This window comes from Lathyrus oleraceus, chromosome 3 (genome assembly GCF_024323335.1).
Source record: "Lathyrus oleraceus cultivar Zhongwan6 chromosome 3, CAAS_Psat_ZW6_1.0, whole genome shotgun sequence".
Taxonomy (NCBI): Eukaryota; Viridiplantae; Streptophyta; class Magnoliopsida; order Fabales; family Fabaceae; genus Lathyrus; species Lathyrus oleraceus.
Window position 1 is genome coordinate 216,024,269 of NC_066581.1, and position 70,127 is coordinate 216,094,395.

The 70,127-nt window shown below is 36.0% G+C and overlaps 3 protein-coding genes across 3 annotated transcripts; 2 read left to right on the forward strand and 1 right to left on the reverse strand.

The window, feature by feature from the left end:
• Positions 1-33,964: 33,964 nt before the first annotated feature.
• LOC127130501 (uncharacterized mitochondrial protein AtMg00810-like) lies at positions 33,965-36,835 on the forward strand. Its single transcript, XM_051059497.1, has 2 exons — positions 33,965-34,463; positions 36,747-36,835. The coding sequence occupies exons 1-2, from the start codon at positions 33,965-33,967 to the stop codon at positions 36,833-36,835; spliced, it is 588 nt and encodes a 195-aa protein (XP_050915454.1).
• A 3,922-nt stretch (positions 36,836-40,757) lies between these two features.
• On the forward strand, positions 40,758-44,320 carry LOC127126413 (DNA-directed RNA polymerases IV and V subunit 5B). The gene is made up of 4 exons (XM_051055341.1): positions 40,758-41,258; positions 41,362-41,538; positions 43,542-43,655; positions 43,800-44,320. The coding sequence occupies exons 1-4, from the start codon at positions 40,932-40,934 to the stop codon at positions 43,923-43,925; spliced, it is 744 nt and encodes a 247-aa protein (XP_050911298.1). The 5' UTR covers positions 40,758-40,931; the 3' UTR covers positions 43,926-44,320.
• A 7,669-nt stretch (positions 44,321-51,989) lies between these two features.
• LOC127126414 (mitochondrial fission 1 protein A) lies at positions 51,990-60,517 on the reverse strand. Its single transcript, XM_051055342.1, has 5 exons — positions 60,324-60,517; positions 59,074-59,212; positions 57,932-58,053; positions 52,366-52,429; positions 51,990-52,295 (listed from the first exon to the last, which is right to left on the reverse strand). Exons 1-5 carry the CDS (start codon positions 60,414-60,416, stop codon positions 52,210-52,212), a joined length of 504 nt encoding a protein of 167 aa, XP_050911299.1. The 5' UTR covers positions 60,417-60,517; the 3' UTR covers positions 51,990-52,209.
• Between the last annotated feature and the right edge of the window lie 9,610 nt (positions 60,518-70,127).

The following is a 70,127-nucleotide window of genomic DNA, read 5'->3' on the forward strand; positions in this document are numbered from 1 at the left end:
AGCCGACCATGCCATGAATGAATGTACAAATACCAACAACATATGCAATTAAGATCATCTATACCATCTTAACATTCCACATATCACCATAATTCAACTCTATGAATTATCCACCAATGGTACACATACACATTCATAACAAATATACCATTCACATAATATGCAATTAAATAACAAATACACCATTCACATAATATGCAATTAAATAACAAATACACCATTCACATAATATGCAATTAAGATCATCTCTACCATCTTAATCATTCCACATATCACCATAATCCAACTCTATGAATTATCCACCAATGGTACGTATACACATTCATAACAAATACACCATTTACATAATATGCAATTAAGATCATCTCTACCATCTTAACATTCATAACAAATACACCATCACATAATATGAAATTAATATCATCTCTACCATCTTAAGATTCATAACAAATGCACCATTCACATAATATCTATTAGAGTCACCTTTCTAATGCTTTAAACCCCAACCCAAAATGATTCACGAGTTGAAAGTTATGAATAAAACCGTGCACGAAGGCGTTACTAAAAAGTTGTTGTTTTCTAAATTTTCCAACATAATTTTCATCTTCTTCAACCCCAAAAACGTCCATGAAATAATCTCCAAAATTATTTTATTCCTGAAACAAAGTTATAGCCTTCTGTTTCAGATGTCCAACGCTTAAACGACACTCGATTTGGACTTACGGATCAAAAGTTATGACCAAAACGATTCCGACCGAAAAACATAAAAAAAGGCTCGCGATTGCGACGGATAGAATGCAGAATTTTCTGCGGTTTTCATCGTTGGAGGACTTTCGGACCTCCGATTTCGATTCCGTAAAAAGCTACACGTTTAGAAAATTATAACCCATACAATACTCTAAGTATATAACATTAATTTACAGTTTTAACATGATCAAATCACCACAAATCGAGAGTATTCATCAAGACCTAACAATTCCAAAACCATGCAAAATTAGGGATTTTAACCTAAACATACATCTACCCATTGACCCGATCATACTAACCCATAACAATAAGGATTCCCCCCTTACCTCTTCAATTTTCTGAAAACCCTAGCTCTTCTCTTTACTTTTCCTCTCCTCTTTCTCTATTGCCTTCAATGATCAAATGAATCCTAATTCTCACTCTCCTCACCTCTTACTATTTATATTAGTATTACATTTGGGCTTAAGTCATTATACTTCTAATTTAATTAATAGGCTCAATAAGACCTAATATTTAAATATCTCTATTTATTCAAATAAATTAAACTAACACCATATATCCACCAAGTTAATTAATACAATTATTAATGATATCTCTTATCAACTAGATAATTATTAATACTCCATATAAGTAATAATAGTATAATAAATAAATACTAAAAATTGGGTTGTTACAACTCTCCTCCATTTAAAAGATTTTCTTCCTCGAAAATTCACCTCAAACGAACAACTCCGGATACGACTCCCTCATCTTATCCTCGAGTTCCCAAGTAATATTGCCATTGGTGACTCTGCCCCATATCACTTTCACCAAAGCAATTTCCTTACCACGAAGCTTCTTCACTTCTCGCTCTTCGATTCGCATAGGTGATGTATCAACCGTCAAATTATCCCGCACTTGAACATCATCTAATGGAACAACATGCGATGGATCCGCAATGTACCTCCTCAATTGAGACACATGGAACACATCATGAAGATTAGAAAGTGACGGTGGTAATGCAATCCGATACGCCACTTCACCTATCCTCTCGGAAATCTGATAAGGACCAATGAAACGCGGAGTCAACTTACGCGACTTCGAAGCTCTACCAACACCCGTTATTGGCGTAACTCGAAGAAACACATGCTCATCTTTCTCAAACTCAAGAGCTTTCCTCCTCTTATCATGGTAACTTTTTTAACGACTCTGAGAAGCCTTCATCTTCTCTTGAATCATCTTAATCTTATCCGTAGTCTCTTGAATCAACTCGGGTCCAACCACATCACTCTCTCCCGATTCGTACCAACATAAAGGAGTTCTACACCTTCTGCCATAGAGAGCCTCAAAAGGTGCCATTCCAATACTCGAATGGAAACTGTTGTTATACGTAAACTCGATCAAAGGCAAGAAACTATCCCAATTTCCTCCTTGTTCCAAAACACAGGACCTCAAAAGATCTTCAAGCGATTGAATAGTCCTCTCCATTTGACCATCAGTTTGCGGATGATATGTCGAACTCAAACGCAACTTCGTACCTAAAGCACTTTGCAAACCTTCCCAAAATCTCGAAGTGAACCTCATATCTCTATCCGAAACAATGCTCGACGGAATACCATGCAAACACACAATCCTCTTGATGTATAACTTAGCAAGTCTCTCCATCGAATAATCCATCCTCGAATTCGACCTCTCTTCGGGTTCAGGAAAAGCACAACATTCTCAAAACAGGTTAACTAGCCAACCCTGCATTCTTGCATGCAACCACCTAATGTCCAAGCTTGATACAATTGGAACATCCAAGAGAAGCAGACGCTTCTCCCCCACTTATTTCATTCCCAACCTGCAATGGAGAATAAAACAAGCATCGACAGTGTTCTCACACACATGTCGCATACTAGGGAACAAACATAATTAAACAACCTGGCCGGATGGACCGACCTGCTCTGATAACACTAATGTATCAGACAAACAGTATCGATCGTGTCAGATACACGAATCAAATACAACGGGATGGAAAACCCTAACGACTATTGACCAACTGGTCGACCATGCTCTGATACCACTTTGTAACACCCCTTTTTCTACCCCCAAAATACTTAACATATAATCATAGTAAATAAGCACGCATATAAACAAAAGGGCGTCACATCGACGTTTTCAAAAACTAAAAGCTTTCAAAAACCAACATCATTCATCATTAATATATAACACACCTGGTCATTTAAAATAACACATTTCACTTATCATGAATATTCAAGAATATGCGTTCGCAGCGGAAAATAATGAATACTCATGCATTTCATTAAATGATCCATGTCCCATACCATGATCATCTCTCAATAATCTCTTCAATTAAACATGTTCACAAGTAATACCATAAAGCGTATCCAAATAAGACACGAGTTTGATACTATCAATCTACCCAGTGTTACATGACCAGAGCATTGACTCACTACTTAGTCTCTAAACGAAGTACCGCAGCTCTCCAGCTAATCTCGAGTGAGCTACCGTCCACTTACTTCAGCGATACTACTCCTGAGTATCTGCGCGATACCCATGTAAAGGTAACATTCAAACAGAAAGGGTGAGAATTCAAATCATTATGAAGAAGTATTAATCAAGCACAACGATTAAATCAACAATTAAAGGAATTCATCACACTTCATATAACCATGTAAATAATATTAACCAACATCTATTTCACATGTTTCAAACACACATAAACACTCAAGGAGTACAATATTCAAATCCAATATTATATTCACAAATATACACACAACTACAACTATCACATAATCACATATTTTGCCAAATTATGCATCCAAACATCACCAAATTCAATTACCATATCGCATACACACATCACAATCACATCAAGTTATGTACTCAAACATCACCAAATTCAATTACCATATCTCATACACACATCACAATCACAACAATGCATACACTCAATTATCACATGACTATAATGTGACTCAATGCAAGACATGTGACTCTATGCATGTGGTACCGCAATGTGAACCCAAAGTTTCACCGCTTTCCGATTCAATATCTAGAATCCAAGCCACGCTTCCGATCCGGACAAGATCAAAGCCACTACCACGCCTATTTCCAATTAAGGATCAACGTGTGCTACATCTACCACGCCTATTTCCAATTAAGGATCAACGTGTGCCACATCTACCACGGTTATTTCCAATTAAGGATCAACGTGTGCTACATCTACCACGCCTATTTCCAATTAAGGATCAACGTGTGCTACGTCTATTTCCAATTAAGGATCACCGTCTATCTACCATGCCTATTTCCAGTTAAGGATCAATGTGTGCTACGTCTATTTCCAATTAAGGATCACCGTCTATCTACCACGCCTATTTCCAATTAAGGATCAACGTGTGCTACCATGTGAACCCACAGTTTCAACGCTTCCACCATGAAGTCGACCATGCCATGAATGAATGTACAAATACCAACAACATATGCAATTAAGATCATCTCTACCATCTTAACATTCCACATATCACCATAATTCAACTCTATGAATTATCCACCAATGGTATACATACACATTCATAACAAATACACCATTCACATAATATGCAATTAAATAACAAATACACCATTCACACAATATGCAATTAAATAACAAATACACCATTCACATAATATGCAATTAAGATCATCTCTACCATCTTAATCATTCCACATATCATCTTAATCTAACTCTATGAATTATCCACCAATGGTACGTATACACATTCATAACAAATACACCATTCACATAATATGCAATTAAGATCATCTCTACCATCTTAACATTCATAACAAATACACCATTCGCATAATATGCAATTAAGATCATCTCTACCATCTTAAGATTCATAACAAATACACCATTCACATAATATCTATTAGAGTCACCTTTCTAATGTTTTAAACCCCAACCCAAAATGATTCACGAGTTGAAAGTTATGAATAAAACCGTGCACGAAGGCGTTACTAAAAGTTGTTGTTTTCTAAATTTTCCAACATAATTTTCATCTTTTTCAACCCCAAAAACGTCCATGAAATAATCTCCAAAATTATTTTTTTCCTGAAACAAAGTTATAGCCTTCTGTTTCAGATGTCCAACGCTTCAAACGGCACTCGATTTGAACTTACGGATCAAAAGTTATGACCAAAACGATTCCGACCGAAAAACATAAAAAAAGGCTCGCGATTGCGACGGACAGAATGCAAAATTTTCTGCGGTTTTCATCGTTGGAGGACTTTCGAACCTCCGATTTCGATTCCGTAAAAAGCTACACATTCAGAAAATTATAACCGATACAATACTCTAAGTATATAACATTAATTTACAGTTTTAACACGATCAAATCATCACAAATCGAGAGTATTCATCAAGACCTAACAATTCCAAAACCATGCAAAATTAGGGATTTTAACCAAAACATACATCTACCCATTGACCCGATCATACTAACCCATAACAATAAGGATTCCCCCCTTACCTCTTCAATTTTCTGAAAACCCTAGCTCTTCTCTTTACTTTTCCTCTCCTCTTTCTCTATTGCCTTCAATGATCAAATGAATCCTAATTCTCACTCTCCTTACCTCTTACTATTTATATTAGTATTACATTTGGGCTTAAGTCATTATACTTCTAATTTAATTAATAGGCCCAGTAAGACCTAATATTTAAATATCTTTATTTAATTCAAATAAATTAAACTAACACCATATATCCACCAAGTTAATTAATTCAATTATTCATGGTATTTCCTATCAACTAAATAATTAATTAATACTCCACATAAGTAATAATAGTATAATAAATAAATACTAAAAATTGGGTTGTTACAGGAACGACTGTGCTATCGTTGATGCATTGGAAGCTTTGGCCCATGCGATCGACAACAGAATCAACAAGCTGGTGGAGGTGATCGTGGGTTGAACAGATTTCTGAGAAATAAACCTCCAACTTTCAAGGGAAAGTATGATCCAGAGGGTGCTCAAGCACGGTTGGAGGATTCTGCTAATTAATTGGAGGAACTACTGAAGGATGAAGCACAAGTTTTCGCGATGTTTGCATCCCTAAAGGCTGAAAGTAAAGCAAAGATAGATGAATTCCCGATGGTGTGTCATTTTTCAGAAGTGTTTCCCGGTGATATTAATGTTCTTCCACCAGAAAGAGAAGTGGAATTCAACATTGATTTGATACCAGGAACTAGACTGGTATCTATGGCACCGTATAGAATGTCTCCATCAGAGTTAGCTGAATTGAAGAAGCAATTGGAAGATTTACTTGATAAGAAGTTTATTAGGTCGAGTGTACGACCTTGGGGAGCTCCAGGTGTGATGTATCTAAGATTGACTTAAGTGGAGTGCTTATGCAGAATGGACAGGTGGTGGCTTATGCTTCTCTACAACTAAAGATTCATGATAGGAATTATGCTACACATGATTTGGAGTTGTTATTTTTGTTCTGAGTATTTAGAGGCATTACTTATATGGTTCCAGATTTGAAGTTTTCAGTGATCACAAGAGTTTGAATTGTCTCTTTAATCAGAAGGAGATTCACATGAGACAAATGAGATGGTTAGAATTTTTGGAAGGACTACGATCTTGGTTTGAATTACCATCCTAGTAAAGCCAATGTGGTAGTAGATGCTTTGAGAAGGAAATCTTTACACATATTGACGATGATGGTCAAAGAGCTAGAAATGATTGAACACTTTAGAGATTTAAGCTTAGTATGTGAAGTGACTTTGAATAGTGTGAAATTGGGAATTTTGAAGCTAACCATTGGTTTTCTTGAAGAGATCAAAGAGAAACAGAGATTGGATTTGGCTTTGGTTGATCGACAAACATTAGTTGGTCAAGGCAACGATAAGGATTTCCAAATTGATGAGAACGGAATTCTGGAGTTTCGAGGCAGAGTTTGTGTATCTGATGTGCCAGAGTTTAAGAGGATGATCTTAGAGGAGAGTCATCGAAGCAGCTTGAGTATTCATCCAGGAGCCATTAAGATGTATTAGGATTTAAAGAAAATGTTCTGGTGGTCAGGAATGAAGAGGGACATTGCACAATTTAGTTATTCTTGCTTAATTTATCAGAAATCTAAAGTCGGGCATCAGAGACCATCTGGACTGATGCAGCCGTTGAATATTCTAGAATGGGAGTGGGATAACATATTTATGGACATCGATTTACATTGAGGTGATTGTGAAGCATCATAATATTCCATCGAATATCGTCTCCGACAGAGATCCGAGATTTACATCCATATTTGTGGGGAAGCTTACAAGATTCTTTAGATACTAAGTTGATTTTTGAGTTCGGCGTATCACCCATAGACTGATGGACAGACAGAGAGGACTATCCAGTCTTTGTAGGAGTTGTTGAGGGCTCGTGTTCTGGAGCATGGTGGTACTTGGATAGTTACTTTCCTCTGATAGAGTTCACGTACAATAACAACTACCATTCTAGTATTGGGATGGCACCATTCGAGGTGTTGTATGGAAGGAGATGTAGGACTCCTCTATCTTGGTATGATTCTGGGGAGAGCATTGTACTTGGACCAGAAATTGTGCAACAGACGACTGAGAAAGTCAAAGTAAGTCAGAGTAGACCGAAGAGTCACCATAATAAAAAGAGAAAGGATCTTGAATTTCAGGATGGCGATCATATCTTTCTGAGAGTCACTCCAGTGACTGGTGTTGGAAGAGTCCCGAAGTCTAAGAAGCTCACTCCTCGCTTTAGTGGATCGTATCAAATTACTCAGAGGATTAGAGCAGTTGCTGAAGGTGAGAAAAACAAGAAAGGGGGGGTTTGAATTGTTTGAAAAATAAGCGCTTTTGCAAAATGAAATGACACAATGATTTTATACTGGTTCGCTTATAACACAAAGCTACTCCAGTCCACCCGGCCAAGGTGATTTCGCCTTCAACAAGGACTTAATCCACTAATCTTGAAAGATTACAAACAACCCCTAAGAGAAAAGAAAATCTCTTAGTCCTCTCAAGTCTACAGACTACAACAAGTCACTTGAGGAAATCAAATAAAAATAGATACAAGATGTGTAATCTAGAGTGCTTCTAAGAAAGCAAATATTACAAACTTAAGAACAAATTTTTCACTTGATAAGCAACAGCTTAGTGAAAATCTTTGAAGAACAAAGATGTTTTTCTTGAGCGTGATATGATTTCAGTATAGTTTTGGCTAGTGATTTCTTCGTGTATACTGAATGAGATTTCTTCTCTATTTATAGGAGTTGAAGTAGAGTTGAAGTAGCGTTGAATCTGTTGGATATTGAGATGTAGTTACGCCATTCCATTAATAGCTTCTGCAGTAGACTTTTTCACTTAGAAGTGACTACTTACCACAATTAGTATCTTCTCTCTTGGAAGTGGAGATTAACGTCTCTTTCTAATTGAGGAAATCCATTTGCAGAACTTTAACTTGGCTTAAACGTTACTTCATCATGATTAACAATTCTGATTAGAGTCTTTGTGTATCTGGAGAAACTTGCTTCTGATGTTATTTCTTGAATGTTCAGATGGCGCTGATAACTTCAGAATTTACAGAAGGCATTTGTTCAGAGTCAGAGCTTCTAGACTTTACTTCATATTCAGATGCTTCTGATACTTTGCAGTTTTGTCCAGTGTCAGAGCTTCTTGAAACGAGATTCCACTTTAGATGCTTCTGATACTTGAGATTTTGCATCTGATCTTGTTGTGCATCTGATGACATCATCAGATTTATTTCTTCTTTCTTTAGAACCCTGCACACTTAGAAACTTTTCGTTAGGGTGCCACTTTTGGTTTCATCCTTTGTTATCATCAAAATCATGGAATCTATTGTAGAACTATTTTTGTTCTTACAATCTCCCCCTTTTTGATGATGACAAAACAAATAAATTTATCAGATGAAACATGAAAAATATTAGATCAGATAAACAAAAGCTCCCCCTGAGTTAGTACTAGGGAGTTCAGAAGTTCTTACCAGAGCTTTCCAAGCAATAAGATTTCTGAAAACTTTCTGCAATTTCTTAATTTAATGTTAGAGCTATTATTTAATCAGAGCTAATTTTATCAGAACTATTTCTACAATTGTTGCAGAATGCTTAAGGTTTTAGACATAGTTTTCATCAGAGCTATTTAATAATTTCTCCCCCTTTTTGGCATAATCAAAAGGCATAACACATAAAAAAATAGAGAGAAAAATACTTCATTAAAAAAGCACAAAGGCAAACAGCAGTCAAAAACAACAGATTCAAAGAAAATCAGAGCCAAAAAAAAGAAAAAAAAAAAGAAAAGACAGAAGCAAAAACACTAGGCAAACAAAAGAAATCCTAAGTGCCTAAGGGTTTGGAGGAGGAGGAAGTCTCTGTAGTAGCATAGCAAACATATTCTGGAGGTTTTCATTCAGAGCGTCTTGCTTGTCCATCCTTGCCCGGAGCTCACTCTGATCTTGCTTGATCTCTTTCTGATCTTGCTTGATCTCCTTCAGAGTGTTAAGAATCAGAGGGATCGCAGAGGAAGACTCCCCCTGAATCAGAGCCTGCTGAGTTTCAGCTTCAGCAGCAGCTTGGGCTTCTGCATCTGCCTTAGCCTTGGCTTCAGCTTCCTGAATTCTCAGAAGTTCTGCTTCCTTTGCCAGGCGTTCTTCTTCCAACCTCTTAGCTTCTTCTTCAGCTTCCTTAGCCAACCTTTCTTCTTCTAATCTCTTGGCCTCAGCTTCTCTAGCCAGTCTCTCTTCCTCTAACCTTCTGGCCTCAGCTTCTCTAGCCAGTCTTTCTTGAAGTCTTTCCTCAGAGTCTCTGATGTAGCCATTTCTGACTTGTTCAGAGATACTCTTCAGCCTATAAGACTCAGAGGTCATCCAACTAATAACTCTGTTCCAGTGTGTCCTAACAGATTTAGGATCATCACTGACTTCAGAATTTTTAGCCAGAGACTTGATCTTCTGGACTGAGGATTCTGCAACCTGTATAATGGCCTCCTCAAGGGTAGGTGTGATAATTTTAGGTTCAGGTTCAGGTTCAGGAGTATTAGTTGGAGAGTTTGGGGAGCTGAGATTCAGAGAGGGAGTTTCAGTTTCTGGTTCTGGCTGGGGTTCAGATTCTGCTTCTGGTTGAAGTTCAGAATCTGGGGAAGAAGCATAGAGTGGGTTTACATCTAAGGGGTCAGAGTCTGGTTCAGGTACAGCGGGAATAAGTGGTGGAGTGATATAAGGTTCAGATGGTTGAATCACAGGTGGTTGGGTTTCAGAGGATGTGGTGGTTGTTTGTGGTGGAAGTGAGGTTTGAATTTCAGAGGAGATGGTGGTTGTTTGTTGTGGAATAGAAGTTCGGAGGGGTGAGGTTACTTCAGTTTGTGTTTGAGTTTGTGGGGCGAAATTTTTAGCATAAATTTCAGTTATTGTTGGGGAGTTTGGGTCAGAGTGTTCTTGATCAGAGGACTCATGATCAGAGAACTCTTGGTCAGAAGAAGGGGAAAGGTAAGGGGGTGATTCATAATCAGAGGATGATGAAGAACTGTGGTGATATAGTTGATTAGGGTCAGAGGTTGTAGTAAAAGTACGGGCAATTTTTAGAACAGGTGGAGGTTGAGAGGTTCTGATGGTAGAAGGTGGTATATCAGCGGTGGTATATATTGGTTGAGAGGAGAGAGGGTTAGAGGAAGCCATTACAGATTCAGAAGAGACAGGAGGAATGGACTTACCAGAGGAGACATTCAGAGGTGCTGAAGCTTTGGTGCCAGAGGTTTCTCCAATTCTGGCTTTCTTTGCCTTCCTTGCTTCCTCAGCTATCTTCTTCTCAGAAAGGCCTCTTTTGTATCTGACCAGATCTTCTACAGAGTCCAGACAGTCTTCAAGGCGGAAATCAGAGATATCAATGCCTTCATCCAGACGATCCTGAAGGTAGATAGCAATGGCGTCTCTGGGTTCGTTCTTGAAGAACCTTTCAAGGCCATGAGGCATCTTCCTCTGATCCTTCAGAGCTTCCCAGGTCACATTCATAGTGGGCTTGACTCTGATGTCCTTGATGATTCCCATACTCCTCAGATTTCTGGCATTCAGAGGCTTTCCAACGTCAATTGCCAGATCATCCATGCATCTGGTCTTCTCCAGAGCATCTACCAGCCCATGCTCAATGAAGATGTCAGAGAGCAATCTTCCCAGAGGAATGTAGGATCTGGGCTTCATATTGTTCCTTGTTTCTCTGACTGAATCCCTCAGATATCTGAAGAGAAGAACAGGGAGGTTGATTGGAATACCCTTCTGAATACAGTAGAGGATGCACTTCTGATCAGCATTTATATAATCTGAAGAGTTGGAGGCTGGACGATGATGGATTGTTCCCAGAATAATCTTCAACCAAACTCGGAGGTTCTGATGAAGCTCCTTGTTCTTAGATGGGTTTCCTTCAACGTTTGCTTTGAAGATAGTAGGGTTAATGACTTCTGTGATGCGCTTGGACCTTGGAGGAATGTTGTAAATCCTTTTACCTCCAGCTCTTTCCATATTCAGCAAAGAAGCAATAGACGCTTCTGTGATAATGATCTTCACACCCAGAACAAAAGAAACGATGAACTCATCATCAGCATCTGCACATCTCCAGAATTCTTTCACCAGAAGAGGATAGATTGGACCATACAATCTGTTGAAGTAGGTTTCCCAACCTTGCTTGCGAAGATCTTCAGTTAAATCAACGCCATTTCTTTTCAAATTTTCAAAATCCACCAGCGATTCACATAGTACATCCAAACCTTCAAAGGGAGTTGAAAGATGAATGTGTTGTTCACGTTCCAAAATGTGAGGTTCTTTGTAAACTGGGGTTGTGGTAACATCTACAACCATGGGTGTTTGAGTGTTTGAGGTTTGGGGGTTAGAAGCAGCTTCCATTTGTTGGGAGAAGTTAAAAACAGCTTGTTCTTGAGGATTCATGACGAAGATTGAAGAAGAAAAATGAAGAACTGAGAAGGTTGCAGAGAAAACTTCGAGAGAGGGTTTAGGGTTTAAGAGTGAGTGAGAGTGATAAGTGTGTGAAATGTGAGAAAAGTGTTTATATACTAAGGGTAAAAACACATGCAAAACGACACACATACCAGCGTTAGCACAAAAACCAAAATAGCACGTTTGGGGGAAAAATGATTACAGCTCATTAATGAATGTCTAATCCCAACAGTAAGCACACTGCTCAAGGAGATTTCAAGCGTTCTGACCTTTGATTTCTTTTGACAGCTGTCTAGAAGTTCTAGGGTTAGACGCATGTTCCCCACGTGTTGATGTTTCTGATCTTCAGGAATACCAAAGGATTTCTGAAGATTTCTAACTCAGATATCTTCTTAACTTGGTAGAAGTATCAGAGTCAGAGGCAGAAGTATATTTGTTTTTATCAGAGTCTCATTTTACATGTTCAGAGCCAAATTTTACTCAGGACAATTTTTAATGTTCAGATTTTCTAAGATGAAATGAAATCTATCTTCAGCTAGAGGCTTAGTAAAGATATCTGCCCATTGATGTTCTGTATCAATGAACTTCAGCGTTACTATCCCTTTCTGAACATAGTCTCTAATAAAATGATGTTTTATTTCTATGTGTTTGGCTCTGGAATGTAGAATGGGATTCTTACTTAAACAAATAGCAGCAGTATTATCACAAAGGATAGGAATGTTACTCTCAAAGATTTGTAGATCTTCTAGCTGATGTTTCATCCAGAGCATCTGAGTTGTGCATAGTGACGCTGAGATATATTCTGCTTCTGCAGTAGATAGAGCAATTGTTGACTGTCTTTTGCTAGCCCAGGAGATTAGGTTGTTTCCCAGAAGCTGGCAATTTCCAGATGTGCTTTTACGTTCTATTCTATCTCCTGCATAATCTGCATCACAATAACCAGAAAGCCTATACTCTGATGTTTTCTCATACATCAGGCCCAGGTTAGGGGTTCCTTTCAGATACTTAAGAATTCTCTTAACAGCTGTTAAATGAGATTCTCTAGGATCTGATTGGAATCTGGCACAAAGACAGACGCTAAAGAGAATATCAGGACGAGTAGCAGTCAGATAGAGAAGAGAGCCTATCATACCTCTATAGAGCTTCTGACAAACCTTGTTGCTTACCTCTTCCTTCTCCAGAATGCAAGTTGGATGCATGGGAGTCTTTGCAGAATTGCATTCAGACATATCAAACTTCTTTAGAACGTCTTTAATGTACTTGCTTTGATGAATGTACGTGACTTCTGGAGTTTGATTGATTTGAATTCCCAGAAAGAACTTTAGTTCTTGCATTAGACTCATTTCAAATTCTGCCTGCATTAACTTAGAAAATTCTTGGCAAACAGAGATATTAGCAGAACCAAAAATAATGTCATCAACATAAATTTGGCATATCATGAGATCATTTTTATGATTTTTACAGAAGAGTGTAGAATCAACTTTCCCTCTGATAAAATTTTGTTCCAGAAGAAAATTACTTAAGCGTTCATACCAAGCTCTGGGAGCTTGTTTAAGTCCATATAAGGATTTCTTAAGTTTGAAAACATGTTCTGGAAAATTTGAGTTTTCAAAACCAGGAGGTTGATTTACATACACTTCTTCTGAAATATAACCATTTAGAAATGCACTCTTGACATCCATTTGGTATAATTTTATAGAGTGATTAATAGCAAATGATACAAGAAGACGAATAGACTCTAACCTTGCGACTGGAGCAAAAGTTTCATTATAATCAATACCTTCTTGTTGACTATAACCTTGAGCTACCAGTCGTGCTTTGTTTCTGACAACTTCTCCTTTCTCGTTCAGTTTGTTTCTGAAAACCCATCTGGTTCCAATGACATGAGTGCCTCTGGGTTTAGGAACAAGATCCCAGACATCATTCTTGGAGAATTGATCTAACTCTTCTTGCATAGCTGCCACCCAATCATTATCTTGAAGAGCTTCATCACAGGACGTAGGCTCAATCAGAGACACTAGTCCCAGAGGAATATCTTCAGAAGTTCTGAAGGTAGATCTGGTTCTAACAGGTTCATCTTTGTTTCCCAAAATCAAATCTTCAGATACGTTGCTACGACTCTTGACTTTCCTTGGAATTTCTGGAGATTTAATTTCTTCAGAGTCTGGAGTGACAGTTGCTTCTGGAGTTTTCTCAGATTCTACCAGAGTGATCTCTAAATCTGCAAACTTTTCAACTAGCTTTGACTTTTCAGGGTCAAGCTTATCATCAAATCTAACATGAATTGATTCCTCCACAATTTTGGTTCCTGTGTTGTATACTCTGTAGCCTTTAGAGCGTTCTGAGTATCCTAACATAATACCTTTCTGTGCTTTGGAATCAAACTTGTTCAGATGTTCTTTAGTATTTAATATAAAGCAAATGCATCCAAAAGGATGAAAATAAGAAATGTTGGGTTTTCTTCCCTTACACAGTTCATAGGGAGTCTTATCCAGAATAGGTCTAATGGAGATTCTATTCTGAATGTAACACGCTGTATTTACAGCTTCTGCCCAGAAGTGCTTTGCTACATTTGTTTCATTGATCATGGTTCTGGCCATTTCTTGGAGTGTCCTATTCTTCCTCTCTACAACTCCATTTTGTTGTGGAGTTCTAGGGCAGGAGAAATCATGGGATATTCCATTAGAATCAAATAATTCTTCAAAATCTTTATTTTCAAATTCTCCACCATGATCACTTCTGACTCTAATAATTTTAGAGTCAAATTCTTTTTGCACTTTAGAACAGAAACTGGTGAATACAGAGTGAGACTCACTCTTGTGCTTTAGGAATTTTACCCATGTCCAGCGGCTGTAATCATCAACGATTACAAGTCCATACTTCTTTCCATTGACTGATGCTGTTTTCACAGGACCAAATAAGTCAATGTGAAGAAGCTCCAGAGGCTTGGAGGTAGAAACAACATTTTTCTTTTTAAAAGATGTTTTTGAAAACTTTCCTTTCTGACAAGCTTCACACAGAGCATCTGAAGAAAACTTCAGTTTAGGTAAGCCTCTGACTAACTCAAGTTTAGTTAGCTGAGAAAGTTTCCTCATGCTAATGTGGCCTAAGCGTCTATGCCATACCCATTGCTCTTCGTGAACTGACATTAAACATTTAACATTTTGATCTTTTAAATCAGAAAGATTTATTTTATAAATGTTGTTTTTCCTCTTGCCTGTGAAAAGGACAGAGCCATCGTTCTGATTAATGGCTTTACACGTTTTTTGATTAAAGATTACATCATAACCGTTATCACTTAATTGACTTATGGATAACAAGTTATGCATTAATCCTTCTACATAAAGAACATCAGATATAGAGGGAAGAGTACCATTACCAATAGTTCCGGAGCCTCTGATCCTTCCTTTCTGATCTCCTCCGAAGCCTACAAAGCCAGCGTCTTTAAGTTCCAGGCTTTGGAACATAGACTTTCTTCCCGTCATATGTCGCGAGCATCCAGAGTCCAGGTACCATGACTGGTGTCTGAACTTTGCTGCATAGGATATCTGCAACATAGATAATCTTATCTTTCGGTACCCAGAATCTCTTGGGTCCTTTCAGATTAGTTTTCCCAGAGTTTCTTACAACTTTGGGTCTTCTAGCATTTTTAAATTTGTGTTCTTGTGTGTGTGTGTAGTGGTATGAGAAAGGCGATTTAATTTGGTTACTGGTAGAAGTTTTATCAGAATCAGAATCATACCCAATTCCCCTTTTATTATTCTGACCTACTCCATAAATCATGGATGCCATAATACTCCTATTTATCCCATTCTTCAGAAATTGTTGAAAGGCTTCTTCATACTTATAAATAATTTCATTTGAAGTTTGTGGTGCTTGAGACAACACTTCTTCTAATTTTAAGCTTTTTGTTTTAGCTCCATCTCTTTCTAACGTTAAAGATTTGATTGTATCTTCATGTGCTAGAATTGTTGTCTCAAGTTCACTACATTCTTCAGATTTTGCTTTAAGAAGACCTTTAATGCTTTTAACTTTTTGTTTTAATTTCTGAAGAGAGGTAAGAGTTTCTGATAAACATGATTCTAAGTCAGATCTAGAAAGTTCAGAAAATACCTCTTCAGATTCTTCATCTGAGCTGCTGGATGTGGTAGCCATAAATGCTACGTTGGCTTGTTCATCAGAGTCAGATTCTGATGATCCTGAATCACTATCGTCCCAGGTGGCCATTAATCCTTTCTTTGTTCTGAAGGCATTTTTCTTGAAGCTTTCTTTCTTAGAGTTATCTTTCTTCAGCTTGGGGCATTCATTTCTATAATGACCTGTTTCTTTACATTCAAAACAGGTAATATCTTTATTAGGTTTACCTTTTGAAGTTGACTCTGATCTATCCCCTCTGGGTCTTGATCTTCTGAAGTTGTTGTTGTTCCTTCTTTTCCAGAGTTGCTTAACTCTTCTGGTTAGTAAGGACAGTTCTTCTTCATCATCAGAGTCTTCAGGTTCAGAGTCGTCAGTATCTGCAGTTTCTGCCTGGAGAGCTTTGGTTCTGTCTGACTTCCGTCTTTCAGGTCTGGACTTCAGCGCCACTGACTTGTTCCTTTTCTGAGGCTCATCCTCCTCTAGTTCTATCTCATGGCTTCTGAGAGAACTAACAAGTTCTTCAAGGCTGATACTGTTCAGATCCTTTGATAACTTCAGAGCAGTAACCATAGGTCTCCATTTCTTTGGCAGACTTCTGACAATCTTCTTAACATGATCTGCAGTTGTGTATCCCTTGTCTAGCACTTTAAGACCTGCAATAAGAGTTTGGAATCTGGAAAACATAGCTTCTATAGCTTCGTCATCTTCCATCTTGAAGGCTTCATATTTCTGGATCAACGCCAGAGCCTTCGTCTCCTTGACTTGGGAGTTTCCTTCATGGGTCATCCTCAGAGAGTCAAGTATATCTTTAGCCGTCTCTCTGTTGGTGATCTTTTCGTATTCGTTGTATGATATAGCATTTAGAAGTATTGTTCTGGCCTTGTGATGATTTTTGAACTCACGTTTCTGATCTTCTGACATTTTGCTTCTGGGAACTTCAGCTCCATTTAAGGTTGGAGGTTTGTATCCATCTGTGACAATGTCCCAGAGGTCAGCATCATAACCCAGAAAGAAACTTTCGATTCTATCTTTCCAGTAATCAAACTTTTCTCCATCAAAAACAGGAGGCTTGGCATTGTAAGAATCTTTCTCATTTGAGTGGGCCATTTGTTTTTCTCGCACTGGATCTCTCTACACGGTTAAGTGTTTGATTTGAAAATCAATAACAGAGCCGGAGCTCTGATACCAATTGAAGGTGAGAAAAACAAGAAAGGGGGGGTTTGAATTGTTTGAAAAATAAGCGCTTTTGCAAAATGAAATGACACAATGATTTTATACTGGTTCGCTTATAACACAAAGCTACTCCAGTCCACCCGGCCAAGGTGATTTCGCCTTCAACAAGGACTTAATCCACTAATCTTGAAAGATTACAAACAACCCCTAAGAGAAAAGAAAATCTCTTAGTCCTCTCAAGTCTACAGACTACAACAAGTCACTTGAGGAAATCAAATAAAAATAGATACAAGATGTGTAATCTAGAGTGCTTCTAAGAAAGCAAATATTACAAACTTAAGAACAAATTTTTCACTTGATAAGCAACAGCTTAGTGAAAATCTTTGAAGAACAAAGATGTTTTTCTTGAGCGTGATATGATTTCAGTATAGTTTTGGCTAGTGATTTCTTCGTGTATACTGAATGAGATTTCTTCTCTATTTATAGGAGTTGAAGTAGAGTTGAAGTAGCGTTGAATCTGTTGGATATTGAGATGTAGTTACGCCATTCCATTAATAGCTTCTGCAGTAGACTTTTTCACTTAGAAGTGACTACTTACCACAATTAGTATCTTCTCTCTTGGAAGTGGAGATTAACGTCTCTTTCTAATTGAGGAAATCCATTTGCAGAACTTTAACTTGGCTTAAACGTTACTTCATCATGATTAACAATTCTGATTAGAGTCTTTGTGTATCTGGAGAAACTTGCTTCTGATGTTATTTCTTGAATGTTCAGATGGCGCTGATAACTTCAGAATTTACAGAAGGCATTTGTTCAGAGTCAGAGCTTCTAGACTTTACTTCATGTTCAGATGCTTCTGATACTTTGCAGTTTTGTCCAGTGTCAGAGCTTCTTGAAACGAGATTCCACTTTAGATGCTTCTGATACTTGAGATTTTGCATCTGATCTTGTTGTGCATCTGATGACATCATCAGATTTATTTCTTCTTTCTTTAGAACCCTGCACACTTAGAAACTTTTCGTTAGGGTGCCACTTTTGGTTTCATCCTTTGTTATCATCAAAATCATGGAATCTATTGTAGAACTATTTTTGTTCTTACAGTTGCTTATCGTGTGGCCTTACCCCCATCTCTTTCGAACCTGTGTGATGTTTTCCATGTGTCGCAACTTCGGAAGTATGTTCATGATCCTTCGCACGTAATCCAAATGGACGATGTGCATGTTCGGGATAACATGACTGTTGAAGTAACTCCTGTTTGGATCGGGGATCGAGAGGTTAAACAGCTAAGAGGCAAAGAGATAACTCTAGTGAAGGTCATTTGGGGAGGACCTGCTCGAGGTGGCATGACTTGGGAGCTGGAGAGCATGATGAAGGAATCCTACCCAGAGTTGTTTTCACCATGTAATTTTCGAGGGCGAAAATCTTTTTAAGTAGGGGAGAATTGTAACGCCCCTAATTTATTTAATTGTTTTTTATTTAATTATAAAATTTTATGAATTATTTGATAATTTATTTATGTGATATTGGTGTATTTTGGGGTGTTTTATGAAGTTTTAGAGTATTTGAAGTTATTTTAATAATTTAATAATTATTAAAATATTTGGTTAAGAGCGGTATATTTTATTTAATTAAAATAACGATAATAATTATTTGAGGTTTATAATAATTATTATTTAATTGTTTAAATATAGGGTGACACCTTACCTTAAAAATATTTTTCCTTTTAAAATAAAATAAATATTTTATTTAAATATTAAAGGTGTGACGCTTAATTGAATAATTATTTAATTTAAGATATATTTTATTTTATTTATCAATTAAATAAATATTTAGTTTGGGATTAAATATTTGGAAATTAATATTTAATTGGGTTAAATAAAATATATATCGTAAGAAGAGTGTGACACTAAGGGGAAAAATGAAGGCTTGAAGCATATCACTAAACGGCGCATCTGAGTTGTGGAGACCATTTTGGGAGCGATCCTGAGGCAGCGATTTGGAGAGGGAGGAACATCGAGACCTTGAAAGCTCAATTGATAAGGTAAGGGGGGAGATTGCTTACTATAGGGTGGGTTTTAGGCAGCAGAATGATGAGGGTTCCCTTACCCTCTCATCGGCGCTTATTTTTCATCTCTGTGAAATGTATCAAATCAAAATACAAGTATTGCTCTGACCATATGGGGTTTGGCCCAACCCCTTTGGTAGGTATGATTCTTTATGAATAATATATTTTTATATTGAAATTTTGGTTTTGGGATTCAATCTGTGCCCAAATGGGATAATCTCATTTGGTCATTTTTGGTGATCAATATCACTTTTGGTGATCGATATAATTTTTGGTGATCGATATGATTTTTGGTGATCGATATCACTTTTGGTGATCGATATGATTTTTGATATGATGTTAGAATCGATAAAATGGTTTTTGGTGATTTGTTAATAAAATTGAATTTTGATGTTAAATCACAATATAATATATAATAAAATTGAAGGTTTGTGATTGTTTTATTAAAAAGTATCGATCCCTGAATGTTTGGTCAAATTGGTTTTTCCCAAAATCCTTTGTCAATTTTATATGATAATATCTCAGAAGTGTTCATAGGGATAATCTCATTTTCTCACTCTTTGTCCTTTATTTTATTGTTATGATTAACTGTAACTTTTTTGGGGAAAATCTAAAAACTCTAAAATTAATCTTTGGGTGAAAATCATAATTTTTGGGAGTTTGTCATTGAGAATTGTATGCGGTAAGAATTCGACATTGGGAGGCGGAAACTTGGAAAACCTGAGGTAGGAGGGTTGGTTGCACGTATCAGAGGAGAAGTCGCGCTTCAGAACGGTTCAACAAAATTTTGAGCAAGTTTGACGTCTGATGTCAGTATATCGCATATTATATATTTTTAGAAATGGAATCGTCCCAAAAATCAAACTCACTGTAAACAGTGATTATTCGGTTTTTAAGCTCGTTTAAGTTCTGAAAACATCGTTTTACTATTTTTTGAAATTTCAACAATTTATGTTTTATTTGTTTTATGTATTTAAAGACATTTGGCAATGCTATAAGGATTAAACCTTTTGATTATAATAAATTTTAAATTTTGTTTAATCTTTCTGATGAATAATAATATTTTTTTTAAATAAAGTTAAAACTAACAAAATATTTGTTCTTCATTGAACATTGTGATAAAATAGTCTTAAAGTAATTAAATATACCTTTTATAAAATATTATAAAAATATTAGTATGTTTAACTCACTTTTATGAATATAATTAACTAAATAATTTTGGGTGTAAGAAAAGTGAGTATATTGTTTAATAAACAGAATTTTAGTTGATTTGAATTTGGGTGATCCTTATTGGATAATTTGTGGTTCGTGAATGAAACCTATTTTGGTGATATCCTTTGGGATAATTTTGGTGGTTATAAGAGTTATTATACATCATTTTGGTGAATTATGATGTTTGTCCATGAAATGCATATTCGTGATTCATATTACCATGCATTCATGTATTTTGGAGTTTAGGTGGGACTACGGTCCATTTTGGTGGCCTCAGATCCATTGGTGGGGATCGTTGGTCTTGGTGGAAAAGATTAGGGGTGAGTCTCAGATCCATTGGTGGGGATCGTTGGTCTAGGTGGGAAGGACCAGGGACTAGTGGAATAAAATCAGTAACATACCTCTGATTCCACAATATATTTTTGGTACCATATACATATAGGTGATGGAGTTGGTGGATTATAACATTGCATTTTGTGGTAACGTGTGTTTGTGATTGTAACTGATATATATATATATATATATATATATATATATATATATATATATATATATATATATATATATATATATATATATATATATATATATATATATATATATCATTTATGTATGATCATTGTGTTTCTTTAATGTCATTCTGTTGCTGAAATCACATTGTTACTATATGTAAGTATATTCTTACCCCTTTCTTGGTTGTTGGTTTTGTGGTGTGCTTTACACAAGTGATTAGCAGGACTGCAGTTCGTTGTTGCAGTGAGATGGCTATTGCCTTTCAGTAGACTTTTATCTTCCTTATATTCTAGTTTTTGAATAAGAATGCTCATATATGTAACACTAGGGATAAGGGCGTTCATTTGCATACTTTGATTTGTTTGTAATCAACTATTATGAGATTTTGATTATGATGTATTGATTCAATTTTATTCAGATATGTTTTATGGTGTTTCTAAGTAAATTTCCGCTGTGCAACATTTGTTGTTTTACGAATTAAGGTGTTACAAAGGTCACTGTTGTTGAAGAAGCACAAGACATCTGCAACACGAAAGTGGAGGAGCTTATTGGGTCACTTCAAACTTTTGAATTGGCTATCAATGATAGATCAGAAAAGAAGAACTAAAGCATAACTTTTTATCTCCAACGCTAATGAAGAAGAAGCTCAATGTGATATGGAGACTGATGAAGGGATTTCTAATGCTATTGTGCTTATTGGGAGGCAATTCAATAAGGTGTTGAAAAGAATGGATAGGAAGCCAAGATCTAATGTCATGAACATGTCTTTCGACATCAATAAGAACAATGACTTTCAGAGAAAAGCAAGAACAGAGGAGAAGCCCAATCAAGGAAAAGGGATTCAATGCCATGGATGTGAACTTTTTGTCATATTAGATCAGAATGTCCTACGTATCTCAAGAAATAAAAGAAATGCTTGTTGTTTCTTGGTCTGATGATGATTCTAAAGGTGAAACTGATGATAAAACTGCTAAGCATGTTACAACTTTCAGTGGTAGATATGAATCTGATGAAGATTTATGTGGTGAGGATGTCTCTTATGAAGAATTGGTTGTCTCGTACTGTAACGCTCCAGATTTTTGGTCCAATACATTATTTAAAAGTTTGTATTTACTTTAAACATAAATAAATTATCAAATTTAAATATTCAATTTTATCATAAATTAAATTACAAGTTAAATTAAAACCCAATTTCATTCCCCTAAACACGTGCAACATCATATCACATCATGTCACTTCTTAAACCACAATCATACAAAACGAAATTAAACAATGAATAAAAAGTCTCAAAACATGAATAAACTATTTTTTGCCAAAACTTTATTAAATAGAACATCATCAAATCTTTTCAAAATTAGGGGATAAATATATTAAAATTAAAATAAAAAATATATTCAAACAACAAAATAAAAATTTATTATTCCTTAATAAAAAATAAATCTTAATATACATATATATTATTTTTTATTTATAATTAACCTTTTGCCTTTACCAAACATATATTCTAAAAATATAAATCAATATTATTAGAGTCAATACTTTCACACCATCCAAATTACAAATTTACTATAAATTGAACATACGAAGTTAAAGCCAATATATCACACAATTCATCCGAAAAATATAAATGAAAACGCCAAGAAACAAATGTCAATATGCATGCTCTTAAACTATATGATCCAGATATTTCAGTCTGCCACTAAGACACCACACATAATTCATCACATACCAATGGGGCAAATAAAACGCGACAAAGGCACCACACAGAAATGCACATGTCATGTCATGATGATAAAATACAATTACGCCACTAAGACAAATCCCACCACAGAAGCAATCACACAATACAAATGATAACACGTCATCATGCACATGACTAAAACCATAAATTTTAGTATATCACTCTACAACTTTAGAAAACACCTTTTAGGCACACACCACTTAGACAAATAGACAATCACTCAGACAAACAAGCAACCACATAGTCCATTATTCCAAACAATAACATCTCCTATAATAACACAATATATCATGTCATTTTTATCATTCTTATATGTTTATAATATATAAATTCTTACATGTTTATAACAATAATTACAACAATTAAAATATTATAGAATGTATTACTATAATATTAATATCACAATAATAATATATTTGATATAAAATTTTATTAACCATATAAATAACAAAGTTTTACATTAATATTTATATATAAATATTTAAACGTCCATATATATCACAAAATCATCGAGAAATGTTTATTTTTTCTATTTTGTCACTAAATAAATCAAGTGATTGAATACAAAATAAATTATATATCATTATCTGCTTTAAAATTTTATTCTATATAAAAATTCATTACCTAATATTTTTTTTGTCAGATGAACCGATTAGCATAAGTTATATGTTTTTTTTTATAAAAGTTCAATATTTTTTTATTTTTATTTTAAAGCATTCAAATAGAAAATCACATTCTATCAACTCAATATTCAAAACCTAATTTCGAATTATGTGGAGAAGAGTCCTTACCTTGGAGATTTTTCTTCCTAACAAGCAAGAAATCCGCGAAGATTTTTTTTAAATAATCAATTTTAAAAAAAAAAATCAAAAATAACCATAATTTCAAAAAAAATTACAAAAATGGGCACTTTTGTGCCCTAAAGACACATGGGCGCCACCCTAGATGGCGCCTACCCTTTAGTTGGAGGACAAGTCGCCACTAGGAGTGGCGCCTACTCCTTTTTAAAAAAAAAAATTTTGCTTTTTTTTTTAAATTTTTTTAATATGTTTTTAATTATTTTTTAAATCTTTTTAAATCTTTTTTAACTTATTTTAAATTTATTAATTTATATTTATTATAAATTATATTAATTTATATTAATACATATATATAAATAATATTATTTACAAGATATATATATATATATATTAATTTAATTTATAACTAAATAATATTATTTATAAATTATTAAAATATATTAATTTATATACATGTAAATAAATAATATTATGTATATATTTGTAAAATACACAAGATATATATATATATATATATATATATATATATATATATATATATATATATATATATATATATATAAATATATATTAATTTATATATATATATTAATTTATATTAATAAACATAATATATTTATATTAAAATAATACACAAGACAAATATTATAAAGTTTAATTAAAATGCATTATTAATTTGGGATTTTTACATATTATGCGGTCCCTGGTACGATCCGCACGGGGGAGGTCTAACTACTCGTCTAGACGGCTCATGTGGTGGTGGTGCTTCCCTATTCCCACCCCTAGTCCTAACGCGTCCCCTTGCCCTTTGCCGTTGTGGTTGGGTCGAAGTCCCTTCAATGCTGTAGGAAAGGTGGGTTCCCTCTGCGCCCTCAAAGCTTTGTCTCGGTGGGACAAGCTGACTCCTGTTGGGTGCGCCCTCGAAATGTGGCCTTTGGTAGTTGAGGGTTGAATCGGGTTGGCTAAAGAACAATGTATGTTGTGGTGTGTAGTAGTCTTGTTGGTAATCCTCTTGTATACCTGTGTCGGGGCTAAGTGGAGGACTGGAAGAGCCCGGGACATCGTCGTGATGGAAGTCTTGGGATTGGTGTTGGTGGGGGGATTGAGTTTGTGGTAGGTGTTGGGACTGTTGATGGTGGTGGGAATGTTGAGGTTGGTGTTGGTAATCTTCATGATATTGGGGTTGAGTTTGTGGTATGTAGTGTTGATTTGGTTGGGGGGTGGACATGTGTTGTGGTGGTTGTTGTTGGTAATACGGTGGTGGTGGTTGTTGTTGGTAATACGGTGGTGGTGGTTGTTGGTAATATGATGGTGGTTGTTGTTGTTGGTAATATTGTGGTGGTTGTTGTTGTTGGGAATATTGTGGTGGTTGTTGTTGTTGGAAATATGGTTGTTGCATTCGGGGATCGTCCAAATAGAACGGGTCAGACATAATCATTTTTGGATTTGTATTTGCTCTATACCAATCCACATATTCCCTTGTCAGCTTCATTTCGTTGGGCGCCACCGGAAATTATAGAACATAGTGGGCACGCTCTTTCCACATTTTACGGAACTCCTTTGCAAATGCCTTCCAATTTTGGGCATACCACTGGTGGCTGACTTTTTTAAGATGCCAAGGTTCCAAAGACATTGGGGGGCCTGGGATTTCTTGATGCATTCCGAATTGCAGTTTGAAACGGTCACTTTGGTGCATCTCCACAGTGGTGAACCGCATGATAGCCGTTTTTGCTGTCCAAACAGCTGCATCTTCGGGGTTGGGTTGATGTTCCAATCCCAAATATGGTCTCCAAATAAACTGCAAAGAAAAAAATAAATATGTTATTTATTGAGAATGCTTGATATTAATAAATTAGTTAGAAGATGAATGATTTAGTGGTAATACATCTTGTGCTCGGAGACGATCCAAAAGTTGACGATAAAATATTATTTTATTTTTCGGGGTAAGACTGTAATCTAGTCCAGTTGCAATGATATGATCTGCCATTCCATAATACCTCTTGTTGAAGCTTACGAATGAGGCAATGTTCGCCCTAGTGCCTCTGTGTTCTTGGCCCATGGTAAGAAGAGACATGATTGCAATGTAGAACGTATGTTTGTTGATGAAAAGTTTCGCCGGTGTTCTCTGAAAAAAAGTGTTAGTGGATGATGAAAATTTTCAAGAATGACCTGCTATTTATAACTGTATTCAAATAGTATGAATATGTAAAAAAATTGGACACGTCTAACGCATGCAAAGTTGGATATGGCATGCGTGAGAATCTTGCAGGCTAGGTGGATATGACTTTGATGGATAGGCATGCGTGAGAATCTTGCAGGCTATGTGGATAGGTTAGCATGCATTGGTACATGTTAGGTTGCACTTGTCTTGTCTAGGGGAAGACTTGGTGGATGTGTTGCATGCAAAAATGTGACACGTCTAACGCATGCATCACAATTGAATCTGTGTATCTAGGCATGCATGAGAATCCTGCAGGCTAGGTGGATATGACTTTGATGGATAGGCATGCGTGAGAACCTTGCAGGCTAGGTGGATAGGTTAGCATGCATTGGTACAGGCTAGGTTGCACTTGTCTTGTCTAGGGGAAGGCTTGGTGGATGTGTTGCATGCAAAAATGTGACACATCTAACGCATGCATCACAATTGAATCTGTGTATCTAGGCATGCGTGAGAATCTTGCAGGCTAGGTGGATATGACTTTGATGGATAGGCATGCGTGAGAATCTTGCAGGCTAGGTGGATAGGTTAGCATGCATTGGTACAGGTTAGGTTGCACTTGTCTTGTCTAGGGGAAGGCTTGATGGATGTGTTGCATGCGTGAGTATAAGTATTCACACATATCTTCACATATTTCACACATATCTTCACATATTTCACACAATATCTTCACATATTTCACACATATCTTCACATATCATGGCATCTTCATCACAATACAAAATCAAAGCTCACGTGAATGGTGAGACTTATGAATGTGATATGTCTGGCTTCCTATTTAGAAACACCGATTGCACTCGTTTTTGTCTAAATAGAGGAGCTGACTTCTCTTATCTGAAAAAAAAGATTGAGTTCAAACTTAGATAACCTGTGTCCCAAATTTTTTATCAACAACCTTTTTTTTTCTGAAAATAACTCAGTCAGGTTTTATAAGTCATTGATTCAAAATGACATGGAGGCACAATACATGTTTCGTAACCATGAGTATTCTGGTTACGATTATATAGTGTTGTACATTATCTTGGAACAATTTCAACCAACTCAGAATATTCAGTCACAGGTTATTGATCCTGTGGTTGATGACGAACAAGATGTTGAACACCCCGTTGAAGACGATGTGGTTGATGATGTAGAAGACGTGGTTGATGACTTGGTGAACCGTGATTCCGAAGACGAAGACCAAGTACAAATACCTATAGCGCAACGCTACTCACCGCATGCGCACTTCACAACCCTTAACTTGGGCGAGGATGAGCCCTCGTCAGATATGTTCTACAACCCATATATGAGGTCTGATGAGGATTTAAAGAAGGGTGACCAATTTCGGACCAAGGAAGAGTGTCTATTAGCAATAAAAAACTGGCACTTGAAAAACTGTGTTGATTACGATGTTAACAAATCAAACCTGGAAAGATATGTTATTTTATGCAAAAACCCGGAGTGTGGGTATAGGTTGATGGCATCGTACAAGAAGAAACATAATGCGTGGGTGATAGGGTCCATTTCTCAAGCTCACACTTGCGTCAACACAAACATGGCACAGGATCATCGCAAACTTAGCCATGATATGATATGCCATTCCATAATACCTCTTGTTGAAGCTGACCCGTCACTCAAGGTCAAAACTATTATCTCCCATTGTGTTGCTGTTTTCAAATATACACCGTCGTACAGAAAGGCTTGGTTAGCGAAAACCAAGGCAATTGAACTGGTATACGGTAATTGGGAGGAATCATACAAACAACTTCCGCGCTACCTGACTGCACTACATTTGTATTCACCCGGGACGGTTTCTATAATGGAGACCTTGCCTGCACAATCCCCTGACGGAACTCGTCTAGAAGGTAATGGAATATTCCATAGACTTTTCTGGGCATTCCGTCCCTGCATCATCGGTTTCACATTCTGCAAGCCGCTTATTCAAGTCGATGGAACTTGGCTGTATGGGAAATACAAAGGATCGTTACTGATGGCGGTCGCACAAGATGGAATTTGTAATATTTTCCCAATATCCTTTGCATTGGTAGAAGGAGAAACGGCTGTTGCTTGGAGTTTCTTTCTTAAGAATCTCCGAACGCACGTGACTCCACAAGCTGGCATCTGTGTGATTTCTGACAGGCACGCTTCTATAGACAGTGCATATAATAATCCAGCAAATGGTTGGCATGACCCCCTGTCTACGCATGTCTACTGCATCAGGCATATTGCTCAAAATTTTGTGCGGGAGTTCAAAGATAAATTCTTGAAGCAAAATTTGATAAACGCGGGGTATGCATTAAACCAACCTGGATTCCAATACTACCGTCGGGAAATAGTGTTGGCAAATCCTGATGCAGGGAGGTGGATCGATAATATTGACAGAGCAAAGTGGACTAGGTCATACGACGATGGGGTGAGGTGGGGCCACATGACAACAAATCTTGTGGAATCAATGAACGACATCTTTAAGGGCATACGTAACCTCCCGGTAACCGCTTTGGTGAGTGCGACCTATTTTCAGATGGCAACGTTGTTCGTAACAAGAGGCAAGCGCTGGTATGCAGTGTTACAGACGAGTCAAGTGTATAGTGATGCCTGCATGAAGTTTATGAGGCAGGAATCTGCCAAAGCCAGCAGCCATCGGGTTACGGAATTCGACCGCCATGGCCACACTTTTAGTGTCAAGGAAATAATTGACCACAACCAGGGGCTGCCCAGACAAGAGTATAGGGTCCTAATACCAGACTGTTGGTGCGACTGTGGTCAATTTCAGGCCTATCGTATGCCTTGTTCCCATGTCATTGCAGTGTGTTCACACACCCACTTCGATGCATTGTCGCTAGTGTCTCCCATCTACAAAGTTGCAACATTGCTAAATGTATACGACAATCCCTTTCCGGTGGTAGCATTGGAGGCATATTGGCCAGAGTATGACGGGGAAATTGTTTGGCACAATGATTCGATGCGGTGGAATAAAAGTGGTCGCCCAAACAGCAGGCGCATTAGAACTGAAATGGACGTCGCAGAGAAAATGCAAAGGAAGTGTAGCATATGTCGACAACTGGGGCATAATAAGAACAAATGTCCATATCGTGGATCTAGTTCCACAACATAGTTTTCATATTCATAACTCTGTGTACTAATGCTATTTATCAATAAAGTTTACTTTTTATTCCAAATAGAAGATGACATTTGAACAACAAACACAAACATCTAACATTAGAACAACAAATACTAAAACAAAAACAAATACTGGAACAAGAACAAGTACTAAAACAAGAACAAGTACTAGAACAATAACAAATACAAGAACAACAACACAAACAACCATTAAAATCTAGGAAATTACAATAGTTAACACTATGTCATCTGATCCATGCATCATTTGGATGCAATCAATGTCGCTTTCAACTTCAACCCACCAACATACCGTTTCTCCAGTTTCAAATGAGAACCTTGTTCTAAGCCTCGGAATCCTTCTGATGACTTCACCAGGTTGGTAATCTCCCTCTAACCAAGACATCAAGGACCTTTTTAGTTGGTCCAACGAACGGATGTTCCAAAATTTCATCTCCATTGGGGGTTTGACAGGCGAGAAAATAACATGCCCATCCCTTTTTAAGATTACTGGTTCAGGATCCGGCCGCCTTGATGATGTTCGCTGCCATGATGATGGTCTGGGGGATGCCATGAACTCAACTTGATAGAGAAAGTGATAGGAAAAAGTGGTGAAGAAAATGCAAGGAAATAACACTTTATTTATAGGAAAAAATCTAGGTTGTACACCAATGTACTTAACCCTAATTAGTGTCGCACTTGATTAATTAGTCTTAGGGAGAATTAGGATTTGAATTAGGTCATAACTACCAAACTCTAATTATAACCGATCAATAAACCCTAATTATAATTGATTAATTAACCCTAACATGATTAACCCTAATTCTCCCAAAAATTTATAAATAATATTATTTAGTTATAAATTAAATTAATATATATAAATTAATATATATATATATATATATATATATATATATATATATATATATATATATATATATATATATATCTTGTAAATAATATTATTTATATATATATGTATTAATATAAATTAATATAATTTATAATAAATATAAATTAATAAATTTAAAATTAGTTAAAAAAGATTTTAAAAAATTAAAAAAATAATTAAAAACATATTAAAAAAATTAAAAAAAAAGCAAAAAATAAATAAAAAAATAAATAAATAGGAGTAGGCGTCACTCCTAGTGACGACTTGCCCTCCTATTAAAGGGTAGGCGCCATCTAGGGTGGCGCCCATGTGTAATTTAGGGCAAAAAATGCCTATTTTTATAAATTTTTTGAAATTATGATTATTTTTAAAATTTTTTAAAAAAAATCTTCGAAATCCACATCACAATTTTGTGAAGAAATACTAGCAAGAAAAAAAACTCTGTTGTGTTTGTTTATTTATTTCTTTCTTTGTATACAAAAAGTATGAACATATACTTTAGTATAAAAAAAGGAAAGAAGTGATTGGAAAGGAATAAAAAATGAAAGAACCAAAACGTATCACCAATCAATAAAATAAAAAATAATATTTGAGACCAAAATCTAACGTAAAAAGAATAAAATCAGAAATAATAATTGAAACCAAAATGTAACATAAACCGAGATAATGAAAATAGGTTTCCAAAAAAGAAATAATTAGAAATACGTATTCATTCACCATTAATTTCATAACACACTTATTCATTTACTAATAGTCAAAGGAGAGAGAATTGACCTCATAAATTCTATGAAAATTTGAATTTTAATAAAAGAAAATAAAATTATCTTAACTATCTTAACTAATACTAGTATTTTATTTATTATAATATTTTTAAAGTAATTTATAATAAAATTTAATAGATGAACTTTATCGTAGTATTTTTAACTAACATAATTTCTCACAACAATAATGTTAAATAAAACCAATCTACTCTTGTTCTACCTATACGATCAATTATTACTAGTAAAACTCTACACTTTAAAAATGAATTATAACAAAATAAAATAAAATAAAATAAACATACTAAGATCACATAAAAAAAATAATCAAATTATTCATATTATAAAGCTAAAAATAATATAGATTTAACACATTAGGAAATAATAAGTTTTACAATTTAAACCTCAATATATAGGTTACCACTAAATAAATATTTATTCAAATATTATTATACTAATGAAATAATTCACATTCTCTGAATTAAATGGCAAAAAGAATAAAATTATTTAATTATCAATTACAAAGATAAAAGAATAATTAAACAAATAATTAAGTTTGTCATTTATGATTTTAGCGCTAAATTACCTAATCAACAAATTAATTTATTTATTTATTATTAATTAATTAAAATTAAAATATCTAATTCCATAAAAAGTAAATAAATATTCAAATAAATAATAAAAGTAACCGAAAAAGGAATTTAGTTTATATTAAAAATTTTAGATCTTACATTCTTACTCCCTTAAAATAGTTTTGTCCTCGAAAGTAATAAAAATAAAGATAGTTTATTTATGTTTTGAGACTTTTTATTCATTGTTTAATTTTGTTTTGTATGGTTGAAGAAGTTTGCCCTTATAAATCAACATTTTAGGTACAATGCATTTTGAAGATATGAATTGGTTGTGATATGATGTTGCAGGTGTACGGGGCAATGAAATCGGGTTTTAATTTAATATATAATAAAATTGAATATTTAAATTTGATAATTTATTTGTGTTTAAAGTAAATACAAACTTTTAAATATTGTCTTGGATCAAAAATCTTGGGCGTTACACCTATAGAGAACTGTGTTCCAGAAGTGAAGAGGTCTGCAAGATAGGAGAAAAACAAAAGAGAATCATAGCTCATTTGCAGGCTGAAAAAGAGAAACTTTGATCTACTATCTTTGACCTTCAAAATGAAGTAACCATAATGAATTCTAAACTTGAAAGCATGATCAAATCAGTAAGAATATTGAACAATGGGTCTGATATGTTAGATGAAATTCTTCAAGTTGAAAAAGGGGCTGAAAATTTAAACGGTATAGGTTTTGCTTACCAATCTCTGAAAGGAAAAACCCCTGTGACAAAATTTATTCCTCCAGAAAGGGAGTATGAGCCCATGATGTCCGAGCAAATGTTACAACAACCTGCCAGACATCAGGAAACTTAAACTAAAGTCAAGTTTTTGCCTTGGAAATATCATTAATGTGGTAAATATGAACATATAAAGCCTTTTTGTTACAGACTGTATGGTTATCCAAAACATCCAACATATCCTAGGGCTAATTATGTGATGATTAAAACTAGAAAGGACTGGAAACCTAAGGTTGTTGTCTCTAGTCTTATAGCTCTTACTTCTCTTAGAGCTTCATCTAGAGAAGACTGGTATTTTGACAGTGGTTGCTCAAGACACATGACAGGGGTCAAGAAGTATTTGATGGACATTAAATATTATTCCTCTAGTTTTGTCACGTTTGGTGATGGAGCTAAAGGTGAAATCATGTGGATATGAAAGATAGGTTGCACTGATCTTCCTAGACTAGATGATGTTCTGCTTGTGAAAGGACTAACTACAAATCTCATCAGTATTAGTTAGTTATGTGACCAAGGTTTAAAAGTCAATTTCACCAAGTCGGAATATTTGGTTACAAATGAGAAGAATGATGTTATGATGAGAGGAGTTAGGTCTAAATACAATTGTTATTTATGGATACCACAAGAAACTACTTGTTCCTCCACATGATTAATGTCCAAGAAAGATGAAGTCAAGTTGTGGCACCAAAAGCTTGAACATCTGAATCTCAAAGGTATAAAGAAGATTTTGTTTGAAGAAGCTATTAGAGGTATACCAAAGCTCAAACTTGAGGAGGGTAAAGTATGTGGTGAGTGTCAAATTGGGAAGCAAACCAAGATGTCACACCCGAAGTTCCAACATCAGACTACTTCCAAAGTTTTAGAACTTCTTCATATCGACTTGATGGGGCCTATGCAAGTTAAAAGTCTTGGTGGAAAGAGGTATGTCTATATGGTTGTTGATGATTTTTCATGGTTTACTTGGTGAATTTTATCAGAGAGAAATCAGACACTTTTGAGGTATTCAAAGACATTTGTCAACGCCTTCAAAGAGAGAAGGAAAATGTGATTGTCAGAATCAGAAGTGACAATGGCAAGGAGTTTGAAAATAAATAAAAAATCTGAATTTTGTTCTTCTGAAGGTATTGGTCATGAGTTCTCATCTCCCATAACTCCTCAGCAAAATGGAGTTATTGAGCGCAAGTAAAAAACATTACAAGAATCATCTAGAGTCATGCTTCATGCAAAAGACTCTTCCTTATCATTTTTAGGCTGAAGCAATGAACACTGCTTGCTATATCCATAATCGTGTTACTCTGAGAGCTGGTACTTCATCTACTCTCTATGAATTATGGAAAGGAAGGAAACCTACTGTTAAATATTTTCATGTGTTTGGGAGTAAATTCTATATTCTGGTTGATAGCGATCAAAGGAGAAAGATGGATCCCAAAAGTGATGAAGAGATATTTCTTGGTTACTCTACAGACAGCAGAGCTTACAGGATATTTAACTCCAGAACCAAGGTCATGATTGAATCCATTAATGTTGTGGTTTATGATTCAATTATTGTAAAAGGGACTGATGTCGATAAAGATGTTGGAATATCATCTCAGCAGACTGATGCTTCAGAAGATGTGGAAGACATTAAGTCCAACATTGAGCCAGCAAGGTCTGAATAAGATAACCCTCAAGCCAACAAAGGTCCCTCTATCAGAATTCAGAAAGACCATCCAAAGGAGCTCATTATTGGAAATATTAATGAAGGAGTCACCATTATATCCAGAGATATGATATCCAATGTCTGCATTGTCTCAAATTTTGAACCTAAAAATGTGAAAGAGGCCTTAACTGATGAATTCTGGATCAATTCTATGCAATAAGAACTAGGGAAGTTCAAAAGGAATGAAGTGTAGGACCTAGTTCCAAGGCTTGAAGGGATGAATATTATTGGCACAAAATGGATTTACAAGAATAAAACTGATGAAAATGGAATTGTAACCAGAAACAAGGCTAGGATTGTTTCTTAAGGTTACACTTAAATTGAAGGAGTTGATTTTGATGAGACTTTTGCACATGCTGCTCGTCTTGAATCCATAATATTGCTTTTAGGAGTGGCATGTATACTAAAATTCAAGCTATTTTAGATGGATGTGAAAAACGCCTTCGTGAACGGGTACTTGAATGAAGAAGTGTATGTTGAACAACTCAAGGGGTTCATAGATCCTAGTTTTCTAGATCATGTTTACAAACTAAGGAAAGCTCTCTATGGATTGAAGCAAGCACCTAGAGCTTGGTATGAAAGGTTAACTGAGTTTCTTGTCAATAATGGATACATGAAATGGGGAACATACAAGACCTTGTTTATTAAAGAAGAACATGGTAAACTCATGATAGCCCAAATATATGTTGATGACATTATGTCTGGAGGGATGCCGAACCAGATGGTTCAACATTTTTTCAAGCAGATGCAATCTGAATTTGAGATGAGTCATGTTGGTGAATTAACCTATTTTCTTGGTCTTCAAGTTAAACAAATGGATGATACTATCTTCATTTCTCAAAGAAAGTATGTTGATAATATAGTGAAGAAGTTTGGCATAGAAAGTGTTAGTCACAAAAGGACACCTGAAGCAACTCACTTGAAATTAACTAAGGATGAAAAAGGTGTTGATATGGATCAAAGTTTGTACAAGAGTATGATTGATACTCTTTTGTATCTTACAGCTAGCAGGCCAGACATCACCTTTGTTGTAGGAGTATGTGCTAGATATCATGTTGAGCCTAAAATTAGTCACATTAATAAAGTAAAGAGGATCTTGAAATACATCAATGGTACTAGTGGGTATGGCATGTTGTATTCTCAAAATGCAAATTCCTTGCTTATAGGATACTATGATGCAGATTGGGCAGGCAGTGCTGATGATAGGAAAAGCACTTCTGGATAATGTTTCTTCTTGGGAAATAATCTAATATCTTGGTTCAGTAAGAAGCAAAATTGTGTGTCATTACCTATGGCTGAGGCTGAATATATTACAGTAGGAGGCAGTTGCTCTCAATTAATTTGGATGAAATAAATGTTAGAAGAAAACAATGTCCAGCAAAATGTCATGACATTATATTGTGACAACCTAAGTGCTATCAACATATCTAATAATCCTATTCAGTATAACAAAACTAAGCATATTGATATTCGTCATCATTTTATCAGGGATCTTGTTGAAGACAAAATTGTTACTCTTGAGCATGTAGCTACTGAGAAGCAACTGACAGATATTTTCCCTAAAGCTTTGGATGCAAATCAATTTGAAAAGTTAAGGGGTGAATTGGGCATTTGCATGCTTGAAGAATTATAGCAATTACTGATATGGAGACATGAAAATCAAATTTTCTCTTCCCTCCATTTAATGGTGCACAAAACTCAAGGAAAATCATTACAAACCTTCCTTATTTTCCCAACACACTATCCTACCTACTCCATCAATATCATTCATTCTACCCTCATGATTCTCTCTCTCTCTCTCTCTCTCTCTCTCTCTCTCTCTCTCTCTCTCTCTCTCTCTCTCTCTCTCTCTCTCTCTCTTTCTATGAATTTTATTCTCGGACACCCTCATCTCTCTATCTTCTCTTTGAAGTTCATACCTCAACATCAAAACTCCAAAATGTATTAACCTTATGTCTCAACTCCTGGCAAGCACACCAAAGAGTAATTGAACCCTAAGAACATCGGTACTGATATAAATCTCTCTAAAGTTATTACTGATGTTGTTCCTATCTCTATGGTTCCTGACTATGCAACCCCTATAAGGAAGCCTAGAACATCTGCGTCGATAAAGGGCAAGCCCTCTAAAGTAAGTACCTCTTCTTATCCATATATAACTGCAAGTAATGAAAAAATTCTTAAACCCTTTACTGCTGTCAAGAAACCTCATTTGATAACTAGCCTGTACCTGAATCCTATTAATGTTGAACCTAATGTTGATGCTTCTACAAAATGTCATGTTATCCAAAATGTTATGGAAAATGTTGAAACCTATGAAAACACTAGTAAACCTAGATTTTTTTACTACTTTGAGTAAATATATCATGATTGTTGCTAATATAGATGACATATATAAGAATATTTGTGTGTTGATCTCTCAAGTTTGGGGTATTGAACCTAAGACTGCTGTTGTTCCAGATGTCTCCATATCCTTGGCCCAACCTGATAACACTACTGAAACCCCTCTGGATAAATATGATGTCAATGTGTCTACTCAGTCTCCAAAAAAATAAAAAGTCAAAGAGGATTCTGATGCCATGGCTGAGCTGACAAAGAAGCAAACTCTAAAGAGAAGAAGGATCAATCTACAGACATAGTAAAATATATATGATATAGACTCTGATGATGATCCCATTAGTAAAAGACTGGCTCCAGGAATAACTAAAAGGTTAAAGAACAGAAAATGTAAAGCTGTTGAATCCTCTAGCACGCCCTCAAAATATCTCAGGAGAAGAACTAGTGTTGGCCCTACAAAAGGTTGAAGCAAGGTAGTTACTCCTATTTCCAAGAAGAAATCTCTTAAGATGAAGGAAGTCCATTCTGAGTCTAGTGAATCTGATTATGATATCAAATACAATGTTCAAGACATCAACTCTACCATAAGAAAGCAAGCTTCTGGGAAGAAGATTCCAGCAAATACTCCTGAAGTTCCAATCGAAAACATCTCCTTTCACTTTGTGGAGAATGTAGAAAAATAGAAATTTGTTTACCCAAGAAGACTGGCGCTGGAAAGAGAACTTGGCAAATATGATTTTGAATGCAAAAAAGTGATGAGTCTGATGCAAGAAGCTGGATTAATGAAAATTGTAACTGGCTTTGGCAGTGTCTGCAAAAGAGATCCCCCTCTGTCATTACATTATAGGCTTTTCACTGGAAACATGTTCCAGATATTGTCATGACATCTGGCTAGAAACCTTCCAGGTCTACTACTAGAGCAGGAATCCTAGCTGACCTAAAAGATACATGAGAAACCTTGGATGACATTATAAAAGGTTGTACTGAGAGGAAGAGCAGGCTTGAGATCCTGATAAAGGCCTTGTCTGAAGAATAAGAAAATCTGAAAGGTGATGATGCAGGTAAAGAAGTTACCAGTGAAGAAGATGCCAATGAAGATGATAATGGTGCAAGTGTTGATGAAGAGACAACCAACCGTGATAAAAACTGAAGTATTTTGGTTCTTCTATGTTCTGTTTGTGTTTCTAGTTGTTTTTTGTGGTCTATGCCCTGAATATTTATGCACTTTAAAATGCTATTGGTCTGTAACTTAACTTTTGATTACTTTGCTACATCTAAAGCTTGTTTGTGTTTGTCAACTTTTTGGCTAAAAAGGGGAGTAATTATGTGGTAGATTGATAGCCCTGCCATGAATCTTTCCCCTTGAGGGGGAGTACTTATGGAAGGGGGTAGATCTTGCCCCTGATCTGCTACTCAGGGGGAGCATTTTCTTTTTGAGCCTATGGTGATAAGATGATTTCATGTGGGTTGTCTGTTTTAATAAAGTCAGATCAAATGTATTAACATCCTGACTAAGAGAATTTATTTTTCTCTTAAGCAAGTTCTTCGTGTGAGAGTTTATTTCTCTCAGATGTGAGGCTATGTTCTTTTCTGTTGTGCTTGTCTCTGTTGTTTATGGTTTGTAAAAGATCATGTTTTTTTATGCTCGTGTGTTGGTTTTATTGATGTGATCTTTACCCTCTTTCTAGTTGGTCTATGCAAAGGTTGTTTTAGCCAAAATTTTCCAAAGGGGGAGATTGTTAGGTCTGGTGTATAGTGATTGACTGCATTTTTGAAAAACAAGTATTCAAGCAAGATGTTGGATAAGATGTCCTGACATGTTGGTTCAATATTGGAGTGTGCCCTGATTCAATTTCTTGAAAGATTTGTTTCTATTTGTGGGATATATGAAGATCCTCTGAATATTTATTTCACGAGATCTATGGGTCAAGAAACGCGTTTTCTAAAAGCAAATGACTGTTTTGCTTTGCCTTGTTTTCGAAGTAAAGATGTTAAAACATTTTAGGAAACATTTTATTTGATTGGAATCAAATCTGCAGAAGATTGTGTAGAGTCCTTGGATCTACTGTCAATCAAGCCTGAAGCCCGTGTCTTTTTATTTCTATTTATATATCGTTTCTAAATCTAAGAAGGCATCGAAGCAACGCTGAATATTGTCCGTGTTAGGGTTTAGTTGTCTTTGAATTTCGTGAGTCATTCGAGTATCTCTTTGATACTTGAATTGGACTTGTTTTATTGAGTTGTAATTGTCAATCCCTCATGAGCTTTTAAGCAATAGTGGATTTGGTTTTCTGATATAAGTTATTGTCACTGTTGTGTGATCTAAGGGAAGTGAGAGCAGTCTCATATCTAGGAAAGTCTTAGATAGAAACTTCCATGGGTAAAGATTAGGTGAGAAGTTTGTAAAAACCGAGGTTGTTTAGAACTTCGAATTAATTATATGATAGTGGATCTCCTTCCTGGTTTGGTAGCCCTCATATGTAGGTGAAGTTGCACCGAACTAGGTTAACAACTAGTTGTGTTATTTACTTAAGTGATGCTTACTTAAATCCTGTTATTGTTTGTGGTGTGACAATGTGATGACCCTGGTGTCGTGACATCGTGTACGACATCCAGAATCTGCATACCGGAATTTCATTACCCATTTATTTTATGTTTTGATATTTTATTGTTTAAATAAGATAATAATGTAAGTAATATAATAATAATAATAGTATAATTGAAATAAATTATTTTCTCAACATAATTTTCATTTTCATTTTGTTTAGTTATATTTATTTCAATTATTATAATTAAGTAAATAAATAGATGATTATTAATAATGATAAATAATCAAGCCATTATTTCCAATATAAAACTTCGCCTAACACCAAGTAATTCATTTTAAACCTGATTCATTTCATATCAATACGATGCAAATCTTTTCCTGATATAGCAATTCAAAATCTTTTTTTCTAAACTGACGTGAAAGAAATAGGATATTTGGAGTCTCGCATTCCTTGAATCCTCGAATGATCGGTCCCGAGGCACACGTCTTGGGCTAGCCGTTTATTTTTTCTTTCGTTTCTAAAACACTTAATGCAAACTTGGATAAAAAGAGGGATTGTTGGAGTCTAGCATTCCAGTAGAACCTTTGAACAATCAGTCCCGAGATGCTCGTTCTTATTAAATGTTCATTGTCCATCAAACAATTTTCACAAAGACATTGAATGAAAAATGTTTGTTAGAGTCTAGCATTCTAATAAACCCCGAGTAATTGGTCCCGAGGCTTACATCTCACTCTCACCAGGTACCCGTCATTCACCTAAAAACACCTAACACATCAAACCTATTTTCTTGCCCCGTGCGACCGAAAATGTTTTTCGAAAAGGCATTGTTTAGTCTATCTTAACGCATATATAAACTAGCGCTTAAGTATCCCTCGCGAGTATGCAAGTCAACGTTTAACTGTTAAAATACGATCTAAACACTTGTCCATTAAAACAAATCAACCGATTAAAAGTTTCTTTTTTGAAATGAGTATGCTTTATCGTTTTCAACATGAAAAAAGCAAATGCTTCAATCTCCAAGAGCGAGAAACAAGCAAAGATTTAATCACTCGAAATGTCTAAAGTGACACTTTTAATCAACCAATACATCATTTTCTGCACAGAACTACGTAGCTTTGAACTCCTCATTGTACCTGAGGATACGTAGGAGCGAGACCCGCAATTTCGTCAAGCACCCTAATAAAAACATTTTTGTGACCCTTTTTCTTTTTTCATTTTTATCATTAGAAGGAAACAAGTAACATAAGCTAACATTCAATCACAAGTTCAACAAAAAGGTTCGCGTTGAGTACGACGGACGTGAGGGGTGCTAATACCTTCCCCTTGCGTAATCGACTCCCGAACCGGAATATGGTTGAGACAACCATCTTCTTTTTTCTTTTAAGGGTTTTATCGATATTTTCCCTTTCTTTCTTTGGAAAAAATAAAGTTCAATGGCGACTCTGTTCGAATCATTTTTTTGTGAGCGTCCAAATGCCTCTACGAAAAATCGTATTTTTCGATATGCGATAGGAAGCTGGTGGACATGTAACACTTGAGGCTGACGAGGGCCGGGAGTGGTCGCCAGTGTAGAAGACATGACAATGAGCGGCTCCTGGCAACTTCTAGGCATAAACTGAATTCACTTCAAAATGAGAGGGAGTTTGAGGCTGTGCAGGTATGAGATTTCGTGGTTGAAGGAGTGCATATAAGCTGATTGATACTACCTATACCAACAAGATGCATCTTCTTTTCGGTAGCCTAACAAATAAGAACTCCATAGATTATAGATTTAGGGGAAAAGACTATTTTGATATAAAAATTTGATTCAAATGCGAGAATATGAGTAGAGCGAGGTACATGAACTTGTTTCGGGATGAATTTCATGTTTAATTATTCATCTATTAGAGGATCGAGGCAAAGAATGGTGATTTACGAAAGAGTAGGATTTAAGTATAGAAAACGGGGATTAATTAGGATGTCGAGCTTGAATACAAGAAAGTAAATATCGTCTATATTATCTCACCTACTTATGTCAAACCGCATCACATAACACAAAAAAATATCCAAATGTTATATAAAGTACTACACATTTAATATATACATATATATATATATATATATATATATATATATATATATATATATATATATATATATATATAATTTTTTGTGTATTTGGGTCATTTAATTAATATTAAAATAATTAAAAAATAATTTTAACTTTTAAAATAAATTTAAATAAAAAGAACATGGAAAAAATACTAAAAATATGATAAAATCCTCGTTCATCCCAAAATCACTGTTATTTGAAATAAATAAGTGCCACAAAATTAATTACTCATTTTAATTTTTAATGTATTTTAAAAAAAAAATTATTTAATTAATATTGTTTTTATCATTATCAATATTTGATAAGGGTTATTTTATAATTATTATTGTTTTAATATATATAAGATAGTTAACCAAATCATTAATTGTTGAACGAAAAATTATTAAAAATATATAATTATTTATATAATTGAAAGAGGACGGTAATTATGTATATAATTATTACTATTATTGATGGTAAAGTTGTTTGATTTCACAATTTACTATGTAAACATTTAGTAATAACTATAATAAAAAATTATAAAGAAACACAACATAAGTACTAGTACTAGTAAGTGTAGAGTTAAGAGGCAGAAGCGAAGTAGAGAGAGAACGAAAAAGAGAGTTATGATGGCAGAAGAAAACGGAGTACACAACCTGTTTCTTGAAACTGCAACAGCTATGGAGATTCAGAACGGAGATGCACCACCACAAGTACACCAACAAGAACCACCCAAGTGCTTAATTACCAAGACCGACGATGGAAGCATAGAGAGTCACCGTTACTACCTTTCTCGCAGAACAACACTCGAGATGCTGAAAGACAGAGGCTACTCCATTCCCTCTCCCGAAATCCAGCTCTCTCTTGAAGAATTTCGTCAAGTTCATGGCCAATCTCCTGATGTTGATCGACTCCGTTTTACTGCTAGTCATAGCACTGACCCCTCTAAAAGGGTCTATATTCTCTCTCTTGATTGATTGAATGTACAACACTTATTATTGTTTTGTTGTTCTGTTGGATTTATTATGATGATTTTTTGTTTGTTGGATTTTGTAGATTTTAGTGATTTTCAGTGGGCCAGGGATTGTGAAAGTGAATGTGATTAGGAACATTGCTGGACAGATTGTGAATAGAGACACTCTCAGTGGTCTCATTTTGATCGTGCAAAGTCAGATTACTAGCCAGGCTTTGAAGGCGGTTAATCTTCTATCTTTCAAAGTTGAAATTTTTCAGGTAAGGTTGTTTCATGTTTTTTCTGTGTTTGTGAAATTTATCTCTATGATTGTGCATACTTGTTTCTAAATGGTATCTGATGGCACTGATTTTTCTATTTTGATGAATATATTTGATGTTTAATCTAACCCTAAAGTTGCATGCAAGTGCAACTTTAGGGTAAAAAAGTACAATTTTGTGTTTGTTTAACGGTTAGAAAATGGCAATCTGTCTTTGCAAAGGAAATTTAATTCTATAAAGAATAAAGAAATTGAATTAATTAGGAATTGTGGGCATCTTAGAAAAAATATGGAAATGATTACTTAAACTTTTTGAAGATGAAATTTTGGGAAGAATTTTGTAATCAAGGTTGTTGTCAGAGTGTACAAAGCTCAGAATTTAGGTAATGTTAAAAGACCTATAAATGACAAAGATACGTACTAAATCAATATTCTACTTACAACTAACCACAACATTAGCGATAGTATCTGACTTCAAAGGAGCTAACACAAAACCTCAACTCTGCAACTGCAAGAGGAAACCGCACCCAATTACGGAAACAACATTGAGGGGAAGTCACCCTAAGGAAGGAGGGTGGCTGCACATAGGGAACTCCGTTGAGAATTGTAACACCCCAGACTACTTTCAGGATTACAGACTGACCCCATAAATGAATTCGCTACCTAGGCATATTAACTTGTAACCAGGGCTTGCTACCTAGGCACGTAAACTTAAGAGTTTACTCACAAGTTTGACAACCATGCTTGGACTTTTGGAATAAAAGATGAGAGAGATTTTTCTAATTTTCTTCATAAGTTCATTAGTAGGAGAAACCATCATTACATTGCATCAAAAGTATATAAATTTCCCCATTTGAAAATCCTGTCGTGTTAGAGAACAGTCAGGTAAACCGTTAAAATAAATAGGTTTAAATATGTGGCAGCTGAAAATAAACCAAATTTAATATCTGAATATTCTGCTTGATTCTGATTTTTGTCTGCTTTCGGTAAATTGAATGTTAATCTTTCACATTTTGCATATCAGTCAACTGTACCAAGTTTTCATCTGTATTTAAACAGTTATATAATTCTAGTTGGTGCAAACATTAATTTGTCATCATCTCTATATCCAAACTAACATGACATTTTCAACTCAACGACTTAGAAAATCTCAAGAGTGGGCTAATTATTTATCTCCTTATACATCCATATGAAGATAAAATTCATACAATCTACTGGACCAAAGTGTTTAAAATAGTGTGCCGGGTTGTATACCTGTACAGTTTTATGAATTTTTACGACCGTTTTCCGGTTTGAGTCTATACAAAATTATTTTTTGTTGCGATTAGTGGAATCTTTTTGCAAACTTGTCGGAGCAGTTGAGTTAGTGCTTTTTGGACTCTATGTGTACTCACCGTATCTGCATCTGTGTACACATTAGTTTTATGAATTTCTAAGGATCTTATGATCCATGTTACGATTTAGGATCTTGAATCGCCTCCCCGATCCTATCTAAGATCTCAATCTTATCTACCTTGTACCGGTCCTTAAATTCTGTGCGTCCTGTTCTAATAAATATAGTTAAGTAAGAAAGAGGCCACCGTTCTAAAAAAGGGTTGTGTGTGTCACTCTAGAGTGTACTAAAATTGCTATTGATCAATCTTTTTGTATGTTTGACATTCTGTCATGTTGAAACTGGAAAAGAACTTATCGAGGAAAAAAACTGACATACAAATGTCGATAAGATACCATCAAGTTTGAGATGCTTTAAAAGTAGTGAGTAACAACGGCATCTCATTCTGAATGTCTTGACTTTGTATCCTGTCTTCGAAGTGTTTTTATGACGGTCCATTAAGTACTTATGAGTTAATAATCCCTACAACAGTCTTATTTACTTCATACTTGATAAATCCTACCGGAAGAGTTAGGAGTTAGGTGTCTCTGTCCTTTTTGCTTTCTTATTTTTGCCGACAAAAATATCAGTTTCATGCGCAAAATCTCATTGAAGCCTTTAATACTGTTCAGATCACAGACTTGCTTGTTAATATTACAAAGCACGTGTTGAAGCCAAAGCATCAGGTTCTGACCGATAAGCAGAAAAAAAATCTCCTGAAGAAGTACAATATACAAGAAAAGCAGGTCAGTCGATAACTTCTAGATATTTCGTATGTAGTCTCTTTTATCACATATATGTTGTAACTTGTATTTCATGAATCTTGAATTTCTGCATTGCTGATCATATTCCAATGCTAGTATTCTTATATTAAGTCTTGTTATTCACAGCTTCCCCGGATGCTACAGACAGATGCAATTGCTCGATATTATGGACTTCAGAGGGGGCAGGTAGTTAAAGTTACCTACAGCGGTGAAATCACCCAGATGCATGTTACCTATCGATGCGTTTGGTGATATAACCTTAGTTGCAGTTTCTCTTTCGTTTTGGTGTTTGAATTCTTCGCAGAATTCAAATGTTGTATCATGCATAAGTTCATGACCGTAGCATTGTAACTTGTAATCCTAGGTTTTCTAGCGTAATGTTTTGAACTCGCCAAGTTTGATCTTGTGGATTTGTCTCTTGAACCTGTGAGGAACTGATCTGCATTGAAAAATTCTGTGTACAAACTTGTTTTTCCTTTTAGAGAAAAACTGATGTTTACTGCAACCCTCGAGGTGCTTGCTAATGTATCAGATATGAACTAATGTATGTAAATCAGGAAAGCTATTAGCACATTGGAACATTGTTCCTATCAAAAGTAGTGTGAAAAATAAATGCTTAACAAAAGCTTCACATTTCTGTCAACCAATATCATCTGTTGAAAACTACTCACAGATACTCTAAAAGCTCCTTTGAATTGTATTGATGCGCTCTGAAATAGTTGAAAACTACTCAATTACGGATGCTCTAAAATCTCCTTAGAATTGTATTGATGCGCTCTCTGATAATGGCATATGTCTCTGATACGCAGGGGATAAGAATACAAAAATTCTGATACATTGTGATACAATTGTCAATAAGACTTTACCACTGCATGAATAAGACTTTTTTACTTTAATTACTGTTTTCTTCTTCTTTAATTTATCTTGAGTTTTAATTACTTGTTAGGAGACTTTACATATTAATATATTCACATAGGAGATTTAATTGTTAGTTTTAATTGGTAGTCTATCTTTGAGACTTTGTTATGTTTATGGTGGGATGTTTGTTGTCTCACAAAATAAAAAATCTCATTGAATATTCGTATGTTCCGGAAGATGCTTAAATTGATGAAACAATACCTTCCTTTTTATGTCCTTATAATATCTTCAAAAGACAAAATAATTATCTGATCCATAAAAAACTAATCTCTACAAATGACCCTCATATGAAAGAGTATGTATAGTCGTTTCGAATAGACCAATGTAGTATGAGAGCTACCAACCAAGAATAATATGTAGATTTAGAGACATGTAAGAGTCTCATAAAATCTCTACAAATGACCCTCATATGAAAGAGTATGTATAGTCGTTTCGAATAGACCAATGTAGTATGAGAGCTACCAACCAAGAATAATATGTAGATTTAGAGACCTGTAAGAGTCTCGTAAATCTCTGAAAATCCAAAGGATACAAAAACTTTACATTTTGGAGTTGTTAGACTTATCCTCTCTCTCCATGAAAGGAAAAATCAGGTTGTCTTCTGCAAGATAGCTCTTCTAGATTCAAGTTATCTCTATTACGAAAATGTTGTAATATGGTCTGTTCTAAGCACACTCCATGCGGGAAGTGTTATCCTTATTGTTTTTCTAAATTATAATGTAAGCTTTAACGATATTACTCTATCCATGATTTTCAAACAGCTAGACAGAGGGTCAAGTTCAATTTCTCCTATTTTCCAAACCATGATGATCCAACCAATACTTAAAGAGGATTGGTGTACGGTTCATGCTGTCACAGCGAAAGGAAAACCCATATATACTGACAAGATTGATGGTCATTTCATTTGGGATGTTGATCCTAAAAAATGCGACCCAACATCCTAAAAAATGCGACCCAGGATGTGACAGTTGAATGCACGATGATGAGATTGACAAAGAGATTATCCTCCCCAAAAGAAAGAACAAAGGGAAGTGCAAACCATCTCCTTTTCCTAAAAAAATATTTGATCATGATAATGACTCATGGGTAGGAATCCATGAGAAAAAGAAACTTCTCCCTATCTATGAGGAAACTCTTAATCTGCTCATAAAAGAAAATTTGTTGTCACTTGATGACCCTACTCTCGTTACGTGGTCACCTTCATACTATTGTAAATGATTGGATCCTCCAAAAAAATATTGAGTCAATCCCTTGTTTTATATACTTATCTAAAGCATCAGATTATAACTAACAATTTCTTGCTCTAGAAAGGAAAATGGACCCAATCACAGGTAAAACATCTAAACTTTTCACTCACCCTAATGAAGTCCAGCCTGATGAAAACTTAAACCTTTGACTCAAGCTGAGGAAGTTCTAAATTGATAATTAGAAGACATGGTTGCTCAAAATGATATCCTCCAGAATCTTGACAAAATGGTAGATAAATTGATGAGAAAATAGACTAAACAAATGATTATCTCAATACTTTATCTTAGAAAATGCAAAAGCATTACAGAAGCTTAAAAGCTCAAGTCTCTCAACTAGATCGTGACTTAAGACAGATGTTAGGAGGAAGAATTTTTGGCAAGACTTTTGACCAAAAGGAAAGAGAAATCAAAAGTCCTCAAGTTCAATTAAAAGAGATAGATGATTTCTTGAGGGATTCTCTTGAAAGGAAACCCAAGTCTGTTGAAAACTCTTTCTTTAACCCTCATACTTTCCCTACATATTTCACACGGCCAGAAAAGATTTCTCCTTTCTACCCTACATATGCCTCATCTCCACCAGATTTTGTCAAATACATACCCACAACTCACATACCAAAATTTGACAGAACCAATGCCCCCTCAACCACCAAGAAAAAAGGGAAAGTTGCCTGTTTGAGCACTTCATCCTAGGACTCTCAGGATATTCCTGAAACACCTCCTCCAAAATTCCAAAAGGAAGAAGAAATTTCTGATAAAAGTTTGCAAGTAATGACAATCATAGGAAATTATGAATTCTCCCGAGAAAATCACTATCTTGCCGAATCCTTAACACAAAAGGGTGAAGATTCCTCCTCGGATGATAACAACGATTCTTATCAAGATACATCCGCTGATGAAACACTGAGATTCTTTCATTGAAGTTAGAATCTCAAGAGAATTATATTCCTAGGTTCTTCATCGCAAATATAAAAGAGCAAGCATCTTTTTATGAAGAACCGTCTGAAGGGACTTCAATCACCGAAAATACAAAAGTAAATAATGGTCCTTGGTTAACGCTTGATGATATCCCACTTAGTTGTTCGAGAAAAAGACTCCTCGAATTTAGGACTTGGCTTGACACTCAGATGATGAAAACAAGTGATGATAGTTATAAAATTATTGAAGAATTTTGTTGTAGAATGACTGACACTATGAAATAATGATATCATAATATTAGAACATTCAAACAAGATGAGTTGCACATAATAGAAAATACTGCTAGTATCCTTGGAGTCCTTCACCATGAATTTATTGGCGATATGAAGATATTTGATAGAAAAAGCAGACACGAATTCTTTGAGATAAAATGTTCCCGCAAAACAAAACACCTCGACAGACATTATCATAGAATGGCATAAAGGTATCATGTCCTCACTGGATTTAAGGACCCCAGTCTTAAAAATACACATGTCTCCTCTTTATATCAAGAACTTCAGCCAGAGATTCACATAATATTAGCAATAACTCAAAAGGATATTAAAACCACGAGTCTTGGCCAGACTCATCAATTTAATTTAGAAGCACTTAAAAAGCTATGCATATTGCATCAACATTTCTCAGAGGTCGTAGAACAAAAGTCAAATTTTACCAAGCATGCAAGAAGACTTACCTAGAGATCAAGTGTAAAGATAAAAGATGTAGTTGTGCAACAAAAAAGAAATATCATCAGCAAAAATACACCAAACCTCGTAGGATCTTCGAGGGAAAGAAAAAAAATACTATGAAGTTTTTTAAAAGGAAACTTTTTAGAGGAAAAGGGAAAAATCAAAGATGCTTTGTTTGTGGGTAAAAGAGACACTTTTCTAAGGAATGCCCTAATAATACCAACAAAGCCGCAAAGCTGATCAATTCTCTTCAACCCTTAGAAGGAGATTTAGAATCTTTGTATTTTGAACAAAGCTCTATTGATGAAGAAACAATTTTTCCCTCAAAAACTCTTTGTCTGACGAAGCATCGTTTTCAGATCAGGAGATGTCAAATATTTATCGATTTACTCCTTCAAAGAAATATGGAGTTCTCTTCCTACTCCTCATTTCCCTTGTGTTGAAATTCATGTCCTCACATCAAAATTTTCTCATCCCAAAAAAGTTATAGCTTATATGGATACTAGGGTCCAAATTATAATGATGAATCCTAGCATTCTCCCAACAGAATCATGGGTGACACATGTTACATACTTTTTAGCAATAAATGGAAATTTTTTTATGACAATTTTAATGACCAAGAAAAAGATAGGAATCAAATTCCTCCTAGACTGCATAGTCTGGACAAGAGTCATTGGTAGAAATCTTCCAAATAAAGATATTTTTGTAGGAAAGGATGTCTATTCATCAACAAATAGGCTTCAAATTCTCCCTACAAGAATCAAATTCAAAAGATAATTCAAGCCCTATTCTGGAATATTGAAACTATATTCCCTTTCTAAAATCTCTGTTGGGTATGAAGAAATCAAGTTCAATCTACTCAAACTTTTGCAGACAATCATGGAAAATTCCTCCATCCAAAACCTCTTTGGAAAAACGAAAACTTTTTGTTCAACTTCCTTTTAAGCTCAATGAAGATGTTAATCCAACCAAGGTCACTCATCCAAGAATGAGTCCATCAAATTATACATTGGCTAGGGACGAATGCAACCAACTGCTCATACAAGGTCTAATAGAACCCACTAAATCAGAGTGGGCTTGCCAAACAATTTATGTGAAAAAGACATCCGAAAAGATGAGAGTAAAAAAAGGCTTGTAATTGACTACAAACCTCTAAATCATTTTCTCAAAGATGATAAATTTCTCATTCTAAAGGCCTCGTTCTTAAATGTTTTCATAAAAGATGCCCAAATCTATTCCAAGTTCAATCTTCAGTCAATTTTTTGACAATTGGGTATCAACCTTGAGAACTATTGGAAGATAGTGTTTTGCATTCCTAACACCCAATACCAATGGACAATGCTACCATTTGGGCTCAAGGTAGCTCCATCGCTTTTTCAAAAGGCCATGACTAGAAATTTTGAACACATTCTCAATAGTATATTCATCTATATTGATGATGTGCTATTATTCTCAAAAGAAGAAAAAGCGCATAAACAGTGGGCAAATTCCTTCAAATAGCCAAACAACATGGAATGATTCTCTCTGAGAAGAAAAACCAATTGGGCCAAACATAAATTGGTTTTCTATGAATGCTTTTCTCCCAAGGCAAATACCAACCTCAGTCCCATATTGCTCCAAAATTGTTAAATTTAATTGATATAAATCTTACTATTAAGCAAATTTAGTAATTTCTTGGTATAATTAATTATATCAGAGATTTTCTACCAAAGTTAGCCAGATATACGAGTCTTCTGTCCTAATTACTCAAGAAAAAATCACCACCATGTGGAACAAATCAAACTGAAGCAATAAAAGCTTTGAAAAAGATCGCACAAACTTCATTTGTCCTGAAAATCCTGGGAAATGGTAAGAGAATCTTACAAACTGATGTCAGTGATCATTATTGAGGAGCAGTCTTAATAGAAGAAAAAGGTGGGATAAAGTATTATTGTGGTCATGCTTGTGGTCAATTCAAAGAAGCTGAAAAACATTATCACACCACTTATAAGGAAGCTCTTGCAGTTAAGTTGGGTGTCCAAAAATTCGACTTCCACCTAAGAGGTTATTAATTTGAAGTTCAGATGGATAACCCATCTTTTCCTAAGATCCTTTAATTTAAAAATAAAATGTCTCAAGATCCTCAAACTCTTCGACTCAAAGATTGATTTTTCATATATGATTTTATTGTAAAACATATTTAAGGAACTCAAAATGTGATCGCTGATTTTCTCTTCAGACCTATGAAACTCATCCAGATCATTACTACCCAACACATTTTCCCCCTGATTATTATGGTTAAACCTCTACCAGTCCATGCATCTATGACTAAGAATCTTTCTCATGGGATATATATATATATATATATATATATATATAATATATATATATATATATATATATATATATATATATATATATATATATATATATATATATATATATATATATATATATATATATATATATATATATATATATATATACTCACTATCCTAACTCAAAGAATATGTCAGAAATAACCTTTATTATTTCATGACTAAGATTATAAAAAAGAAACTCCCAAATCATATCCTTACTTACGAGACATACCTTTTCTTCTACCATTCATGATAAACCCAAATTTTAAATTTACAAAAAACCATTTATGGTATATTTGGTGTGCAACCAGTCTATATGTTATGCATGCTCTTGTCTCAACTAAAGCCATGTATAACCACATAATGGATCGTAAGAACCAGAGGTCATTAATCTGGACTACTCTTGAATTGTATTCTCCATTGGAATGGTGAAGAAATCAATTAAAACTAGTCCTAGGCAAAGTCAAGAAAAAAAAATTAGCCCTAGAAGTTGTTGGCAAACTCAAGACTGTTTTCTTCCTACACATGCTATATCTGATAGACCCATAACTAACCTTGTTTATAGGAATTATGTTGATCTATGGGAAACTATTAATGATTATCCTCCAAATTTAAAAATTATAAAAGAATTAATGGGTTATGTCAACTTCATCAATCTTGATGATCAAGAGAAAATCAAAGCTGATACGACCTGTATAAGTCATGAAAGGGTTAGAATACAAGAAAGTGGCGAAAACTCGGGTCAGACTCTTCAGCAGAAACAAGATTTTTCAATGGAAACTGAGACATCAGAAGGACGTGTGGAAGAAACGCAAAGAAAAATGTTGGATGACATGTGACGGTATGAGTCACCTCCTTATCTGGGTTACTCTTCAGAAAAATACTTATCCTATAAAAATATGTCTCTGAGTCAGTAATTCATCTTTAAAGACTGATTGGACAAGTGTCCCTTATGTGTCACAAGCATGTTTATGAATAATGGTGTCATGTCTTTTTGTGTAATAGTACTACAATAATGTATCTATAAGTCCTAAATGTGTCGGTCATTTATAAAAAGCATTCCAATAATGCTCATGATGACATGCTTGTAAATAATGTCTTTATTGTCTTTTTGTGGATCTCCTTTGCTATAAAAGGGGACGTCTTATATCAGTTTGAGTAAAAAAAATAAAAAATAAAACGTGTGCTTAAGTATAAATATGATCTAAAAATCATTATTTTTCTCTGAAAACTTAAATTTTTTAGTAATTATATTAATATCATAATTTTCTTCCACAGATATGCAAGTATACTCTATGCTTACCTCAAAATGAAGATCTTGTGTATCAGAAAATATCTGACCATCGATGCATACTATAATCTTCACTATTATGATATATCAATTTTAATTATTAATGTGTTTGTGATTTTTTGTCGTCCAAACCTGACATTTGTCCATCAAGAGGCAAATTCAAAGGCTACACGATGTCTATTTTTAGTTATGTATCTTACATATGTATTGTAACATATGCCAATATGAGCTTGGGCCCGTTTATTTTGCCTTTTCTTAAAAATGATTTTTATAGTGTTACATATTTTAGTGTAAAAAAAAAATTAAAATTTTTTTTCTTCATAAAAGCTTCAAATGAAAATTTGATTTGAATAGTTATTCTTAAAATGTTATTTTTAGGTATTTCATCATTTTATCGAAACTTTTTTTGGATATCAAATTTTTAAAAAAATCACTTAATTTTGAAGCTATTTCAAATAATTTTTCATAAAAATCATTTTTAAGATACATTTTTTTGAAAAAATTATGATTTTGACTATGTTTTGATCTTCAATAATGTATATTTATGTTATAGAATCAACAATTCAATCTTTTAATTTATAAAAAATAAATTTAGAAAAACTTATAATATTTTGAAAAATATTTTTGTAGAATTCATTTTAAAAAATATAAAGAAAAAATCCATTTTTTTAAAACTAAAACAAACTGACCCCTTATCATAATCTCTAGTTATGGTTCCTTCGTTGTGTATAGTGTAGAAAAGTTCTATAAATCTGAAATTTTATCATCATTAATGTTGGGCAAAAGATCCAAAAAAAAAAAAAAAGAGAAACAAATTCATACACGTGAAGGAGGCAGAAAGTTAAGCATTGGTGACAAGAGAACCATCACTCAGCATGTGAAGGAAGAAGCCTCATAATTTTTCAAGCACAAAAATAATATGAACAGATAGTTTTTGTTTAATGGCTATATATTATTATCATTTCTAATAATAGTAAAGTATTCTCACTTATATATTTGCAGTAAAAATAAACAAGGTTGAAAGCTGTAGTCGTTTATAGGACTTTTAAATGATGAAAGTAAGACAAACAAAAACCAAATATCAAAGCATGTATATATTCAATTCCTTCGTGCCAATGCTGTAGCAACGCCACCAACTACAAGTCCCACAACTGTTGCAGTGATGCCAATTCCTATTACACCATCTGCATTAATATACAAACCATTAGTTGATGTTCCGTGTTGTGATTCAGGATTAAGAAAGAACTAACTTACCCTTTGCAATTCGATCTTCGACTGCTTTCTTGAGCGACAATGCCTGCCTCCAATCAGGTGCAATCTGCAAAGATAAAAGGGCACAGCAAAATTTAGAGATATAAGAAGAGCTGAAACTGAACCATTCATGTAATAACTAAGACTATCTAGAAGTAGTATAATTTCACTACTCATTAGAAAAGGAACCGAAATGAAATCAAACAATGAGTACCACTCATATAATCTCACACATGTGTAAATAATAATAAGAAAAAATCAGCCCTCTAATACGATGATTTTTTTCATACAGAGGACGAAATCACATGCGTGGACACAGGAGATCCTTGAGACCTAGAGGAAACGTAAAGAATCAGACCTGTCCAGGGAAGATCTCCTTCTAAAACAACTAAAATTTGAGAGAATACTTGATGGATCTAATTGTTTCAAACTAATTGTTTCAAATCATGTTTGAGGCTGACAAAGAAACAATGGTAAAATTGTTTCTCAAGGAATTTGTTTTTTCACCACAGATCGAACCATAAACCTCTTGCTAAGGAGTATTTATATACACATTCTCCCTACTTGCGGATGTAGCATGTTTCAACTTTGCCAACCCCATTGGATTTATGATAGGGACTGACATAATATGATAATTGCTGTATGCAAGAGCAGTCACAAAGTAGAAATATCTTTATTCAATGGTAACCGTTACAAACACCAAAATAATGTGTATCCTCCAATTAAAAGGAAATAACTAACAGAAACCTCTAGGAACTATAGAGCCTAATCTCTCTCTTAACCAAACCACAATTAAAAGGAAATAATTGTCATTCTTATTCTATTTAAAACACACTAAATAGCATAAATTGAGTCTAATTACTCAGGCTCTTGACTTCACGCCTACTATAGACAAACTTGAGAGGAGGCCTAATAACAATAATTCCCTGTAAAAGTTTCACCTTGTTCTCAAGGTGAAAAGCAGGAAACTGCTGATTGATGGTGACAAAGGATTCCCATGACGCTTCGGCAATTGCTTCCACTAGATTGAGACTTCATCATGACTAGCAAGAGCTGTCCGAACAACTTCGATATCATGGGGTTCCACCTCAAATTCCATGTCTACAGTCAGCATAAGTGGTAGGGGCTGTAGCTGAACACCTGGGAAATCTCCTTAACTATGGAAACATGAAAGACCATGTGAATTTTAGTCCCAGTTGGCAATTCTAATTGATAAGCAACCTGTCCAACAACTTTGGTGAACTTATATGGACCATAAAACCGAGGACTAAACTTCTCATTGATTTTTCTTTGCCAAAGACCGCAACTTGTATGGTTGCAACTTCAAGTAGACCAAATCACCAACCACAAAAGAGATGTCAGGATGATGCCTTTTCCCTTGTTGCTGCATCTGATTCTGAGCCTTCAGCAGTTTGGCTTGGAGTTCCTTCAAAATGGTGTCACACTCCTCTGCTAGACTAGTAACTTCAACAAGAGAAGATGGAATAATTGTGCCTTTCATAAGGTGACGGGGGGTCGCGGCCATAAAGGGCCAGAAACAGTTTCATTTTAGTCGAGCCATTATAATTCGAGTTGAACCAGAAATCTGCCTACCCAAACCATTTGGACCATAGCCTCGGTTTAGTACTAGCGAGACAACGGAGATATGTCTACACACACCTGTGAACACCTCTTCTTGGCCATCCGTTTGAGGATGATAAACAGTGCTAAACTTCAATTTTGTGCCAGTAAACTAGAAAGTTTCAGTTCAAAAATTGTTGAGGAACACCTCGTCTCTATCAGGTACTTTTGTTGGTGGGAACCCATGTAAACGTACAATCTCTTGGAGGAACAATTCAGACACGTTCTTGGCCGTGATAGGATGTGTAAGAGCAGTGAAATGGGCATATTTAGTAAAGCGATCAACCACTACTAAGATAGCATCTTTTCCATAGCTATTTGGAAGACCCTAAAAAAATCCACGGAGATATCAACCCATACTTGTTGAGGAATATGTAATGGTTGTAGTAAACCTGCTAGAGATAAAATTTGATACTTGTTTTGCTGACACACATCACAAGATGCCACAAAGGTCTGGATGACTTTTCATTCCCTCCCAAAATACCAAAGCTGAAATTTTCTTATAAGTTCTAAAAAAACTAGAATGACCACCCACTGCTGAGGCGTGATATTATTTCAAAAGGGTTGGTATATTAGATGAATTCTTGGGAAACACCAATTTTTCTTTATAGAACAACTTTCTATCAGCAAAAGTGTAACTTGGATGTGATTGAGAATGCTGAATTAAATCTCGGTTGATGCTTTAAAGCCTTGGGTCAGCCTGCACCTCGGTTTCCTATTTCTCCAATTCTGAGAAGTGAACCATGGAAAGAGCACAAAAAGTCATTTTGCGTGAAAATGAATCTGCAACCCCATTATCAGATCATGACTTGTAAACAATATCAAAATCTACGACCATGAGTTTAGAAGTCCATTTAAATTGCTCCTCTCCCATAACACGTTGATCCATCAAACACTTCAAACATTTTTGGTCCATTTGCACAATAAAATGTTGTCCCGTCAACTAATGATGCCATTTTTGTATTGCCATCACAATGGCCATCGATTCTCTTTCATAAACTGACTTCCATTGAGTATGATCAGACAATGGTTGACTCATGAAAGCCATTGGTCGACCACCCTGAATCAAAACAACACCTAAACCTTTCTTAGAAGCATTTCTTTCTATCACCAATGGCAAACTGAAATTTGGAACCATGGGCACCAACAATTCGATCATTGATGTATTCAAAACAGAAAATGTAGTATGCGCCTCTTCATCCCAATGAAAATTATCTTTCCTGAGCAATTGGGTTAGATGTCTTGCTAACTTGCCATAATTCTTTACAAAGCATAGATAATACCCCGTTAAACCCATGAAACCTCTTAGGGACTTAAGATCTTTGGGTGTTGGCCAAGTAAGCATCAATTCAATCTTTAAAGGGTTTGCTGCCACACCTTGAGCTGAAATGATATGGCCTAAATAATCAAGTTGAGACTGCCAAAAGTATTTCAAGAAATTTTCGACGAGTTGATTCTCCTTAAGAAGTGAAAAGACAACTTGAAGGGGGAATCAGTGATCCTCATGAGTTTTGATGTATACTCAAATATCATCAAAAAAGACCAAAGCAAACTTCCTTAAATAAGGGTGGAGGACTTCATTCATTAGTGCTTGAAATGTGGATGGAGCATTCGGCAAGCCAAAAGGCATCGATAGAAACTCATAACGGCCCTCATGAGTCCTGAATGTTGTTTTAGGAACATCCTCTAGTCACATCCGGATTTGGTGATATCCTGATTTTAAGTCTAACTTTGAAAAACAGTGGCCTGTCCAACTCATCTAATCATTCATCAAAGAAAAATGACTAAAAGGTAAGTTTTTTATTAGGGTGTCTGACGAGACTTTGAGTCTCGCTCCTATGTATCTCCAGGTGTGATGGAGAACTCAAGGCTACGTAGTTCTGGATAAAAAATGTTTGTTTGTTGGTTGATTTGTAAAGCCTTACGGATAGTTATTCACGACAATCTGAAGCCATGCTAGCAATTGTTGGCCTGACTCCAAAGACGAAGAAAGTACATGTTAGTACAAAGCCCTCATTTTCCTAGTGCAACTCCTGAATGAGTGTCTTCAAAGAAACGAAAGCTTCGAGTGATGTAGGATCTCTCTGTAACATATGACAACTCTCTTTTGTTAGAATTTTGCAAGTTAATTTACCAAAACTTGCACAAATTTCACCTAACTTAGCCAACCAATTCATTCCTAGAGTTATATCAACTCCTCCAAGATCAGAGACATAAAAGTCTTGTATGGCAAGGCCCTGCATATGCAAACAGACAGCCTCACAAAGTCCTTCACAAGGAATCTTCAGTCAATCTCCACTTCCACCGTGCAAGCTCAAGTCGTCACAACTGGTAAACTTGTTTCTTCCACCAAAAGGGTTGGAATAAAGTTGTGAGAGGCTCCACAATTAATCAGCACAATGACTTTCTGACCTATGATATCTCCCCACAATTTGATTGTTTTCTTGGAAGTGAAACCTAAAATGCTGAACATTGAAAGGTGCAGATTCTGGAATTCATTGGCTACTAAGTCAACATTAATAGTGTGACCAGAGTCAACCTCCTCTTCAATTAACAACATATGAAGTTGTTTAATAGCACAAGCATGTCCCTATACATATCATTCATCATAACGAAAAAGAAAGGTCTTTGGTTATTATGCATTTCAGGATCAGCAAGCCTCTTAAAAGCACTTCCGCGATTGTTATAAGGCTGTTTGTGGTAGTTTCTTGGAAATTGTTGATTGGAAGAGCCTTTGGGTGGGTTGTTTTGTCTTATGGCTGCTCTTTGCAGGTTTGGAAAAATTTTATTCCGATCATCAATGTGTTGCGCAAAATCCATCGTCTCCGGCAGAGAATCAATAGGATGCAATTTCAATTCAGCCTTAATAGCATCTTTCAAACCATTTAGAAAAACACCTTTCAAATATTCAGGCTCGGAGCTTCGGAGTGGTCTTGCATATAATTCAAATTCAGCCCATAATTTTTCAACGGTACCAATTTCTTTGATACTCATCAAGAATTCGTAGGTGCTACTCATCAAGAGTTCTCGGCTTCCATGCTCTGTTGCGATTCTTGGAAATCTGTCCGAGATGCCATTAAGTCGCTGTAAGCCTTCTCAAGGAATTCCAATCTTGCGTCCATCTTTAATCTTGTAAGTACCATGCACTGGATCGGTGCCACTGATACCAATGATGGGAATGATAGAAAATGATAACCGTTCTATGCAAGAGCAGTTACAGTGGGAATATCTTTCTTCAATGGTAATAGTTACATACACAGGAGTAATGTGTAATGCCAATTAAAAAGAGATAACTGACAACCAACCTCTAGGAATTATAGAACCTGGGCTCTCCCTTGACCAAACCACAATTAACAATCCGATGACCACTAATTGTCATCCCTATTCTATTTAAAACACACTGAAAACATAAATTTGGCGTAATTACTTAGGCTTTTGGCTTCACGCCTAGTATAGACAAACTTTAGGCAAACTTGATAGGAGGCCTACCTACTAACAATTTACTGATAGTCCTTTTATAAATTGTAACTGTTGGTAACAAAGGAAAAAAAATCCTAATTGACAGCATCTAGAATAACAAGAGATCCCAAATTATAGGGAAGAGCACAATATGTTTCTAATATGATATTGCTACCCCACAAAAGCAACCACATCAACCCATAGACTATGTATCAACTAAATGAAATAAATCAACTAATTACTGAAAAATGATAGATAGAATTTCCCAGCCTAGAGACAGAACAGTGGATACTGGATACTTCACAAAGATAACAATTGATTTTAATATTTCTAATTTTCTATGTATCCAGAAGAGAAGACAAACCAAAAACCCTACATAGCTTTGGTGTACCTATATAATCATACATGAGGAATCATATGAAATGATGATCTGGCACAAGAAAAAAAAGAGTTTCAAGCTACTATCTAACAATAAGTGAGAAAGACATACCTCCAAACATTGCTCCAGAAGCTGCCGACTCCTAGCATAATCATTAGTCCTGTAGTACCCAACAGCAAGAAGATAAAGCTTCTCTCTTTGATGTAAAGGACTTTTATCATTGCCCAAAGAAGCTGTAAATCATAATTAAGGATGTATGAGGTTAGCCATGCATGTAAAGGTAAAAAATAATTCAACATCAAAGATATCTGTTTAGGGCTATATAACAAAACACGTAGCAAGAAAAGAGGGACTGTGATTCACACCACAAGCATCTCAGGTTATTCTTCTTTTAAAAGAATTAAATTTCTATAAATGCAGCTCGGCAACAGAAGAAATCTGATTTGCATTGTTGAAGGTAGTTTAAACCATGGAACATTATTGTCTGTTATATTCATATGTAGCAAACAGATATAGGTTTAGGAAATTTGAGAGATTTTCAAGGCCGTGTTATAGAGGTACCCTGCAGATGTCAGCTTTGAAAATTCACCATCCTACATTGAATTTTGTGTATGATAATCAAAGAAAAAAGTCATAATGACCCCATGGCCACTTCAGAGGGATTTTGAAGGTTCAGCATAGTGGTCCTGCATATGTTACTTATGGTGCAGTTCCCTTTCTCCATTTAGGCTAGCAGAATAGTAAAACAACTGGCAAAATGAAGTATGAACACATTGGATGGTTTATTTCCTAGTGACATTACATTTATTTGAGCACAATAGGCAGATAAATCTGAGTTAGCATCCATACGTGGAAGAACGAAATTTGATTAAGACTAATATGTCGAGTTTACAATATAGTGTTGCAATGCCATGAAATAGAAATCACAATGCAGAAGATGGGAAAATCAGGTGAATAAATTAAAAGCTTAAATATTAATAATAAATATTTTAAACCACTGAACCTATACAGAACAACAATCAGAATAGAAACTAAAACATACAGTTGATTTTGAAGCAGCAGAGAACCAGAGATCTTAGTTGTTTCTCATATGTTCATAAACGGATGGTTTCAATTGGTTGACCATAAATATTAACTCAAGATAAAGAAAATTTATCGTAAAAGTTAAAACTATATCACAATACCATTATTTTATAAAAAAAACATGAAAATTTAATCCAAAGCACTGAAAATTATTTTGTAAGTCACTGTACTTTCAAGCATGGCGACCCCGCGCTGAATGTCTTCTTTTTGCCTTGAATGAACAAGTGCCCATGACAACCTCATTATGCTCTCATTCTTCCGCTCATCAGAGTCACCATCAGAAGCTTCTGCAACTTCTCTTTCACAGCCCTTCAAAACAATGCAATGCAAAATAGATAAGACTAAAGGAAGTAAAGCAAATAGAATTATAGAGTTGTCGAGTCTAACGGGTGCCCTTTACAGAGGGAAAACTTGTGATCCCCCTTCTTTCTTGAATTGCGGCTAATTTACTATTTGAGAAAAAGGAAGAAACCCTATTTGGTTTGACAAAATATTTTCTACTTCCATTTCATCTTTATTCACACATATTTCTCAATTTGCTTCATGTTTATAAAGATTTGTACAATAAACAAGTGAAAACAAGGTGTCAATTATGTAATTATAGGTTAAAACGCGAGAAGGAAATAAAAAACGTTTTCTAAAACCAAGCAGATCTTAAATAATGGAAATTAACAATAGCAACTTGATATAGCATGTCATTTTGAAAGGAAATTTAGTGTCAACCTGATATAACAGTTCATTTAAAAGGAAATACACTAGCTGCAAGCCACTCCATTACAAGCTCACAACTATACTCAACAGCCAACCCATGCTCACAAGCTATGTATGAAACACAGAAACCACAAACACGACACTGACACGTCGACACCGATTATAATTTAAAAAACTGAATAAATTAAATGTAATCACAACTATCGCCGTCAGTTTCGGACACGAACATTGACACGGACATGCCTTTTTTCAAAGGTGTCAGTACTACAGAGCTCTTAAGTCAAACAGCTTATATGCAATTCACAGAGCTACCATTACTGCAAACCAATTGCCCAAATAAAAACTATCTATAAATTTTTTTCCATTTCTTCATTCAATTTGCAACTTTTTTTTTATTCTTCCAATCTGGTTAAGAAATGTTGGCTCAAAATAAAAAAAAAAAACAAATCATCCGAACTCAATTTAACAAATGTGTTGAACAAGTTACCGAACACGAAATAACCATGTAAAACAAATGAAATCAATTACTTGATGGAAAAGAAAAATTAGAAAAACAAAAGCGTCACAATGTTTGTATGTATTCCATGTCATGATTGACATACAGTTATCAATCCCGGCACATTTGAATTTCTGAGTGCAAAACTAGAGGTATGAAAACAAAAATAAGGAAAACATGAATTGAAACGGATGAGAAAGAAGAGGGAATTACAGAGATAACATCACGGTCGCACCAGGGGATCTGATCGCCGCCGGTGAAGAAGTTTCCTATGGATTCAATGAGGCTTCCGATTGTTGCGTCCATGACGGTTAACTTTTAGACCGCTACTCAACGGAAAGTTACCTATATTTTTATCTGTTAGATTGTTTTTTTTTCTGGTAGATTCATGACATTTCTATAATTCTTTTTCTTTCTATACTTCTTTTCTTAGCGGCATTTTAAATTGTCAAAAAATAATTTTCTTTTTTAAATTGGTTGATTTATAAATATCAACTATTTTTTATATTAATATTAATATATAAATATAAATAAATTTTATTTCTAATATTTTAAATTAATTTAACTCAACTAATTTATTTAAATTGAACTACTTCCTCTATTCAATTTATTTCTTTCGTAATAATAGATTTTTTTTCCTTTTTATTTTAACTTATAAAGTACACAAAATATAGTATTTGACATAAAATATTGAATAATATATTAAAAACTTTTTTGTTTTAATTTTCTTTGACAGTTGATGTTTAAGATTAATACACACATACTCGCTAAAAGTATAAATTTGTGGCAATTTCTATTGATTAAGCGTTGTTATAGTTTTAAGATTATTATGAGATTAAGAGTTAGTTCACGTGAGGTGAAAAATTCATGTATGTGTGTATTTATGTGTTGTAGTTAAGTCTCTCTCTCTATATATATATCACAATATTATGGTATTTATAGTCACTCTAGGCCTAGACCTCATCGGAAATAACAACCACTCAGCAAATGGTAAGTTTATCTCCTTATATTCATAAGAGCACCACCCATTTTCCTTATGACTTCTTCCATGTTATTATGGGATAAAGATATGTCACTCCCTAATTCCCACGTCGGGCGACTCATCCTTGAGAAATGCGAGACATCCAGTACAAGGGCGACACATTTAATAAATGGACGATTGTCTGATAAAGGGGCGATTGAGAACCCCCACGTCACCTCTCGCACCATTCACTAAAATATATCGATACACAATCCCTCAAACATGAGCGCTTGGAAAGGGCGAAGTAATTTAGTCTACTCTTCATATCGGACACTCTAGGAGAATCGTAAATTATATAATCATAAGTTGAACTCTTAATATGGAATGCTATTGAAGTCCCTCGGGAGAGATGCTAGTTGAGTTCCTTGGGAGAGAGGGTAGTATCCCTGCATGGGCGAGTGTCATACCCCAAAATTTGCCCGCTGGCATTACAAGACATTTTTCAGGACACTCCGACTTATTCTGCAAGGCACTGACATCAAATGAACAAAAGCCCAGCTCACAACAGGCCCAATCCAAAAATGGCCCAAAATAGCTTGCTCGCTAGGCGAGCAATTCCTTCGCCTAGCGAACACTTCATCATGACACTCGCCCAGCGAAGCATCAGATCCAGTAAAAGTCCAAACTAGCTTGCTCGCTAGGCGAGCAATTCCTTCGCCTAGCGAAGCTTGCGAATATCAGAAGTTTTGGACCTCATTCTAAGCCCATTAGGTCACAACAAGAGTACTATAAATAGTCAAGCCTTCAGCCACGAAACACACAGAAGAAGAGGGGCGGAAACCCTGGCAGAGAAACCCTGAAGATCGACTTAGAGAGTTCCGAGCAGAGAAACCCTGAAGGCCGCTCCTCCGCACCAAAGTTACCGCCGCCCGACTCCATCCGATACCATGTTCAGTTACAAACAGGTTTGCGTATCACCAATGCTTCATGCTTTTAATCGATAATCTTTACACATGCAAGGCATCATGATTAAGTTTTCGGATATGTAATTTGATTTCATTTAAATATGCCTGAATATCCTGAATACTTGTCTATGCTATGCCTGTAATCCAATGCCATAAAAGTTCAGGTTTCCAGAGATCATGCTGCCATCAAATTCAAAACCAGAAGTCGCTCGCTAGCACATCGCTAAGCGAGACAGTAGCGAGTACTCGCTAGGCCTTCGCTAGGCGAAGCAGAGGCGAACGGGACAGTGGCTGCTTTGTCTCTTCGCTGTTCTGTCTTATGTTTATCAAATCATGATTTATTATAGTTCTGCATCATTTGGCCTGAGTTCATGACTGTTATGTTTATTTTATGGTGCAACTCTCAATTATGCTTTACCTCAATGCTCTAATCCGTGTGTTAAATTATGTAAGGGCTTACTTATTCTCGAAGAAACGGCCAGCCAGGTGTTCCACCTTATGTGTGGGATACCCTTATGGAGATTTATTTTGAATTATTCAATTGATTTTAATGTATTTTATGGCGAAGATCCACCCTAATGGCTTAATTGATTTTAATATGGTAACTTTAATACGGACCTAATTACCTACTTGATGACGGCTACCTAATTGAATGTAAAACTTTGCCTTTAAATAAGTGATCTCGGACCTCTCTTTGTTACCCTACGATTACGGTATTACAGTCATGTCCCGCGAATGTGGGGATACACTTAGCAAAGACCCTTCGGTTAAATCATCATAGCCCCTCGAATGTTGCCTTCGAAAATACGATTTTGTCCCTCGATGACCCTTCGGTGTAGCCTACGGTTAAATGATGATCGTCCCTTCGAATGCTAAGGTATCCTTACAACTGTTGCCTTCAATGACCTATCGATGACCCTACAATGACCCTTTTACATCCAAAGGATAAAACTACTTACTTCTCAATAGTAAGGACAGTTTTACCCTCATAAGGATAGGAAATGCCCATAACGACCTTAGGAAGGTATAACTCTCAATTACTGGATCATAACCTAAAACATTTTCCACCCCTCACACTTTGCAAGTCCTAGAAAATCACCACTTGGTATACATTCATACTAGAATCATTACCAAGTTATATTTTTCTAAACTGTCTTTCAAAATCAAACGAGATAAATACTTTGTATATATTCATACGAGAATCATTACAAAGTTAAACTCTCTTTTCGAAACATTTTTAAACAATTCACCAACACTTTTCAGACAAAAATATAAGTGATCCAGCAATTAAGAGCCCATGGATAACCATGGATACAAAGGGTGCTAATACCTTCCCTTTGTATAATGTACCTCCCGAACCCAAAATCTATTGAGGTCTTTCCTGTTCTTTTCCACCTTTCCTTATTGGATAAAAGAAAAGTCGGTGGCGACTCTTGCTATCCGCGACATTGCGATAAAAAGCAAAATACCCCAAGTCAGTTCACCGTATGACAGAACTGGCGACTCTGCTGGGGACACTTTAAAAAGGGAGGTTACCTTAAAAAACAAGATCACTTATTTAAAATTGTCTGATTTACTTTTAAGGGATTGCTTGGGTATTCTTGAGTGAAAGATCCTACACCCGGATCTAGTGTACCTTAGGTAAGTAGCAATAGATCATCGCGACTATCCGGCGTATACTGGAATGGTTAAAATGATGGCTACGGTTAATGTGACACTTTGGATGTCCTGATGTTCCTCATGTTTACTTGAGGAAAATTTTGGCATTCGCGTGGTGTCATCAAAGCATTAACCAGGCCTTTAGAACCCTAATTGACTCATCCTAGCCATTAGAAAGTAGTGAGATAACTGACTTCGGTTCCGACTGGGGTTGGTTGATACTCGATACTACACTCTTTGAGATTGGACTTTAGGGAAGCTTTGGTCAACCACTTGGTGTTGCACTGAAGTGGACTTAAGGGAAGATCGATGATTTGAGATCCTTCTAGAGCCCGGTTACTATTCTAGGACAGGTTGAACCAACCAAACTTCAGTGGGGAGGGTACTTACCTATGGAACTCATGCAAGCCTTAAAACCTAGGAATGATTGTGTGACTTGTTTATGCATAACATTATAACATCATAACATCATTGTACTAACCATTTCAAGGACTTAGGAATTTAGCTTTGCTCTGTTAAACAGGTTATGGCTTCCAGGAAGACTATCCAGATTAATCTTGTAGCAATCCCTCCTCAACTCAAGGATTTAGTGTCAGAACTTCCCGATCATGCTCAGTTCAACAAGAAACATGGTCATCTCCTCAATTTGGTTACCACGGGTTTCAAAGAAGATATGATGAGAGTCCTATTCCAGTTCTTTGATCCTAAACATCATTGCTTTACCTTCCCAGATTATCAGTTGGTACCCACATTAGAAGAATTCTCCAAGTTGCTGGGGATACCTATTCTTGACCAAACACCTTTCAGTGGTCTGGAAAAGATTCCGAAGTCTGAAGAAGTTGCCGCAGCTTTACACATGACAAAGCCTGACATTGAAACTAATTGGGTAACAAGAAGTGGAGTCAAGGGTTTACTTGCCAAATTTCTGATAAGTAAAGCCCGAGAATTCCTAAAAGTTATGAAGGTCCATGCTTTTGAAGATGTTCTAGCATTGCTAATCTATGGTTTGGTGTTATTCCCTAATCCAGACCAATTCATAGACGTAAATGCTATTAAGATATTCCTCACTCATAACCCTGTGCCTACCTTGCTCGGAGATATTTTGCATTCCCTTCACACTCGTACTATGAAAAGGCAAGGGACTCTCATGTGCTGCGTACCTTTGTTGTCTAGGTGGTTTATTTCGCACCTCCCTCAATCAGTCTTGAAGAATGATCAAAATCTGAAATGGTCTCAAAGGATAATGGCACTCTCACATTCAGACATCCGTTGGTGTTCTAATCTCAGAGAAAATGTTATCCTCATCGACCGTTGTGGAGAATTCCCTAATGTACCACTCATGGGGATAAGAGGAGGTATTACTTATAATCCTGCCTTAGCCCTACGTCAGTTTGGGCACGCTCGAAGAGATGGTCCACATGAAATGATTATTCAAGGTACAGTGTTTGACTATGACAATGACTCTCAAGGTCTCCGTCAAAGGTTTGTACGAGTTTGGGGCATGGTGAAAAGAAGCACTTTAGGACAGAAAAATTCTATTCCTATGGAGCCTTATCTCAGATGGGTGCGCGCCAGAGCTCGTGAACTTGTCATGCCATATCTTGCAGTCGGACCATTAATTGTTGAATCAGGGGTCGAAGGAGGTACTTCTCAGATCATTTCTTATCCAGACATGCCTACCGATGTTGAGGAACTAAAGAGATCCTGGATCCAGTTGAGAGAGGAGAGGGATACTTACGAAACGCAGTTCAATGCAGAAAGGAAAAGAGTACTAGAGCTCACCAGCCAGCTTAATGAGGAACGAAGACTCAATGCATATCTTCGCCCAAAAAGAAGCCGTCCCTGGGAGGCTTGAGCTTTTATTGTATTTTTTTCCTTATTGTAATGAACCTTGAAAAAAATTTATTATAAATAAAAGGGTCTCTCCTTCTGGTAGTCTACGCAAAGTTAAATTCCAAAAGTCCTTGAAAGCATTTCATGCATTGCATAGCATAACATAACATTGCATAACAGGTATTCCAAAAGACCATATTCTCACGGTCTTCCTCTCAAACAGAAAAGTGGATCTCGAACAAACTGTCAAAGATCTCCAGACTCAGAATGCTCAATTCAAGGAGATGATGTTAAGCTTATCCAAGGGGCAGGAGGAACTGAAGGCTCTTTTGGTCGACAAGAAGAAAGACAAGAAAGTTGTGAGTTTCATTAACCCGGGAAGAAGGCGTAAAGGACAGACTGCAGGAGTCAGGTTTGGAATCCCGAATGGTCCAGAAGAGGGGGCGGAGGATGATTCAGAGGAAGAGAATGCTGATTTCTCCAACCCTGAGAACGACGATGAAGATTATGAAAATGAACAGTACTCTCCAAGAGATGATAAGTACAAGTTGCTGGAAGAACGTATGCTAGCTATGGAGGGTCAGAAGGTGCCCGGTCTGGATTTCGAAAGTTTGGGTCTGGTCTCCGATGTGACCATTCCTCGCAAATTCAAGATCCCCACCTTCACTAAGTATGATGGTGCGTCCTGTCCTCAGATGCATCTGAGAGCTTATGTGAGAAAAATCCAGTCGCATACCACTGATAGGAAGCTATGGATCCATTTCTTCCAAGAAAGTCTGTCTGGCACACAGTTGGAATGGTATTATCAGCTCGAGAGCTCTGACATTCGCACCTGGACTGATTTAGCAACAGCTTTCTATAAACAGTACCAGTATAACTCTGAACTGGCACCTACTCGGCTACAGTTGCAGAGTATGACTATGGGATCCAAAGAAAGCTTCAAAGAGTACGCTCAGAAATGGAGAGATTTGGCCGGCAGGGTCAAACCCCCTATGACTGACCGAGAATTAGTAGACCTGTTCATGGGTACACTGACTGGCCCATTCTACAGCCATCTGCTGGGAAGTTCTTCATCAGGTTTCACTGAACTTATATTGACAGGTGAACGGGTGGAGAACGGCATTCGAAGTGGAAAGATACAAGCAGCTACCTCTGCAAGTAGCAAAAGGTCCTATCAGGGGAAGAATGAATCAAATGCTGTGTACGGCCAAAAGAGTCGTAATAAGAAAAATAGTGACCATGCCGTTGGAGCAGTTACAATTGCAGCCCCGCCAGCTCAAAACTTCCAGCACAGACAAGACAGACCAAGAAGGCAGTTTACCAAGATCAATATGACCTTAGCACAAGCACTGCAAAGTATGCTAAAGGCAAACTTAATCACTCTCAGAGGTCCTCCTGCAAATGTCAACACTACTTCGCCTCGTTATAATCCCAATGCCAGGTGTGCATATCACTCCGATAGCCCCGGGCATGATACAAACGATTGTTGGTTGTTGAAGAACAAAATTCAGGATATGATCGACGCTGGGGAAATTGAATTCGAGCCTCCGGAGACTCCTAATGTCATCACTGCACCTATGCCTAACCATGACAAGGCTGTTAATGCTCTCGATGACGATTCTCTCATCACTGCTGTAGCGGACTTAACATCTCCTCTCTTGGCCATCAAGAAGAAGTTGTTGCAAGCTGGTTTATTTCCAGGATGTGCAGAAAATTGCAATCTCTGTATATCCCGACCCAATGATTGCTTGAAGTTGAGAGATGGTATCCAACGGCTGATGGACGATCATACCATTCTCTTCGAAAAGATTCCTAAGGTGGAAGACCCTGTTGAAGAAATATCTGTGATCGCAAGGTCCAAAGTTCCGGTGAAGATTACTGCTCCCAGAGTACCCGTGAAGATTACTGCTGAGCCCAAGGTAGCTCCCCTAATCATTACTGCACCGGGCCCAGTACCGTATTCTTCAAGCAAAGCCATTCCGTGGAATTATGGAGGCGATGTTTACATCCATGGCGTGAAGCAAGTTGGTAATTCTGCTAATCCTAATGACATTGTTGGGACTAGTAAAGTTACTCGAAGCGGAAGGATCTTCTCTCCAGAGATCTCACCTCCAGTTCCCGAAACTCGAGGAAAGGAACCAGTCAACCCTTCTCAGTCAGAGATACCGGTCGAAGTCACTACTGAAGATGTTGCCAAACAAGAAATGGAAGAAGTGCTGAAAATCATCCGCAAGAGTGATTTCGATGTGGTAGAACAGTTAGGGCATACTCCTTCCAAAATCTCGATGTTATCCTTGTTGTTATCTTCGGAATCTCATGCTAATGCCTTGATGAAGTTCTTGAAGACTGCTCATGTACCTCAGGAAACATCCGTCGATCAGTTCGAAAACTATGTTGCTAATCTGACTGTTGACAATGGCCTAGGCTTTTCCGACGCTGATCTGACACCAGCAGGAAAGAATCACAATAAAGCCCTGCATATCTCCATTGAGTGTAGGGGAATCACTTTGTCTCATGTGTTGATCGATAATGGCTCTTCCTTGAATGTGCTACCGACAGCTGTGCTGGATAAGCTGGATTGTAAAAACATTGAACTGAAACCTAGTGACATTGTGGTACGTGCTTACGATGGCGCGAAGAGTGTTGTCCATGGTGAAGTCGTTCTCCCTATCAAGATAGGACCTCAGGTTTTCAACACTACCTTCCATGTAATGAACATTCGTCCTGCCTATTCCTGCTTACTGGGACGCCCTTGGATTCATGGGGCAGGCGCTGTAGCCTCGTCTCTCCATCAAAAGTTGAGGTATCCCACAAAGGGCAAAATTGTCACCGTGTGTGGAGAAGAAGAGTACATTGTCAGTAGTGTGCACACCTTCAGATACGTCGAGATGGATGGTGAATTCATTGAGACTCCTTGTCAGTCATTTGAAGTAGTCCCTCCGACCAATCCTGTCCTTAAGCCAACTTCCTGTGTACCCAAGGTTATTTGTGCTCCTCCTGCTATGATTTCTCTGAAGGACGCTCAAGTCGTGGTTGAAGATGGTGGTCGTACTGGCTGGGGTCAATTGATCGACGTACCGTACAAGTCTGACAAATTTGGCCTGGGGTTCAGCTCTGACAGGAGTCAAATTAATGCTGTAGAAGATGCTGACAGCGATTGCGACCTGGATAGCTGGATTTTCCCAACAATTGGTGACGGACTCAATAATTGGAAGGCTGAAGACACTATCCCGATTTCCTTTAGTCAGGAGTAATTGTTATTGTCTATTTTAGTGTTGCAAATTTTTGTTTTTTACAATTGAACTTCTCCAAGCGTTGTGTCTATGCCCGGGGCACAATAGCTAATTTGTTAAGGGTTTTGTCATTTCATAAGCATATTCATATTCAATAAATCAATGGACCTTTTTGCATTCAAATATTGCGCTCTTTATCTTTCCTGTCATCTTTCAAACAAGCTATGCTTTCTTACACACACTCACGTAACAAATTGCAGATCCGCATCCACTCTGGATCCTATTGATAATAACTCCGCTACTGTTCATTATGACTTTGAGAATCCGATCTACCAAGCCGAAGATGGAAGTGAAGAAAATTGTGAAGTACCTGGAGAGCTTGCCAGACTGTTACTGCAAGAAGAAAGGACTATACAGCCGCATGAAGAGTCAATCGAAACGGTGAATCTGGGTACTGAAGTAGACAGAAAAGAAGTCAAAATAGGAGCAGGCTTGGAAAATAGTGTCAAAGAAAGGTTGGTTCGGATGTTACATGACTATGTAGAGATCTTTGCTTGGTCTTATGAAGACATGCCCGGACTGGATACTGATATAGTAGTGCATCGGCTGCCGATGAAGGAAGATTGTCGTCCTGTTAAGCAGAAGGTTCGTCGCATGCGTCCTGAAATGTCCGACAAAATCAAAGCCGAGTTTATGAAACAATTCAATGCCGGTTTTCTAGCCGTTACCTCTTATCCTCAATGGGTTGCTAATGTGGTGCCAGTGCCGAAGAAGGATGGTAAGGTGCGAATGTGCGTAGATTATAGAGATTTGAATAAAGCGAGTCCCAAAGATGACTTTCCACTCCCGCACATCGATGTTCTGGTAGATAACACCGCTCAGCACAAAGTATTCTCCTTCATGGATGGATTCTCGGGTTATAATCAGATTAAGATGGCGTCTGAGGACATGGAGAAAACTACGTTTGTGACGCAATGGGGCACTTTCTGCTATAAAGTAATGCCATTCGGTTTGAAGAATGCAGGAGCAACATACCAGCGTGCTATGGTGGTTTTGTTTCATGATATGATCCATCATGAAATAGAAGTATATGTGGATGACATGATAGCCAGATCTCATACTGAGGAGGAACATCTCGATCATTTATACAAACTGTTCGAGAGGTTGAAGAAATACAAGTTGAGGTTGAACCCGAACAAATGCACCTTTGGGGTAAAGTCCGGCAAACTCCTGGGCTTTATTGTCAGTGGTAAAGGGATTGAGGTTGACCCGGCCAAGGTGAGAGCTATTCAAGAAATGCCAGTTCCCAGTACGGATAAAGAAGTCAGAGGTTTCTTGGGACGCTTGAATTACATTGCCCGATTTA

Coding starts and splice junctions, on each gene's coding strand:
- LOC127126413 (XM_051055341.1), top strand. CDS start 40,932: ATGATGGCAGAAGAAAACGGAGTACACAACCTGTTTCTTGAAACTGCA. Junction 41,539..43,541: donor TCAAAGTTGAAATTTTTCAG/GTAAGGTTGTTT, acceptor AATACTGTTCAG/ATCACAGACTTGCTTGTTAA. Junction 43,656..43,799: donor ACAATATACAAGAAAAGCAG/GTCAGTCGATAA, acceptor TGTTATTCACAG/CTTCCCCGGATGCTACAGAC.
- LOC127126414 (XM_051055342.1), bottom strand. CDS start 60,416: ATGGACGCAACAATCGGAAGCCTCATTGAATCCATAGGAAACTTCTTC. Junction 52,430..57,931: donor TTCTGGAGCAATGTTTGGAG/GTATGTCTTTCT, acceptor TTATCTTTGCAG/ATTGCACCTGATTGGAGGCA. Junction 52,296..52,365: donor CGAAGATCGAATTGCAAAGG/GTAAGTTAGTTC, acceptor ATATTAATGCAG/ATGGTGTAATAGGAATTGGC.
- LOC127130501 (XM_051059497.1), top strand. CDS start 33,965: ATGAAATGGGGAACATACAAGACCTTGTTTATTAAAGAAGAACATGGT. Junction 34,464..36,746: donor GATCTTGAAATACATCAATG/GTACTAGTGGGT, acceptor GTGATGATGCAG/GTAAAGAAGTTACCAGTGAA.